The 55845-nt window shown below is 48.6% G+C and overlaps 2 protein-coding genes across 4 annotated transcripts; one reads left to right on the plus strand and one right to left on the minus strand.

Annotated features, from left to right (window-relative positions):
* Window positions 1-305: 305 nt before the first annotated feature.
* Window positions 306-22760, minus strand: Abcd1 (ATP binding cassette subfamily D member 1). Its single transcript, XM_048336162.1, has 10 exons — window positions 21435-22760; window positions 17760-17940; window positions 9335-9483; window positions 9087-9255; window positions 8177-8271; window positions 5220-5365; window positions 4654-4799; window positions 1988-2072; window positions 1624-1749; window positions 306-1521 (listed from the first exon to the last, which is right to left on the minus strand). Exons 1-10 carry the CDS (start codon window positions 22332-22334, stop codon window positions 1287-1289), a joined length of 2232 nt encoding a protein of 743 aa, XP_048192119.1. The 5' UTR covers window positions 22335-22760; the 3' UTR covers window positions 306-1286.
* A 418-nt stretch (window positions 22761-23178) lies between these two features.
* Bcap31 (B cell receptor associated protein 31) lies at window positions 23179-51942 on the plus strand. Of its 3 annotated transcripts, none has more exons than XM_048336232.1 (8): window positions 23179-23259; window positions 24939-25074; window positions 26733-26833; window positions 30434-30581; window positions 48336-48471; window positions 49388-49511; window positions 50310-50410; window positions 51536-51942. In XM_048336232.1, exons 2-8 carry the CDS (start codon window positions 24983-24985, stop codon window positions 51572-51574), a joined length of 741 nt encoding a protein of 246 aa, XP_048192189.1. In that variant the 5' UTR covers window positions 23179-23259; window positions 24939-24982; the 3' UTR covers window positions 51575-51942. The 3 variants fall into 3 exon arrangements, with proteins under 3 accessions (XP_048192189.1, XP_048192188.1, XP_048192190.1); XM_048336231.1 differs by having other exon boundaries at window positions 23231-23354; XM_048336233.1 differs by lacking the exon at window positions 23179-23259 and adding an exon at window positions 24304-24328.
* The last annotated feature ends 3903 nt before the right edge of the window (window positions 51943-55845 follow it).

Consider the following 55845-nt stretch of genomic DNA (forward strand, 5'->3'; position numbering starts at 1 on the left):
GGGGCTTCCCGCTCCCCAGTATGGGGCTCCCCACTCCCCAGCATGGGGCTCCCCGCTCCCCAGCATGGGGCTCACAGTTCATTCTGGACTCAGCCAGAATTTTCATGAAGCCACTGTCAGCTAAACCTCCTTACAGCCACGTGAAGTGTAACTCAAGCTCGCTTCCATTCTGACTCAGCCACAGAGGTGCTGGGCCGTGTCCTAGGGTGGAACGGCTTTGGCAGCAGAGCTGAATTCCTATCCGGAGGGCCTGGGCCCACTCATTTCTCTCCATCTCAACTTCCACCACGCAGCAAGGCAGGGAGTTCATTTTCCACAAGTCTTTACTGAGAGGACTGGCGATTGAGGGGACTGAAAAGGGGGTGCCTTAGCCGAAAGGCTAAAGGCTTGGGAAAGGCACACAGTGGCAGTGGGGCTGGCTTGGCAGAGACAGTGCCCCCTGTGACCCCTCTTTGGCACGAAGCTGGGAACGAAGTGTCCTCCCTCCCTCCTGACACGTACAGGGCTCCCCCCAGTGGCAGCTGGCAGTGTAGGCTGGCAGGGTGGGGTGGGGCCGGGTTTGGCACCACAGGCTGGGCTGCCCAACACACGGTGCCCGCTTGCCCTGGCAGGTAGCTTTGCATGTTGGCAATGGAGACAACTACAAACGGAATCCACTAGGCTAAGTTGTAGTGGGCAAGAAGGCTGGGGAGGCAAGAGCTGGGGACTCGGGAAGGCCGTGTAGCCTTCTCCCGGAGGCCTCCGCATTGCCAGGGCAGGAGAAGACACAGGCCCAGCGCTCTGACTGACCCTGAGCCCCATTTGGCTGTTTCCATGGCAGGAAGGGCATCCTGTGGGAACTAGAGCTTTCGCTATGGTGGCAACAGACACATGGATCATGGGATTTTCAAGGGACCAGAGGAAGTAACGGGGATTTGAGTTTCAGGAGGGCGATGACCCACAATTGCCAGCCCCTGGCAGTCTGCAGTAAACGGGGCCAGTGGAGTGCCTTGCACCCTTGCTATGGCTCAACCATACTTGATATGGGGTCTGAGGAACCCTAGCGCCAATACTTGCTCCCCAGAGAAAAGCAAAGGACTCACTGTCCTGAACAGGCACAGGTATCACGGAGCGAACCCCAGGGTGAGGTTGGAGGCAGGACAGGGTCTCCTGGGAAGGGCAAGGCCCATGGCCTGGGAGGAGGGACAGGCATGCAGGGGTGGTGAGGGCAGGGTGGCTGCTGTTGCTGCTTCCTTCATGTGATCGGAGAGCTGAGGCAGGGGTAGGGGCGACACACTGGGTCCCGGTCAGGTTGGGATGCCTGGGCCTGGGAGGCTGGCTGCAGAGGGCTTATCTGGGGCTATAGCCTCGCCCAGAATCTGGCGGAGCTCTTGGAGGCGCCCCTGAATTTTGGGAATGCCAGCCAGCTGCTGTTCCAGACGTTGCTTCTCCTCTGTCAGGCTCAGGCGGGTGGCCGAGTCTAGCTTCTCAAACTTCCAGCCACCTTCCCCATCAAACTGGAGCAAGTGTGTGTGGTACTTCCTGGTCGGGGAGACAGACCGAAAGCCCGCTGGCAGCCGCCCTCCCCACCTCAGGGGGCAGCTCCCCACCCTGCCCAGAGGCAGCCCTTCGCGAGGCACCTACCACAGCGATGGCCGGTGCGTGATGGACAGCAGCGCAATGCCTGCATCCTTGGCTGCCTGGAAGATCTTGCCTTCCACGTCTATGCTCACGGCACTGGTGCACTCATCCAACAGAGCGTACTTGGGCCTTGGAGGGGAGGAGCCAAAGGGAAGGGGCTGTGGATCCTCCACTGCTGATCGTCTATTCTGCTCCAGCCCAGGCCCCAGTCCCTGGCCTGCTCCTTATAGCCCATGGCCCTACTAGGTTTGGTAGGCCCAAGGCTGTTTCTGGTAGCTGCATTCTTTTTGCAGGAGGCCCCAGGGAGCACCCATTTGTCCTTAGTGCTGCTTCTGGACCACCCTGGACAGCCATCCCCAGGGCTCACCTGTGATAGAACATGCGGGCCATGCCAATTCTCTGCTTCTCGCCCCCGGATAGCACGTCCTTCCAGTCACACACGGCCTCCCAACCTGGGCAAGGGGCAAGGGGCAAGGGGCTCTGTTCAAATTCAACAAGGGCCCAGTGTGGGGGGGGGACATGGGGGAACTGATAGAAAGATGTACCACTCTGACCCCAGAGGTCTACCTATATGTTTCTACTGTGTGTATTCACCTGCCTGTGATACTTTAATAAGTGAAAGAGTTAGAGCCACAGCTGTGTTCCCTCAGAAAAGTTATGCTGGGGTCCTATACCCCAGCACCTCTGGATGGGGCCTTCTGTGGGTCTTTACAGAAACGATGGTTAAGGTGAGGTCATCAGGGTGGGCCCTCATCCAACAGGACTGGCGTCCTTCAAAAAGGGGGAAATTTGGACACAGAGGCACACCCAGAGGGAAGACAATGTGAAGAGACACAGAGAAGACAGCCGTCCAGACACACGCCAAGGGAAGGGGCCTGGCAGGGCTCGGGAGGGTGATCTGAGCAAGCCGATGAGCGGGCTGATTTGTCAGGATGGCTGGCAGAAGAGGCATCTGTGTTCCCGTCATCCACTGCGCCCGCCTGTGGACCTAGAAGGGTTGTCAGGGCACAGGGCAGCGCAGCATCAGGACTACGCTTCCGCTTGCCCCATGGTGAAGTGTCACCCTGTGACTGGCCAATGGGAGATGAGTGTGTGTCACACACGTGGCGGCCTATTGAACGATCCCTGGAAGACACTGGCAAGCACACGTTGTCTCTTCCTCCTCCTTCCTCCATCCTACAGCCTGGCCTGTCTTGGATCATGAGGTGATTTTCAAAATAGATGCTACACACAGCAGAATGACCTACTAGATCACCTGGAGTCCCCAAGCCTGCACAGGGCACAGCTCCCTACCAACTGTGGCCTGCTTCTCTTGGGACTTAAACTCTCAATAGTCCATGCTACGTACTTATCTTCCTTTCTTTTTTAGGTCAGAGACTGGGACTTGAACTTGGTACCTGATGCTTTGGCTCATTGGCTAGCACTCTATTAACTGAGCCATGCTTCTAATCCCCCAGCCCACGTTACTTCCTAAAGCTCTATCATGAACTCTCCCCAGGCTCCTCATTCCACTGAAAGCTGCTGCAGAGAGCTCCACGCATTCTTCAACAAAATCAGAGAAGTGAGGGCTTGTTCAAAAAAATTTTTTTTGGTGGTGGAAGTATGGACTGAATTCATGTCCTTACACTTACTAGGCATGTGCTGCATACCTTGAACTGTGCCCCTACCCCTCAAGATCATCTGGAACCTAGAGTTGTAAGGGAGGCAAGGAAGTGGAACTCCAGTGCTCAGATGTCACTAGAAAATTCAACCTGCCCTCCATTCTGCCCTGCAGTACACTGCTTTCTCCTATCTCTCTCTGGGCACAAGGGACATTGGACACAAGCATTATCCCTCTATGTCTTTTTTGTTTGGTTGTTTGCTTACTTTTTGTTTTGTGCTGGTTATGGGGCTTGAATTTAGGGCCTGAGCACTGTCCTTGAGCTTTTGTGGTGAAAACTAGCACCCTACCACTTGAACCACAGCTCTACTTCTGGATTATTAGGGTTCAATTGCAGATAAGACTCTCACAGACTTTCCTGCCCAGGCTGGCTTTGAATTGCAATCCTCAGATCTCAGCCTCCTGAGAAGCTAGTGTTACAGGTGTGAGCCACCAGAGCCCAGCTATGTTTTTTTGTCTCTCTTTTTTTTTTTTTGCCAGTCCTGAAGCTTGAAATCAGGGCCAGAGTGCTGTCCCTGAGCTCATTTTTGCTCAAGGCTAGCACTCTACCACATTAGGACACAGCACCACTTCCTATTTTCTACTGGTTAACTGGAGATAAGAGTCTCAGGGAGTATCCTGCCTGGGCTGGCTTTGAACCACAATTCTTAGATGTCAGCCTCCTGAGTAGCAAGGATTGCAAGCATGAGCCCCGCTGCTTTTTTAAAAAAAAACTGTTGTTGGTTGTGGGGGCCTGGGTATTGTCCCTGAGGTCTTTTGCTCAAGACTGGTACCCTATCACTTTGAGCCACAGTGCCACTTCCATAAGTCTTCTTTTCTTTTCTCAACCTTCCTCACAACTTGTCCCTCCCTCCTGAGCTTTTTTCCCCAAAGTCCCCTCCAACTCTACTCTCCCCATCCACATCCCAACACAAACACTGCACAACTAGGCTTACCCTGCCCTGAGGAGAGCCATCTTGCTGAAATGTAATCCTCTGCAGTGCTTCTGATCCCTCCTCAGGAAAGCCCAGAGGCTAGCCCCATCCGGTCCCCAAAGCCCGGCTGCATGCACCCTGTCCTGTGCTCTCCTGGTTTGCCCATAGGGTGACCACTTGGTTAGAGTTCCACAGGTCTTGGCTCAGACTTCTCTCCCATGAGAAGAACACCCCTTCCCTGGTGCATGGATACCGCTTAGGGCCACCTGTTTCTGGGCAGTCCTCCCTGGAAAGTGTGTCAGGTACTTTGGACTCTTCGATGTAGAGATAACCTTCATCCCCCAGGGTTGGTGGAAGAGGCCAAGAGTACGGGTGGCAGCAGGTTCCCCATCATGATCTTGGGACAAAGGGCGATACAATTGTTCCTACAGGGATGATAAGCTCCAGCCCCGTCTGTACCTCCTTCTCGTTGCAGTATGTGGTGGAGGTGCACAATGTCCAGGATGGCTTCCAGCTGCTGCTCCGAGTAGCCTTTCCTTCGCATGTCTTCCACTGAGTCTGGGTAGATCACCTGCTCACGCAAGGAGCCCACGGACATGTAGGGCCTGTGGGAAAGCTGTATGTCCACCGAGGGCAGAGTGCCAGTTTCCCTAAAGGATGTCCTACAATAGCCTTGGCTGTGGATGATGAGGCCAGACCTGCAGCAAAGCCTTCCAAGTCGTGGCCACACCATAGCTATGCACCCCCAACTTATCCATGAATACATGCACACATGCGCATCTGGGGGCCTGACTGCAAGAACTCCCACCCAGATCCACAATGGATAGACAATGAGGTAGGATTCCCAGTTTGTTGGGCTCCAGGGCAGCATCTTTGTGTCCTTTTCAAAAAGTGTAGACTCTGCCCTTTCCTAGGCCTCTGTGGTAAACTTCCAGTTGCACAGGGGGGAAGAGGTGGGGGAAAGACAGGGAAGAAGCCTGTGCACTGCCTGCTGGCGAGGTCTCTCCAGTGGCAGGCTTCCTTACCTCTGAGGGATGTAGAACATGCGGTGGGGTGGGGGCTTGTAGAGCACGCCGCCATACGTGGGCCAGAGCCCGCCCAGGATCCGAAACAAAGAGCTCTTGCCACAACCATTGGGGCCCGTGATGAGCAGGTGCATGCCCTCTTCCACCTGTAGATGCAGCGGACTGTGGTGCCAGCCTCGGAAAGGTTCCTACATCCAAGGCTGGCAGGTGGGCCCGGCCTCACCAGGTAGCCTAGGCTGGCCTGGGCCTGACAATCCTCCTGCCTTAGCCTCCCCAGTGCTGGGATTACAGGCATGTGTCAAGAACTTTGATGGGGGTAGGCTAGTCTTGATCGTTTTGTTGTGTATGTGGTGGTCCTGGGGCTTGAGCTCAGGTTCAGGGCTCTGTCCTGAGCTTTTCTGCTTAAGGCTAGTACTCTTCCAGTTAAGGCACAGTTTTACTTCTGGCTTTTTTGGTGCTTAATTGGAGCTAAGAGTCTTATGGACTTTCCTACCTGGGTTATGTGAACTATAATCCTCAGATCTCAGCCTCCTGAATAGGTAGGATTACAAGTGTGAGCCACCGGTGTCTGGAGATTCATGATCTTTTGATAAGTGACAGCAAAACCAGAGAGGTGCGGTCCAATGTGCACAGCCCTCACTGTATGCCCGGCTTAGAACACAGGAGTTGGCTCTGTCCCTTGAGGCCTCAACATGTCTGGCAAACATGGGGCCAACAGCAGAAGAGGGGATCTTATTATAACTGAAGAAATGGGTGTGTTCCAAGACTGTGGATGTCACTCTCAATCCCATCAACTCCCACTTCACCCAAAATCCAAACTCAAAGTCAAGAGCCTCAGCCCCCTTTAGAAATTGTCTCTAGCTTAACTCTAACCGCCCCGGAATGCCTCAAGCCCTGAGCCAATCAGATTTGTACCCGTATCCTAATCTTGCTTGAACACCTGATTGCTGTAACTTTGCTTTTTGCCTTTATAAGCCCTGTGTAATCACAGCTCGGGGCTTCCTCCTAACCTCCGCTGTGTCGGTGGGTAGGACGAGGCCCGACCTGCAGCTCGCCTGAATAAAGCCTTGCTTTTGCATTTTGAAAAAAAAAAAAAAAGAAAGAAATTGTCTCTAACAAAGGCACTTTCTTCAGAATTCTAGACTTAGCATTTAATACCTCCCTTGCCTATTTCCCTGCCCCCTTGGTGTTCTCTGACTCCACAGAGTCCTGCATTAGCCAATCACATTACCCCTAGTGAGTATGGAAACAGTTGTAGGAAGGAGGGGTGAGTACAGGAAGACTACTGTCCTATCAGATTTCCTATCCGATTTCCATTCAGCCCCAGGATAGAGAATATTTGGGGCACCCCAGGGTAGATATCCCCAGGCCATCACCAGCACCATCATACTTAGTCCCTTACTCTCAATGTGAGTGCTTACGTATCTGTGAAAAATAACAACACAGTGCAGAGCCCTCCTAGAAAGAAAATTCAATGTGCTGGCCTTTGCCACTTCAGGCAGTGTTAAGTGTCATCGGCTGGGCCATGATGGATGCTAAATTCATATACTGAAATCCCTAGCACCTCAGAGGGTGACCTTACTTGAAAATAGGTCATACATGATCAGATTAGCTAACATGAAGTCATACTGCAGTGAGGCGGTCCTGATTCAATGTGAACTTACAAATGGGAGACTGGATCACAGACATGCACACACACACACACACACACACACACACACACACACACACACAGAGAACACCATGTGAAGACGGAGGCAGAGAGTGGGATGATGTGACACAAGCAAGGAACACCAGCAACTGTCAGAAAACCAGAAGCTGCGTGAGTCCTGCGACAGCCAGACTCCCTCAGACCCCAAAGAAGGATCCCCATCTTGTGCCCTCTATCTAGACTTGTACTCCCAGAGTTGGAAGAGTCCTTTTCTGCTGTTAAAGACACCTAGTCTGTGGTACTTTGCCAGGGAAGCCTCAAGACACACAAGTGTGTAACCATCAACTTTGAGGGCAGAAGGGGCAAGAGGGCTTTTGGTTCGTGCAGGATCTTGGCCCTGCTCTCGCACCTCCAACTGCCTCTTCTTACCTGGCCTTGTTCTCTAAGCAGCCATAGCTTACTCACCAGGGACTCACTGTCTTTGCTTCCTTTGGCTTTTCTGAGTCTAGCCTGGAAACCACCACTGTCAAGGGGTGGTAACACTCGCTCACACCACTACTACTGTGTGTGCTCTCTGAGGTAACACCGCATGTCTTGCCTCACACTGACTCTTGCGGTTTCTTTCTCCTCTTCCTCCCCTCCAGGCTTAGCCCCTCAGCAGACAAAGGCAGCAGCGGAGGCATTCCTACCTCTTCCTGTCTCTTCCCTAATTCCTCCCCTCTTGAGAAACAACATAGCACATCACAACACACTGAGTAGCTAGGCTTACAGGTATAAGGCATCCCCAGCTCATTTCCTTTCCTTGATCTCCTCAGGGCCAGAGAGCCATTCCCAATGGATACCTCAGTGTCTACCACACACACTCTGTGCTAGGGACATCTCAAAGCAGATCAAGTAGGACGCAGACTACACAGCAGAGGGGCCCAGGTGGGAGAATGGCAATCTTCTCCCCCACAACTGAAGAGGAACCAGAGTTCCCAAGTCTCGGCTCTCTTAGGAGGGTGGGAGCAGGCAACGATCAGACTAAGATTGTTTGGGTAACCCTTGGCCAATCCTGGTAACCACTAGGGGATTTTTAATTTTAATTTTTTATCAGCTCTGACTCCTAGAGACACGTTGACCTCCCACCTTGACCTTAGCCTACCTGCCACGCAGAGCTGGGGACAATGACTACTGATAACACAGTTAGGGCTGGGGCTTCCAGATGCAAATGGCCAGGCACCTGGGATGTACGCCTAGGCCTTATCTGCTTAGCTTAGCCCAGTCAGCACTTCTGAGTCAGACACCCCTCATCCACTCCACCTACCCTGATGTTGAGGCTGGCCACTACCACATCTCCTGTGGGTGTGATGATGGGGATATTCTCACAGATAATCCCCTGCTCCACATCCACCACCTGGCCTGCAGGGAAAATGCAAGGAAAGAGAAGAGGAAGAGTATTTACATGGGTTCCCTGTGCCCTGGAGGCCCTCCGTTGCACCCTTGGGACAGGCTTATCCACTCCTAATAGCCCACCCATGGACTCTGGAACAGCATGGTAAAGGTCCACAGCCCCTTGGGAAAATAGCCAGGTCTTCCAACAAACTGACCCCTGCCCCTAATATCTAGTACCATACTCCTAGTTTGCCACTATAGCTTGGGTCCTCTGGAACGTGAGGCATTGTTACTCCTGCTCTATGTCTGCCCCTCTCCTGGGCACCAATTAAAGGCGTCTCCAAGGTCTAAGACTTTATGCAGTACTCGGACTCCTATGTAGCTGGCAGCTGGGTAGAGTCTCTCCTATGCTCACACATTGCTTGAACTTTCTCTGGGTGCCTGCATAGGTCTGTGTCCTCCCACACACTCCTCTCTAATAAAATTGGTTAGCTCACATTATTTATAAAGAAGAGGATTTCACTGTTACATTTCCACACAATTACATTATGCTCCAATCAATCTCTCCCTGCCCCCAGTACTTGCCTTTCTTTATTAACTGGTAATCTAGGCCAGGGCTCTTGGGGGCGGATTAGCAGCTTAGCTGGCAGCCACTGCTTGGACAAGACAGCTGCTTGGCCAGCACCTCTTCTGAGGAAACCCTCTTCAGAGGCCCAAGTCATTCTTCACAAGTCCTCAATAACCCCGCCAGGCAGCCCGGCAGCCCTCCATTCCTAGTTGGACCAGGCCATCTGGGGTACTCTACTCAGTGGAAGGCAGACATGAGAGAGGAAGCATCTCACCTTGGATCTTCAAGGGCCCCTCTATGTGGACACCAGATTGTATCATGGCTCCAGACCCAGACTGACCATCCTCTGGTTCCCCAGGCCTCTTGAAACGACAGTGCTGGACATCTTCAAATACCTGGAACATCTCGTAAACCCGGGCTGTGTAGCCAGCCAGCTCTGTTACCTGTAGGGAGGCCAGCGTGGGTTTAGCCTTGGCCACTGTGGGGCACAGATAGGGTTGGGATGCACTGTGCTGGGGCTACCTCCTTGTAGGAGGACATGATCCGCTCAGTGGCATCTGCAGCAGCCGTGAGGAGGTTGCGGGCAATGGTGAAGGCTTCTGTGCGCTCACTCACAAGTTCCTCCTCTTCCTCCTCCTTCTGGAAGGCTGACTTCCTCATGGTCTCTGAGTCTATGAGCCAAGGGAGAAGGAAGGGGGACAGAGTTAGAAGCCTCCATAGGAAAGATGAGTCTTGTACAAATTGTGTTGGTACAACCAGATACATACACACGTGGAAAAGTGCCCCTCTACCACCACAAATGAAAATGAACTATAAGAGGATTACAGGTCAATGTGAGGAACTAAAACTATAAGACTCAGAAGAAAACAATGGCAGCCAGGCACCAGTGGCTCACACCTACAATCCTAGCTACTAAAGAGGGTGAGAACGGAGGATCACAGTTCAAAGCCAGCCCAGGCAGGAAAGTCTGTGAGCCTCTTATCTCCAATTAACAAGAGGTGGCACTGTGGCTCAAGTGGTAGAACACTAGCTTTGAGCAAAAAGGAGCTCAGGGACAGTGCCCAAGCCCAGGGTTCGAGCCCCAGGACTGACAAAAAAAAAGAAGAAAAAAGAAAACAATGGCAAAGCATCTTGATCTTAGATGACACACAGCAATTTCTTAGGTTTGACACCAAAAGCACAAGGAACTACTGAAAAACAAATCAACTGAACTTCATCAAAATTAAATAAACTTGGCAGCCTGGAGGTGTGGCTCAAATGGTACACTGTCAGTTGAGCTAAAAAAAAACAAAACTCATGTCGAGGGACTGGGAATGTGGCTTAGCAGTAGAGTGCTTGCCTAGCATGCATCAAGCCCTGGGTTCCATTCCTCTGTACCACATACACAGAAAAAGCCAGAAGTGGTACTGTGGCTCAAGTGGTAGAGTGCTAGCCTTGAGCAAAAGAAGCTCAGGGACAGTGCCCAGGCCGTGAGTTCAAGCCCCAGGACTGGTCAAAAACAAACAAACAAACAAAAAACTAATGTCAAAATCCTGACAGTGGAAAAAAAAGAAAGCACAAAAATTCTGTCAGATGCCACGGGCTCATGTCTATCATAATACTAAGCAGCTGACACCTGGAGGATCACATTTTGTTTATCTGTTTGTTTTTTTAACTGTATTTTTTGTCTTTTCTTTTTTGGTACTGGGGATTGAACCCAGGACATTGTACTTGCTAGGCAAGCACCTTGTCTATGAACTTCAGGTTCACAGTTTGAAGCCAGTTTCGGCAGAAAAGCCATCTCCAGTTAACCAGAAAAGTGTCAGATTGGCAGTATGGCTCAAGTGGTAGAACATTAGCCTGAGCAAAACAAGACAAATGAGTGTGAGGGCCCTGAGTTCGAGCCCTGATACCAGCAGCCTCCTCTAAGACCAACCCCCACCTGCAAACCCCACACAGTTGGGCACTAAAGGAAATCATCACAAAAGTCAAAAGACAGACAGGCATAGCTTAGTAGCCTGCTGAACAAGCGTGAAGCACTGAGTTCAAACTGTAGTACCGAAAAAAACGTTAGAGGCAACCTACATACTAGGAGAGAATGTTTGTAAACTACCTACCTGGTAGTTTAGTAGAATAGTGCCCCCAAATTAAAAATAACTATCATAATTTAACAACAAAGAGAAAAATAACCTAATCAAAAAATAGGCTAAGAATGTGAATAGAAACTTGTCCACATAAGATATATAAATGGCCAATAATGTCAAGAAATATGTGTAACATCGATACTTTTAGGCAAATGCAAATCAATACCACCTCACCCCTCATCACTCCAATTGGGGTGGCTGTAACAAAGGGAGATAATACCAATCACTGGTCAAATGAGAAGCTGGACTGTCATCTACTGCTGGTAGGAGATAAAATGGTGTGTCACTGTGGAAAAGAACTCCTCATAAGGTTAAACAAAGAACCACTGTAAAGACCTTGGAAATCCACTCCTAGATAGGTTTGCAAGAGAAACAAAAAAAAATGCCTACATAGAAACTTTATATGGAATGGTCATAGCAGTACTATTTTAATAGCCCAAACCGCCATGTGTATCAAAGAAACTGTAGTATATACATACAGTAGACTATTATTCAGTCATAAAAAAAGAATGAAGTGGGCTGGGAATGTGGCTTAGAGGTAGAGCAATTGCCTAGCATGCATGAAGCCCTGGGTTCGATTCCTCAGCAGCACATATATAGAAAAAGCCAGAAGTGGTGCTGTGGCTCAAGTGGCCGAGTGCTAGCCTTGAGCAAAAAGAAGCCAGGGACAGTGCCCAGGCCCTGAGTCCAACTCCCAGGACTGGGAAAAAAAAGAATGAAGTACTTGTTCATCTTACAACACAAATGAACCTTGAAACAATTAAGTTCAGTGAAAGAAGCCAATCACCAAAGGTCACACCATATGATTACATTTCTATGAAATGTCCAGAATAAGCAAATCCTTAGAGATAGGAAGCAGATTAGTGGGTACAGAGTCTGAGCAAAGGGGAACTGATAATGAATCTAGTTTCGTGTGTATGTGTGTGTGTGTGTGTGTGTCTATCTGTGTGTAACTCTTTGTGTGTGTCTGTGTCTGTGTGTGTTGGCACCAGGCCTTGAATTCAGGATCCTAGGCTATCACTGGGCTTTTTTTAATGGCTGCAGTTCTACTACCTGAGCAATGCCTTCAGTACAGCATTTTGCTCTCAGATTCTTCTGCTTTGAGTAACTTTGAATTGCAATCCTCAAATCTCAGCTTTCTGAATAGCTAGGATTATAGGTATAAGCCACTGCATCTAGCATGGAGCTTGTCCTTGGTGTGATAAAGTGTTCAGAATTGGGGCTGGGAATGTGGCTTAGTGGTAGAGTGCTTGCCTGGCATGCATGAAGCCCTGAGTTCAATTCCTCAGTACCACATACACAGAAAAGGCTGGAAGTGGTGCTGTGGATCAAGTGGTAGAGTGCTAGTCTTGAGCAAAAGAAGCTTAGGGACAGTGCCCAGGCCCTGGGTTCAAGCCCCAGGACTGACAAAACAAATATTACTATGAAGGTGATGTCTAGAAGGGGTAGAGTTACATAAGTCAGGTAATGAGTGCATCTCTCTCTCTCTTTTCTCTCTCTCTGGTTGGTTGTAGGGCTTGAACTCAGGGCCTGGGTGCTGTCCCTGAGCCTCTTTGTGCTCAAGGCTAGCCCTCTACCACTTACAGCCACAGAGCCACTTCCAGGTTTTGAGCGATTTATTGGAAATAAGAGTCTCATGGGGACTTTTCTGCCTGGGCTGCCTTCGAACCCTGATCCTCAGAGCTCAGCCTCCTTAGTAACTAGGATGACAGGTGTGAGCTACTGGCGCCAGGCTATGAGTACACTTCTTTTTGGACAATGTCACCCCTTCTCTCACACCCTCCCAATCTTGGGACTTGTAGTAACTAGGTTGGAAATGGTAGTGGAGAGCAAGGAGGAGGCTGACACTGAGGATCCTGAGGTAGAGATGAGTGAGTAGGGATTATTTACTGGGGAAGTACCAGGAGCTCTGGGGCTGAAATGGAGATTCTGAAGTGGAGCCTCACACATCAGTAGCAAGGGAAAGGTCAGGAGAAAAGGGGGAAAATCAACTTAGAGCAGTGCAAGGCCAGGTGCTGGTGGCTCAGGTCCATAACCCTAGCTACTCAGGAGGATGAGATCTGAGGATGAAGGCTCAAAGCCATCCTGGCCAGACAAATCTATGAGATGCTATCTCCAATTAGCCAACACAAAGCTGGAACTGGAGGCATGGCTCAAGAGGTAGAGTACCAAATGTTAATGAAAAAGCCAAGCAAGAGCTTTGAGGACCTGACTCCAAGTCCCAGTGTACACACACATGTATGCACACACAAGTAGCACGAAGTAGAAAGGGGATAGGAGGGATATCTTACATTGCTTCCTAGAGCTGGGCTCAGGAAAACAGGGCAATGAACCTGGTGGGGAGGGGAGTCTAAGGTCCTGGACCTTTCTTCCCACCATGCCCTCTAGGACACAGCCCCACCGTGTATCAAGGACACTAGCATCCTGTAGATCCCCTTGGGGCCTCTAGGGAGTCACAGGCCCTACCCCTTTCCTCAGTCCTCTGCCTTTGCAGGCTAGCAAAACAAAGCTTACCTAAATCTTCCCCAGCAGTTAAGGACCTGCCTCTTCTCAGGTTCCATGAAGCACTAGGAGCTCTCACTTGATTCTGGGGACAGAGTAGGGATGAAACAGACAACCAGTTGGGCACTGGTGACTCACATCTATAATCCTAACTACTCAAGAGGCTAAGATCTGAGCAGCATGGTTTGAAGCCAGTCTGGGCAGGAAAGTCTGTGAGACTCTTATCTCCAAGGAACTATTTTTTTCAAAAGAAATGGAGGTCAAGTGATAGAACACTGGCTTTGAACAAAAAAGGCTCAGGGACAGCACCCAGGTCCTGAGTTCAAGCCCTAGGACTGACAAAAAAACCAGACAGCCTTCTTACCATCATCCAACATAATGTGGAAAATAGAGAGTGGGAAATCCAACAAAGATGGGATACACAGAGTGCTCAATACTTAGGGGAGCAGGATGGAAGGTAAGGGCAGAAAAATGTGTGCTAGTCAAGACAGGCCTTGCCAAAGGGCAGCCTGGGAACAAAGCTCTGATGAGGGGGCAGCAGAGGAAAGGACATTCCTGGCAGAAAATGTATCAGGTCCCAAGTGCCTGAAGCCAAAGCATGCCTGGTATTTAGAGGAATAAACAGGGAGGCTACTAAGACCGAAAGGGGACAAGCAAGGCGGCATGCAAGGAAGATGAAATCGCCTTTGTGTGTTTTCCAAAGGTGACTGTGAGTGATGGGGGAAGGGACAAAGACAGAATTTCCCACAAGCCTAGAACAGCAGAAGCTTCGAAAAGTCCTAGGCTAGCTAGGCCCTGGTGGCTCACACCTGTAATACTAAGTACTCAGGAGGCTGAGATCTGACGATTATGACTCAAAGCCAGCCAGGACAGGAAAGTCTGTGAGACTCTTGTCTCCAATAAACCACCAAAAAGCTAGAAGCCAAGCTGTGGCTCAAGTGGCAGAGTGCTAGGTTTTGAGCAAAAATGCTCAAATACCACTAAGCCCCTGAATTCAAGCCCTAGGATACACACACACACACACACACACACACACACACACACACACACACACACACACAGAGACCTAGGCTGTCTGTAATCCTAGCTACTTGAGAAGCTGAGACCTGAGGATGATTTGAAGCCAGACTGGGCAGAAAACTCTGAGGCTTTTATCTCCAATTAACCACTCAAAAAATCCAGAAGTGGAGCTATAACTCAAGTGGTAGAGAGCTAGCTTTGTGCATAAAACCTCAAGGACAGTGCTCATGTCCTGAATTTGAGACCAGAACTAGCACATACATGCATACACACACATGTCCTAGGCCTTTAGAGAAGGAAACAACCTTTCCAGAAGTAGACAAGCTGCCGTTTGTCTAGTTGCAGTCAGGGGAAAGTGGCTGCAGGCACTTCCTCATTGTTGGTTTTCTCATGGGTTGGTTCACATGCTCTGGGCTAGGTGTGCTGACTGAGATACCTGAAACAAGGCCACTTTGTGTGTGTGTGTCGGCTTCCAGAATTAGATTTTTCCTCCTGGGAGAACAAACCCAAGGGAGAAAAACAGATAGGTGAGGGTGGTAGCCCCAAAGTGGAAACCTACAAATAGCTAAAGAATCACAGAGTTTTCTGTTTTTCAAGTAAGTCAGGCGCGATATTCATACCTATAACTGATAACTCTCTTGATGCTGAACTGTGTAAACTATAACACCTTTTAAAACATAGTTGTGCTTGAAGGAAAGCAAGGAATTTCTGGGGTGGGGGAAGCAAGTAGCCAAAGGAACTCTTTGAACTTCCCAGAGACAGACAGAGAAGACAGGAAAGCCTCACTGGCTTTCTTACAAAACATCTCTTGTAACAATTTGTAATTATGTATTTGGGCTTCAAATGAATACTACCTCCAAGCTCAGGAACACCCCCATCCTGCTTAAACTGAAAGGTTAATAGGAACATGGCCTCCGACTGGTTAATAACCCCTCAAGTGCTTGGCTGAAACAAAAGCAGATGTATACCAAGTAATTACACCCTCATGGAGGGTGAAGGTATAATAAGGAAATGATCTACCATGAGTGAGGAAAATCAAGCAGAAGGAAAAAGTAGATTCAAATCCCAAGAACTTAAGATAAATCATTGGATAGACAATAAATATGATTACTATGATAAACAAGCACAGAAGAAGTGATGGGAAGGCTGGGTGCTAATGACTCATATCTAGAATCCTAGCTACTCAAGAGGCTGAGATAATGAGAATTGAGGTTTGCTGCTAGCCTACGTAGACAAATCCTGGTGCTTCATATTTCCAAATAACGAGCAAAAGCTAGAAGTGGAGATGTAGCTCACATGGTGTAGTGTCAGCTGTGAGTGAAAAACCTGAACCTGAAGTGTAAGTACCAGTATGCACATGTGCGCGCACACACACACAGAGTGGTGACAAAGATGAGCAAATGAGACACTTATAAAAACAATTTGAGCTGGGCATTGGTGGCTCATGCCTTGCTATTCAGGAGGCTGAGAACTGAGGATTGCAATTTGAAGCCAGCCCAGGCAGGAGCGTCTGTGAGACTCTTGCCTCCAATAAACTGCTCAGAAAAATCCAGAAGTGGCACAGTGGTTCAAGTGGCAGAGCAGTACCCTTGAGCAAAGGAAGCTCTTGGATAGCCCAGACACTGAGTTCAAGGCCCAGGACCAAGAAAGAAAGAAAGAGAGAGAGAGAGAAAGAGAGAGAGAGACATGGAGGGAGGGAAGAAAGGAAGAAAGAAAGAAAAGAAAGGAAGGAAGGAAGGAAAGAAAGAAAGAGGTGGAAGGAGGGAGAAGGGAAGGGAAGGGAAAGGAAGGAAGGAAGAAAAAGAAGGAAGGAAGGAAGGAAGAAAAGGAAGGAAGGAAGGGTGAGTGAGAGAGCAAGCTGAGCACCTGCAAAGTCCCAACCCCAGTTCAAACCCCAGTACATCCCAAAAAAGAAATGAAATAATCAGTGCAAAAAAGGACTGGTCAAATTCAGATGTGGCTTAAGTGACAGAAAACCAGTCTTGATGGGGCTGGGAATGTGGCCTAGTGGTAGAGTGCTTACCTAGCATGCATGAAGCCCTGGGTTCCATTCCTCAGCACCACATACAAAAAGCCGGAAGTGGTGATGTGGCTCAAGAGATAAAGTGTTAACACTGAGCAAAAGAAGCTCAGGGACAGTGCTCAGGCCCTGAGTTCAAGTCCCAGGACTGGCAAAAAAAAGGAATGGAATGTCAAGGAGAGAAATCAGTACAGATGAGATTGAGTTTATATTTGTATTCACAGGATAAAGCAACATCCATGAACAGAAACCATATGAATGAATGCAAACTTCACACTGGCCGTAGTGACAGGTAAGAGGGGTTTGTTTTTCTAAGATAAAATGTTTCTAAGGTCTCAGAGGAGGGGAGCTATTGATTAACCTATGTCTGTTTTTTAAGAACCTAGAGTGGCATGTTAACCTTCTCAAGGGTAACTACTGAATGCCTGAAAATACAATGAGTAAACTCTAAACCAGTAGAAGAAAAAATGGAATAAAGACAACCATAAGCTGGGCACTGGTGGCTCACATCTGTAATCCTAGCTTCTCAGGAAGCCTTGAGATTTGAGGATCATACTTCGAGGCCAGCTCTGGCAGGAAAGTCCATGACACTCATCTCCTATTGACCACCAAAAAACCAGAAGTAGAGCTGTGGCTCATGTGGTAGAGCACCAGCCCTGAACCAAAAACTAAGGGACAACACCCAGGCCCTGAGTTCAAGCCCCAGTACTGGTATACGTGCTCACATGTATGTACATACACACACAAGCTAACCATGGCTGGGGTAGTGAAGTTGGGCTAAACATAGGGAGAGGTGGGCAAGGGTGCACATATATGCTAAAGAGGCATGTGGTAACTGGGCACCTGTGGCTCATGTCTGTAATCCTAGCTACTCAGGAGGCTGAGATTTGAGGATCACGGTTCAAAGCCATCTGGAGTAGAAAAGTTTGTGAGACTCATCACCAATAAACTACTCAGAAAAAGTGGCTCTGTGGCTCAAGTGGTGGGGCTCTAGCCTTGAGCACAAAGAGTAGCAGGGACAGTGCCCAGGCCCTGAGTTCAAGCCCCATGACTTGGGGGGAGAAAGAGGCATGTGGTGTTTCTGAGTTGGGGTTCTTGGCTCAGCTGATGGTAGCAAGGAGCATGAGATGTATGCAGGGCCAAAGGCAATAAGGATCTATGAGGAAATCCTGACCTCTGGCAATCTAGGGTATTACTAAGGCCTCCACGTCCCAGATAAAAGGGGCAGGTGAGCCAGCTGCGCTCCACAAGCCTGGCCCCAGCCCCTGGAGTCTTGACTCACCTGACTCTGAGTAGCCAGTGGCGGTGATGATAGGGACGGCCACCATGAGCAGGCCTGAGGCACTCCACACGTATTTCATGAGGAATTGCTCCAGCATGACATACCACAGGCGTTCCAGCAGGATGAGGTTGATCTGAGAAGCCAGGTCTTGATAGGAGTGCTGAAGCAGTGCTAGTTCCACCTGCCGGGACAGTACGCATTGAGAGGCCTTGTGGCTACTCCTGTGGAGGTGATAGTAAGAGTCCCCAAGTACTGGTCTCACACACACACTAATGCTATATCATGGCCATGACAAGGCTAAGAAATGTGGGATTACAAGTGGGTGGAGCTGAGTCTCAAACAAGTAATGGTGGAAATGGTACTACAGGACATCCCAGCATAGCTCCTCTTTTTGCCAACTATCTCTCTAGTTGGGACAGCCATCACTCTTTTCTCTGTATCCTGGAAAGTTTCTGGTTGCAGGCCTAGGACAGTAGCTTTTCTGTCCTCCATTGAGCCCGTTTCTTTGGGCTCCCTCTCAGCATCTTTCTCCTCCCCTTCACACCTAGGCACCTCCTCCCCCTGGAAGTGATCAGCTCTTCAGTTTTCTATCCTGAATTAAGCAAAGACTAGCACAGGGGAGCAAATCACAACACTCCCCATTTGAAAAACTCAGTTCAGTCTCCCCTACTGAGGTCTCCCCTTCTGCTACCTTCTCACTGTACTTCTCTGTAAGAAACTTGCACTGACTGCATTTTCCCACCAAAACGAGGAGGGGACACTCCCAAGCTGGCTGTACCTCAGCTTGCCTCTTCCTCTCTTAGCAGTTTTTCCTCCTATTTCTTTCTGCACTCTCTGCTTCCACAGGGAAAGGGGTGACAGCAGTACACAGGTAGTAGACACCAGAAATGTTGGCAAACGCGCATAGCAAGGTAGCTATGGAGTCTTGGATTTCCTGGCTTGGTCCAGGTGTGCATATGGCCTAGTTTTATGTATATGCCCAGCTGATGACAGCTCCCCAGTCTGGCACTATTTGCCAAGTGCTTTCATGTCTTCTCTATTTGGCCTTCTTTCTTTTCTTTGCCTGCTTGCCTGCCTTCCCTTCCCTCCCTCCCTCCATTCCCTTCCTTCCTTCCTTCCTTCTTTCCTTCCTTCTTTCCTTCCCTCCTTCCTTCCTTTCTGTTTAAATTCAGGGTCCCATGGTCTGTTGGCTTCATCTACTGGTGCTTTACCATCTAAGCTATGAATCCAGCCCTACTTTGTGCTGATTGTTTTGGAAATAGAATCTCCTGGACTTTACTTCCCATTCTGGTTTTGAACTATGATCCTCTGAATTTCAGCCTCTTGCATAATCAGGATTACAGACATGGGCCAGTGGAGACTAGCTCCATTAGCTTCTCACAGGTCTCATTGCATGTATATTTTCATATTCATTGTAAAACACTAATGCCAACAGAGACAAAGTGGCCTGCCCAAGTAGGGGGTACCAAGTAGTGCAAAAATGTGGAATATACTGGCGGGGATATTAAGGGAGCCAAGGCCTGCGTTCTGTCCTTGTTTCTCTTTGTGCTCAAGGCTAATGCTCTCCATTTGAGCTACAGCACCACTTCAGACGATCTTTCAGAGTAAGTATTGTAGATAAGCATCTCCTGGACTTTCCTGCCCAGGCTGGCTTCCAGCTGCAATCCTCAGATCTCAGACTCCTGAATAGCTAAGATTACAGGCGTGAGCCACCAATGCCCAGTTCAGATTCTTAAAAATGATGCCTGAACTTATTTTTTTTGTGCCAGTACTGGGAATTGAGCTCAAGATCCCTCATTCTCACTCAGCTTTTTCTACTCACAACTATTTGATCCACACCTCTAGTCTAATGCTTTGGATTTATGAAGAAAGACTTACTTTGTTCTCAAGCAAGAGATTGTGTACATGTGTGCACACAATGCACATGTGTATTAAAATAAACAGCCTTGTTTGAAGTCCTAGTATGAACAGAATGCTCTGCTGTTTGCCCTCTAGCCAGTCAGTCACTTCTGCCCTTCTGCCCGAACCTATTGATCTGAGCTTAGGCCCATGTCCACAGGGACATCAGCTAGTGGGACTGGAATGGGGCCAGACCTGCAAAGCAAGGCCAATCAACTCACCTGGGGGGGGACAGACATCATCTCGTATAGCTTTCTGAACAACACCTCTAGAGACAGGTCAAGGATGCACACAGTGGCCCTCTGCACCTGAACTCTCCTTGGCAACCAACCAAACTATTTCCTGATGAAAGCCCAGAGGAAGTCCTTCAAAACACCAGTGCTGTGTTGTCCCCAACACTCTGCTGCTGACATAGCTCAGCTTTACTCAGGCCCAACCTGTTTCCTGAAGTGTGCACACCTCACTGGGTACCCTGGTAATCTAGGCTCGTACTACTAGGAGCTGGCAGGAGTGCTAGCCAAGGCTGATTATGTAGCTGCCGGTAATATGCCAGGCGCCTCACCCAAGGCTACAGCTGCTTGCCAAGGCCCTGCAGCCTGGCACATGGGGAAAAGAGAACAGGAGAGGGGATTACAGCTGAAGGCCAAGCACTTTTTACCCAATCAGAAACTTAGCATAAGCCAGGATGGCTCCTCTCTGAAAAGTAATGGCAACAGCTCCCCACCCCTCCCCGGGGCCCTCTGTTTTGAGCCTGGGATTACAGGTGTACACCAGCATGTGAGGGGACAAACCCTCTTTAAAAAGCAGAAACAAGCTTGCTTCTCTACAAGATGTAGAGCCAAAGAGACATGGTCAAACAAGAGGCTGCCTGACCCAGGGAATGTACACAGACCCGCAGGAGATGGGTGTCATTCTGCCCCTCCTCCAACCAGTGGGGAACTGAAACCTGAGTTGCGGAGAGCAGGGCTTGAAGCAGCTGCAACCCCAGGCTCAAGGAAGGGGAGGGGCTGCAGGAAGATAAAGGGAGAATTGGCCTGGAGTAACCTTTCCCAGCCGGTTCCACTGTCCTAGGCCCACCCCTGGAAAGAGAGAGCAGAGCCCTAAGCCTGGAGCCGGATGGACAGGCAGCCATGCTGGGGGCTGGGAAGCTGCTGGGTGGGCAGGAAGTGTGTCCCGCCTCCGTGGCGGCTGGGGCTAGGCATTTCGGAACCAGGGCTGCTGGCAGGCAGCTAGGCCTGTGGCTAGCCAAAGTGGTCCCGGCCAGGCAGGCCTGGGGCTCTTTGGCCTTGACCCTGAGAACCCCCACAACTACAGCCACTATGCTGAACGCTGCTCGTTAACCTCTGCTGGGGCTGAGTCATGCTCATAATGCTCCCCTGCCCAGCCAGCGAGCTCTGGTGGACGCTGGCCTTCAAAGGGCACAGCAACGCCACCCGCGCTCCCAGATGGCTCGGGTCTCCCCCTGGCTGGGCTGCAGGAGTGGAGTGAGCTGGAGCCATAGTGGCTCAAACAGCATAGGATCCACTGCTCCAAGTCTAGCACAAGCTCAGGAAGGAAGCAGAAGTGGCTTGAGCCAGCCCCAGGCATCTCTATGCAGTGGTTGTCCCTCTCTTTCTGCACCTAAAACCTCGGCCAGCCCAGGCCCTCCTGTCCTCCCCCCATCTCCCATGGCCTATGCATACCCCAACCATCACCCAATTGCTCAGAGCTGGCCATCCTGGCCTTTCCAGTCACCTACACACTCTGCCATGTTTGCAGCACCCCAACTAGCCCCACCTCATGGCCCCCATAGAAGGCGATTTCCTCCGAGTTGGCCACCACACGAGAATGCATGTAGCGCAGCTCCCCCTTCCGTCGCGCCTCCTCTGCCACCAGCTCCCCAAACTTAGGTGAGAAGGCTCGAAGCACATTGGCCGTGAGGAACACCACGAGGCCAGCAATGGCTGACGGCCAGGCAGTGCCAGCTCCACGGGAGCGGGCCGCTCTAACCAGGGTGTAAGAGGTCACAGCCACGTCCAGGAGTGGCTTGGTGAGGTTGGAGTAGAGGTGGGCCACCGAGGCAGCAAAGGCCACCACATCCTCAGTGAGGGACTGGTCAGGGTTGCGCAGCCTTCCATCCATGTTGCTCACACGGTAGTAGGTCTGCTGGGTGAAGTAGAGGCTGTAGGCATGGTCCACCAGACGGCTTCGGAAGGCTAAGGCCAGCTGACCCTCCAGGTAGCGAATGGCGCTGTTGATGAAGGTGGCAGGCAGGGCGATGAGGAGCCACTGCAGCAGCTGCCAGCTGAAGGCTCGGGGGTCCTTGCGCACGATGCAGCGGGCCAGCCGGCCATCTAGGCGGGCCACGTATACGGACAAGAAAGTTCGGCTCACCAGGGCGGCAGAGTGCAGCGCCAGGAGTCCCGACTCCCGGCACAGGATTCGGGGAAACAGCAGTCGTAGCAGCACCAGGAGCCGTCGCAGGAATACCCGGTTCATGCCAGTCTTGGCGGATGTGGCCCCGGAGGCTTCCTGCGTGGCTTCCCCAGGTGGCACCTGAGGGCCCCTGGCCAGGGTCAGGCACTGCCGCACCAAAGGGTAGATTTTGTGCACGCCGTAGGCGGTAAGCGCCAGGACCATCGCTGTGCGCTTCAGCGTGGTCGCCCGCGAGGGCCGTGGAGTGGAGAGCACCGGCATGTCACCTGTGCTGGCTGGCAGGCTTGTGCTGGGACTGGATGACCGAGGCAGCAGTTGAGGCAGATGCTGGAAGGAAGGGCTGTTGCTCTGACCGCGGGCTCGTTGTCTAGGCAACCGGAAACCTTGCAGTGGTCCCTGAGACTGTCGCTTGAGGCACCCCGGGTGCTGCTGGGGCTCCTGGTACGGTGGGCTCAGAGTTCCCCAGTGTCGTGGGCCCTTCAAGGCAACCCAGGAGGAGAAACTTGTCTTCCCTCTACTGTCAGCCCTTTAACCTCCGAGGTCAGAGCCTCGAAAGGTTTGGGCCGAGAGGGCGACTAATTCCCCTCTACCTTCTCCAGCTCCTCCCTGCCTCCCTGCTGACGCCCCTCCCGGGGGCACAGGGCGCCCAGTCCGTTCAGCTGCTAAGCTGGGAACGACAGTCTCTGGCCAGACTATCTACCCAGGCCAGAATCTCCACCCACCCACCCTTCCCAGAGGCGAGTCCAGGGAAGGGGAGGAGGCGGAGGAGGAGCGGGAGGCGGAGTCTGGGTAAAGGGCGCCCCACCCCCATCCTCGCCTCACGGGTAGGCCCCGCCCCCTGCCGGGCCTTGGAGGGGAGGAATGATCGCGCAGATTTGAGAAGCGGTCCTCGCTTTTCCCGCCAAGGCTCCGCCCCGCCTTGTTCCGGCGTATCAGGAGGAACCGAAGACTTCACGGTTGCCAAGGGGCGTAGCTTCCTCTCAAGTCCCTAGCAACAGGCCCTCGGGTAGGGGCGGGGTGGGAAGTTGCCGTGGGCGTAGCCGCCGGGGCTTAGGGAGGACTTGTGGGCGGGGCGCGGGGCGGCAGGCGCTTCCGGTTTCCGGCCGTTGGGTAAGGGGCGGGACTAAGGGCTGAAGTGAGAATTTGGTCGTTGCGGCGGGCGTGCGCGGCGGCTGTGAGAAAGTGGGTGAGCGGGGGCTGTGCCGGTTTGAACTTCTGGGCGGTCGAGGCTCCCTCATCCCCTCGACGAGGGAGGCAGCCAGCAGCGCGGACAGGCTAGAGGTTTTGGGGAATGTGAGGGCTCGGTAGACCTGAGGGAAATTGGGGCGGCACCGTTTGGAGCCCAGCTCTCCGACCTGAGGGAAATTGGGGCGGCGGCGGGTGGAGGCGGGCTCCCTGGGCGCGCAGGCCGATGGCTCCTTTGAGTGGAGCGGTGGGGTGTAAAACTTGGGATGGCTGTGCCCGGCAGTGGCCGCTCGGAGGTCTTTATCCCCTGGTTCCTCGAGGGCGTCTTTCGGGCTCGGTGGCGTTGGGGCTCACTATGGCTGCTGAGAGGACTCCTCTGACTTCTGAGGAGAATTGTTTGTTCTAGAACTTTCTCTGGAGGAGGCCTTGTGGTACTTGGTCGAGAACTGCTTTTGGCTTTTGCTCTTGCCCCCCCCCCCCCCACCCACTCCTGCCCTCTAGGAGTTGCTCCTGTGGGACTTTTCTGTGGTACTTCATAGCCTCCCCGCACCACAAGGAACGCTCGAAGACTTTTTTTAGCGCGAGCAAACGGCCCCCGGCCCCCGGCCCCCAGCCCCCAGCCCCGGCCCGGGAGGGACACTGCGGGGTTGGTTCTCGGCGCGTGGAGTTGGTTCTCGGCGCGTGGGCTTGGGCCTGCTGGCCGCTGAGGGGGCGGGGCGGGGCGGAGCGCGGCCTGGTGCGGCGCTCCAGGAGCTGAGCAAGAGCTGAGCAGGAGCGCAGAGCAGCGTGGGGAAGAGGGCGGTGGCCCTTCACCGAAACCCTGCGGGCTTGGCACAGGCAGCCATTGACACTCTATCCCAGAGCACTGCTTGCCCAGGAAGGGAGTTGAAAGGGACCTAAAAACGTATTGCTGTTTATATGCTGTTCTGTTAAGAAAAACAGGTTCCAACCTCACCCCCGGAGGCTGGGATCTGAGTATCACACTTTAAATCCATTCTGCACCGGGAACTGTGACACTCTTATCTCCAATTAACCACCAAAAAGCCAGAAGTGGAGCTATAGCTCAACTGGTACAGCACTAGCCTTGAGCAGAAAAACAAAAACACTCTGGGACAATACCCACACCTCAAGTTCAACCTCCAGAACTGGCGCGCGCGCACACACACACACACACACACATACTCACACTACTGTCTTAGGGTTGGGAATATGGCCCAGTAGTAGAGTGCTTGCCTTGTATACTTGAAGCCCTGGGCTCAATTCCTCTGCACCACATATATAGAAAAACCCAGAAGTGGCGCTGTGGCTCAAGTGTTAGAGTGCTAGCCTTGAGCAAAAAGAAGCCAGGAACAGTGCTCAGGCCCTGAGTCCAAGCCTGAGGACTGGAAAAACAAAAACCCCACAAAAAAAACAAAACCAAATAGCAAAATACTTTCTTCAACATGCTTGAGGAATCTCTTGGACTCCCCGAGTGAAAGCAATCTTCAACAAAGATATGTGGACATGTTCACTTACATGCTGGGGGTTGTCAAGTAATGTTCAGGAAAACAGATTTACTGGCCTTCAACACCAGAGGCTAATAATCTACAAACGTTTTCAAAGGCTTTAAAGCTGGGGGGATCCGGCGTTAATAGTGGCTGCCCAGCTCTCATGGCTCCTATTTCTTCTGTGCTTTGCCAGGAAACAAGCTCATATCTCCCTGTTGGAAACCTGCTGGTGACAAGATGAGTCTGCAGTGGACTGCAGTTGCCACCTTCCTCTATGCAGAGGTCTTTGCTGTGTTACTTCTCTGCATTCCTTTCATTTCTCCCAAAAGGTATGGCCTGTTCAGCAAGCAGGAAAGCAAACTAGGAGGGAGGGTGAATATATACATGTCTGACTCTTGTAGCATGAAGAGTTGATGGACCCTGACATTGGGGCCAGGTGGAAACAAGTAGAACCTGTCTGGGGCAGAGGGTTTGTAGGAGTATTTTTTAAATTGCCAAGTCTTCACATAGTTTTGTTTGGTCACATCTTGCTGAATTCTTTTCCTGTTTTCCTTACATTTTGGTCTTCAGAATGCAAGGGGAAGATCTGTCATGAAATTCTAGGAATGATGCCCTTCTGCCTACCTTTGGGCTCCAGGGCTGCAAGGGATCCAGAACATTTGCACCACTGCCTTTGCATTGTTTCTGATTTTCTGACGTCTGTCCTAACCAGCTCTACTGGTATTTCGTATTAGTCTCTTGAGCATTATTCAGCCTATGATGAAGCTATATTTCCTTTTAACAAAGAAGATCAGTTATAAATTCATTATACATGAGGCATAAACACCTTATTCCGATTTTTAAGTTAGGATGTCATAAGTAAGGCTGTGTTATCACATGTAGGACACCAAAAATACTCTTGTCAAAAACCAAATCTGAAAATGGTTTAGAGGGAATGCAGCAACAGAGGGCTCCATCAAGTTGTAATTTGGGAAAGTTAGGACAGACTGCTTCCTGCATAAAATATATCACAAAAGGAAACAAAAGAGGGAGAAGGTAGGGGATCTAAGAATCAGATTTATAGCACTTAACAATTAAGTGCCAAGTCATAACCCCTCAGGTCCCAGCTTTAACAAGCTGTTAAAAAAAAGTGACACTTGGGGGCTGGGAGTATGGCCTAGTGGTAGAGTGCTTGCCTTGTGTACATGAAGCCCTGGGTTTGATTTCTCAGCACCACATATATAGAAAAGGCCAGAAGTGGTGCTGTGGCTCAAGTGGCAGAGTGCTAGCCTTGAGCAAAAAGAAGCCAGGGACAGTGCTCAGGCCCCAAGTTTAAGCCCCAGGACTGGCAAAAAACCAAAACAAGCAAAAAAGTGGCAATTGGGCTTTTTCAAAAAGAGTAATTAGGTTGGGCTTTTTGCCTCTGTCTCTTGACAGTAGGTGCCTTGCTGATCTTAACAATATGTAAATACTTTGTTTTGTTGGTCATGAGGCTTGAACTCATAGCTTGGGCACTGTCCTGAGCTCTTTCAAGGCTAGAGCTCTACCACTTTGAGCCATACCTCCACTGTAAATACTTAGAGCCACATCCTGAATATTTATAGATGGAAATGATGGAAAGCGTAGTGCCATTTTACAATAATCCAAAGTGATAGAGGTCTGGACAAACCATTTTTGTCATGTAGAAAAACTAAGAAATACTGGATGTATTTGGCAAATACTCTGAATACTGTAAGGGGAGTACAATGAAAAGTGTTTTCCTCTCTAGAGACAGCCAGTGTTTTAAGACTTGATCTCTAGATGTTTCTGTACACAAATGAGCATCTTTTTTATTAAGCACTCTTTGGGACATCATAAGTGGAGAATTATAAGCAGGTGAGGTTGACTTTGGTACAGGCCCTTTGGCCACTGGTGAAGAATGCCAGTATGACTTTCTGTTCTGCTCAGGGCCTAGATCTCCAGTGTGCTTGCTTTCTCTTCAGCCTCTATGATTTTTATTTTTTCACAGATGGCAGAAGATTTTCAAGTCCCGCCTCGTGGAGTTGGTAGTGACCTACGGCAATACCTTCTTTGTAGTTCTCATCGTCATCCTTGTGCTGCTGGTTATTGGTGAGAATTTGGGGCGGGTATGGCTGCCTGACTTAGGCACTATGTTATGGCCTTTGTTGTAAATTCTGTGCCACTTTGGATGTACAGATAACAGCTTTGGGTTCTCAAGAGACAGATCAGTAAGATGCCCTGATTTTCTTCTCTTGGAGAAGAAGTTCTATTCATCCATGAAGGATATGCTGCTGACTGCTTAGCAGGGCTTTCACTTTAGAGGAACCTCATATTAGGTATGGGCTTACACCAAGTGCATTTTATTCATCTTTATTTTTATCACTTCATATTTCTGGGCCATTGTTGAACTGCATTTAAGAGAAGCTAACTGACTGATCTATGACTTTGGTATAAATAGTGCTACCCACCAGTCATGTACATGGTAGTATAGTTTCTCTTGCAGTCTGAAACATGGCTACTCTCTTTTTTCTGTTCCTCTTAAAAAGAAGCAAATGATCTGGGTGCTGGTGTTGTGGCTCATGCCTGTAATCCTAGCTACTCAGGAGGCTGAGATCTGAGGATTGTGGATCAAATCCAGCCCGTACAGGGAAGTCCCTGACACTCTTTTCTCCAATTAACCACCAGAAAACCAGAAGTGTCACTGTGGCTCAAAGTGGTACATTGCTAGCCTTGATCAAAAGAGCTCAAGGACAGTGCTTAGGCCCTTAGTTCAAGCCCCCGACCAACCCCCCCCCCAAAAAAAAAAGTCAAGATGGCTTAACTGGTAGAGTACCAGCCTTGAGCAAAAAAGGCTAACAAGTGTGAGGCCTTGAGTTCAAGCTCCATTAATGGCATAATAAAGCTCAGCATTGGTGGCTCATGCCTATGATCTTAGCTACTGATGAGAAGACTGAGGTCTAAGAATTGAGGTTCAAAGCTAGCCTGAGCAGGAAAGTCTATGACACTCTCCAGTTAACCACCAAAAAGCCAGAAGAGGCAGAGTGCCATCTTTGAGCAAAAAAGCCAAGTGAGAGCACGAGACACTGAGTTCAAGCCCCAGTACCAACCCCCCTCTTATGCACACACATGCATACATATACACACACACACAGATGTGGGTATAATAAAGTAGGTAATACAAGGTGATGTGACTGATGGTGATTTTGAGTCAGGTGATCACATTTATTGTATACTCTGCTGGGGATGATTATGTTACCATATTTAACTTTTCAGGATTCTGCTGTATTTGAATATGTGTGTGTGTGTGTGTGTGTGTGTGTGTGTGTGTGTGTGTGTGTGTGTGTGTGTGTTGGTAGTATTGGGGATTGAACTCTAGGCCTTGCATTTGCCAGGCAGGTGCTCACTGCTTGAGCCTTGGCCCCATCCCTTTTTTGCTTTTGTTTTTGTTTCATGCTAGTCTTGGACCTTGGACCAAAGGGCTTGGGCACTGTCCTTGATCTTTTGGTTTTTTTTTTTGGTTTTTTTTTGGCCAGTCCTGGGCCTTGGACTCAGGGCCTGAGCACTGTCCCTGGCTTCTTTCCGCTCAAGGCTAGCACTCTGCCACTTGAGCCACAGTGCCGCTTCTGGCCGTTTTCTGTATATGTGGTGCTGGGGAATCGAGCCTAGGGCCTCGTGTATCCGAGGCAGGCACTCTTGCCACTAGGCTATATCCCCAGCCCCTGTCCTTGATCTTTTGTAGCCCCAGCTCCACTTCTGGCTTTCTCTTTTGGTGGTTAATTGGAGCTGGGCTGGCTTTGAACCTCAGTCCTCAGATCTCAGCCTCCTGAGTAGCTAGGATTATAGGTGTGAGCCACCAGAACCTGGCTGCTTCATTTTTTGTTTATTTAAATAAAGTCTCATTTATGCCCAGGCTTTTTGTTGTTGTTGTTGTTGTTGTTTTTTGCCAGTGCTGGGCCTTGGACTCAGGACCTTAGCGCTGTCCCTGGCTTCTTTTTGTTCAGAGCTGGCACTCTACCCCTTGAGCCACAGTGCCCCTTCTGGCTTTTCCTATATATGTGGTGCTGAGGAATCGAACCCAGGGCTTCATGTATACGAAGCAAGCAATCTACCAGTAGGCCATATTCCTAGACCTTTTTTTTGGCCGGGGGGGGGGGTGCAGTTCTGGGGCTGAACTCAGGGCCTGAGCACTATCCCTGGCTTCTTTTTGCTCAAGGCTAGCACTCTACCTCTTGAGCCACAGCGCCACTTCTGGCCTTTTCTATATATATGGTGCTGAGGAATTGAACCTAGGGCTTCATGTATATTCCCAGCCCTTTGCCCAGGCTTTTTGCCTGGACTGTGATCTTCCTATTTATTCTTCCCATGGTATGATAGACACTGTAGTGAGCTTTTTTTATTAGTTGAGGGAGGAGGAGATTGTATAAACCTTTTGTCCACAGAATTGTTTGGATTACAGGTGCTAGCCACGGTACCCAGCTATGTTTGAACTTCAGTGTAACCCAGTAGCGGGGCTTAAACTTAGGGCTGGAGTGCTATCCCTTAGCACTTTTTTTTGGTGCCTGTTTTGAGGCTTGAACTCAGGGCCTTAGGTGCTGTCCCTGAGCTTTGTGCTCAGGGCTAGTGCTCTACCTCTTCAGCCACAGTTTCATTTCAAGCTTTTTGTGGTTAATTGGAGATAAGAGTTCATGGACTTTTCTGCCCAGGCTGGCTTCATACTGTGGTCCTCAGATCTCAGCCTCTTGAGTAGCTAGCATTATAGGCTGACACTGGACCTGACCTTAAAAAAACCTGTTTGAAATGTAAATGCCCCTATTTTTTTGTGCTGGTCCTGAGGCTTGAACTCATGGCCTGGGGTTGTCCCTGAGCTTTTCTGCTCAAGACTAGTACTCTACTACTTGAGCCATAGCTCTCCTTTTGGCTTTTTGGTGGTTAATTGGGAGATAAGAGTTTTTTAGATTTATCTGCTCAGACTGGCTTTGAACTGTTATCCTTAGATTTCAGCCTCCTGAGTAGCTAAGATTATGGGTGTGAGTGAGCTGCTGGCACCTGGCTATTGAGTTCATTTTTTAATCAAATTTGTAAAGCTTAAAAGCAGAAACTTTGACTCCCAGGCAGCTCATGCTTCCTGAGCAAGCCTGTGAATGTTCTTTTTTTTTTTTTTTTTGGCCAGTCCTAGGCCATGAACTCAGGGCCTGAGCACTGTCCCTGGCTTCTTTTTTGCTCAAGGCTAGCGCTCTGCCACTTGAGCCACAGCGCCACTTCTGGCCGTTTTCTGTATATGTGGTGCTGAGGAATCGAACCCAGGGCCTCATGTATATGAGGCAAGTGCTCTTGCCACTAGGCCATATTCCCAGCCCCCCTGTGAATGTTCTTATCAGTGGAGTAGCTAGTGGCCTGACTTGAGAAGAAACAGCAAGCTCATATTGAAGGTACTATGGGAAAGTCAAGTGGTTCCCATTGCCAGCAATATGTCAGCCTTGGCTAGCATCTTGATGTTTATAGTCTGAGTAGAATATGACAGGGATAAATGTGTGAAACGCTAAAGGGGAAGATCCAATGGCTGGAACTTTTTGATGGTCTCCTACAAAGTGTGTGTGTAGAATTATATAGGAAAATGAATTTGAAGTTAGTGAGGCTCAACCATTTTGTGCTACTTGTTTCACTTACCTAGGAGGCAGCTAAACTATCCTGGTCTCTGTTGTGCCATAGATGCTGTACGTGAGATTCAGAAGTATGATGACGTGACTGAAAAGGTGAACCTGCAGAACAATCCTGGGGCCATGGAACACTTCCACATGAAGCTTTTTCGTGCCCAGAGAAATCTCTACATTGCTGGCTTTTCCTTGTTGCTGTCCTTGTGAGTAAGAGGGGCCAGGGTTGTGTAGTGAGCCCTGTGTTAGTTCAGAATATGGAACTATGTGGGTTTGGCTTCCTTCTGTGGCTTCAGCTCTTTCTTAGCCTTTGGCCGGGACCTCAAGGCCCTGTTTGTGTTTGGGGAGCCACACAGTTTCCCTCTTGAGGCAGCATGGATTGTGGGAGAAGACTGACTGAATCCCAGAACACTCCTCCCCCCATCTTATTGCATTCATAGGGCAAATATGTTAGCATTCTATACTTTGTTTTCATGTAGATTGAAGTAAATGACAAATCCATTTAGCCCTTAGAGAAGAGTCCAGAGGACTAGGAACCTTTGTATGTGAGTTGCTGATATGAGTAGAGTGGGAAGAAGTGATAGGGGTTGAGACTGACCTGTCCCCAGGGTCTTAACCTGGTATAAGCATGTTGTATTCAATGTAGTTTGGAGTCCTGTTTATTCTCTCCTGTCCCTGGCATGGGTTTTGATCTATGAAGCCTGAGAGATAAGTAGATAAAATCTCAGATTAAGGATGAATGAAGGTATTGGGTGTTATTACTGTGTAGTTCAGGGCTAAGAAGCCAAGTCTTAGTCCATTTCTGCTGTTATAATCCTAAGACTGGGTAAGTTATAAACAACAGACATTTGTTTTTCTTCTGGATGATAAGTCAGCAAACTAGATACCTAATGAAGGCTGCTTTAACTTCTAATATGGCACCTTGTTGCTGCATCCTCTAGAGGAGAGGAACAGTATCTTCACCTGACAGAATGACCTAAATTAACTCCTTCTAGATCTTTCATACAGCACTAATCTATTTATGAGAACATAGCCCTCTTAGTCTTACACACTTCCCAATAGACTTTACCTCCTAATATCTACGATGGGGGTTAGATTTCAACATAGGGATTTTTAGGGCTATTCAGATGATATTACCAAGTTAGTATGTGGATTCTCAGCCTGGAATTTCAGATGGCAATTTTCTACCTGGCTTTATGACTTTTAAATACTCAAGGTTCAGTGCTGAAGGGATTATTACTCTCTAATTACTTGGTGTGTCCTGTTTTACTAGGCATTAGAGTAACTACCTGTCCAGGTTTTAGCTTTTTAGGAAATAGCCTTAGTCATTCAAGTGATCTTGGACTCTTTGGGTACAAGTTGGAAAAGGCAAAGCAAACATTTATTTTTTTTAGGACGAGGTCACTCAGATCTTTCAATCTCTTTAGTATTTTAGTATTCTGAGTCACCACTTGTACATAAGTGTATGTGTGTTGGCTTTGCATGTGCACAGTGCTGAGGCCTGAACGTAGGGCTTTATACATTACACATTAGGCACAAGCTCTACTATTGAATTATACCCACAGCACTGATATTAATTTGTACATTGCAACATTTATGTATATACACAGACACATAAGTAATTTTTGTTGTTGCAAGGGATTGAACCTAGGATCTTATGCATGCTTGATAAGCACTAATCACTAAGTTACATCCTCAGCCTCCACCTTCCCACTGTTTATAAAAATTGAGACAGGTATCACTAAATTTCTCAGCCTGGCCTCCAGTTTATCATAATCCTGCCTCAGCCTTTGAAGTAGCTGTGATTATGGATAATGCACCACCGTGCTTGGGTGAAGGTAATATATCTGGTCACAGACATTCTGAAAGCTTGGCATCCTGAAACCTAGGAAAGTCAAGAAGTAAAAAGACTGGGAAGAGTTGACACATGCTTTCAGTTTTTAGCAAAAACATATAGTCTTGTTTGACACTGAAAGGGAAGTGTACTTAGTATACCCAGTGGACTAAGTATGATTCTGAATGACTGCAAGTGAAAAAGCAAAGAGTTCAAGGTCTAGTACTATCATGAAAGTGAGAAAGAACAAAAAATCCACCATATACTTGTGTGGGGCTCATACCCTGAATGGACTTGGGCAATTCCTCTGTATGAGTTGTTTAATAGTAGACCTAGGACACTACTGTATGTCACTTTAGGTTTTATTATCGACTTGTTTTACTTTTAGTGTTTTATTTACTTATTTGTTGGTACTGGAGCTTGACCTCAGGGCCTGAGTTCTCTCCTTCAGTTTTCCACTCAAGGCTAGTGCTCTGCCACTCGAGCCAAAGCTCCACTTCTAGCTTTTTGGTGGTTAACTCTAAGAGTTTCATGAGTTTTCCTGCCTAGGCTGGCTTCAAATAATGGTCTTCCAGTTTTCTGAGGAGCTAGGACTATAGATGTGAGTCACCAGTGCCCAGCGTGACTTCTTTAAAAAAAATATATATATATAGTTGTTATTATTAGGATGTACAGGGGGTTACCATTTCATAAGTCAGGTACATTTTTTGTTTTTTGGACAGTGTCACCCCTTCTATCGCTTTCTCTCAGTTTCCCTCTCCTGTCCCTGCCCACAAGTTGTGTAGTTCATTCTCTACATTGTGATCACTTTTTTTTTTCCTTTTTGGTCAGTCGTGGGGCTTGAACTCAGGACCTGGGTGCTGAGATTTTTCACTCAAAGCTAGTGCTGCACCACTTCTAACCACAGCATCACTTCAGGTTTTCTTCTGGTTAACTGGAGATAAGACTCTCATGTATTTTCTTGCCAGAGCTGGCTTTGAACCATGATGCTCAGATTTCGGCCTCCTGAGTAGCTAGGATTACAGATGTGAGTCAATAGTGCCAGTTTAAGGAGATGTTACTTTATTTTATTTTGATGATAACTGGGGTTTGACTCAGGGTCTAGGCCCTGTCCCTAGGTGGTTTTGTTCAAGGACACGTGCTGTTGCCATGATTGTAAATAGGCTAGTAAATAGGCTAATACTTGCATTTTTTGGTCAGTCTTGGGGCTTGAACTCAGGGCCTGGTTGCTGTCCCTGAGCTTTTGTGCTCAAGGCGCTAGCCTTTTGAACCACAGTTCCACTTCCAATTTTCTGGTGGTTAATTGGAGATGAATGAGTCCCTCGGCCTTTCCTTCCTGGGCTGGCTTCAAACTAAGATCCTCAGCTCTCAGCCTCCTGAGTAGTGTTACAGGCATGAGCCACAGGCACCTGGCCCTGATAGTTTTTATTCTATGTGTCTTCATATGTGCCTTTCTAGACTTACATACATTCTTCTTATTTGAGGCAAGGTCTCACAGTCCAGGCTGGTTTTTTTTTTTTTTTTGTCCAGTCCTGGGGCTTAGACTCAGGGCCTGAGCACTGTCCCTGGCTTCTTTTTGCTCAAAGCTAGCACTCTGCCACTTGAGTCACAGCGCCACTTCTGGCCATTTTCTGTATATGTGGTGCTGGGGAATCGAACCCAGGGCCTCATGTATATGAGGCAGGCACTCTTGCCACTAGGCCATATCCCCAGCCCCCAGGCTGGTTTTAATGCCCAGGCTAGTCTTGAACCTGAAATCCTTCCTCAGACTCCTGAATGCTGGGAGTGCGGCTTTTTCTGTTTTTGTGGTACTGAGGAATTAAACCCAGGGCTTCATGCATGCTAAGCAAGCACTCTACCTCTAAGCCACATTCCCCACCCCTTGATTCTTTCGTCTGTGTTTTATGTGCCAGTTACTGGGGTTTGAACTCAAGGCCAGAGGCTCCTGCTTTTTTTCCATGGAAGGCTGGTGCTTTGCCACTTGAGCCACAGCTTCAGTTCTGGCTTTTCACTGGTTAATTGGAGATAAGATTGTCTCAGAGCTGAGTTCCAGTGACTCACACCTGTAATCCTAGCTACTCAGGAGGCTTAGATCTGCGGATCACTGTTCAAAGCCAGGCTGGGCAAGGAAGTCCATGAGACTCTTTATTTCCAATAAACTACCCAGAAAAAGCCAGAAGTGGCACTGTGTCTCGAGTGGTAGAACACTAGCCTTGAGCATAAAGAGGCCAAGGGACGGTGCCCAGGCCCTGAGTTCAACCCCCAAGACTGGCAAAAAAAGAGTGTCTACAGTTCGTTGACCTGGGCTGACTTTGAACTTCACCCCTCTGATCTCAGTCTCCTGAGCAGCTAGGATTACAAGCATGAACCAGCTTTTTTGGGTTCTTTATAAGGTGACTTTGTAAATGGAAAATGGCAACCAGGAGAGACCACTAAGCTTAGAGCCTAGTTCCCAGCCCTGGTTCACATGCAGGTTGTGATGGCAGAAGCTGTTAATATGAATAGTTTTCACCCCACTTTTGGCTGATTACATGTTTATATTCTGTGCCTGGAATTAAACCCAGGACTTTCCCCATGCCAGCCAAATGCTCTGCTACTCATATATATATATATATATGTGTGTATATATATGTACACATATGAGTAGCAGATATAATCTTTATCTCGTCTGACTTTCTTTGGGTCTCATACTCCTATTTCCTCTCTGTGTGTATGTACATGTCACTGTGAGGAGCTGGCTCAATTCCTAAACATGCATAGGACCTGATTGATAGGGTAGATTGATCTGGAGAGGCAGGGGACAGGGAAGACTATCCAAGAGTGGTGGACAGAGTGGACAGGTGATGAACAGCCAAGTATTTCAATAGCACTGTGTCATGTACTTATATTGTTGAAGGTGTATGGGATGGAGTAGAACAGGATAGCCTAGAAGTATGAAGACTTTTTGAAAGGTCTTCATGGCCTGAATCAGGGCAATAGTAGTAGAAGTTTGGTGTGGGAGAGCAGCTGTGAGAGGCACTAGTGTCTGGGAAGTTCTGCTCTGATCATACCAAATATGAGGAATAGGAAGTAACTTTATAAGTAGGTGAGGTCTAGGGATGTAGCTCAGTGGTAGAGTGTGTGTAGCATGAACAAGGCTTTGAATTCTATACTCAGCACTACAAAAAAATTGAGATGAATCCAGGGTGAGCGGTTCATGGGGATCTTCCCAGGATCTCAGATAGCAAGGAAAAGTAGTAGAGTAGGGCTCAGTAGGGGGGCATGTCTGAGAGGACAGGGAAAAGCAAGATTGGGCTCAAATAGGATAGAGCATGCTGAAGGGAAGAAAAGCCTAGAAGCTGCAGAAAGGGAAAGGGAACAGGGCAGGGAGAAGAAAGATAGAGGGTCAGTCATGGGGGAGAGAACAAGGTCCAATGAAAAGCCTGGTGAGTGGCACCACCTTCTAGTCTGGGATCAGGACACACGAAGGTTGGCCTGCTCTTCCCCTGTGGTCTGCTGCTGCTGGTAGCAGTTGAGTGATTATGGGAAGAGTCCAACTTCAAAGCCAAAGCATTTTGGGCTTTCATCTGCTTCTGTTGCCTATTAACACAAGACTTTGAGGCACTTTCCTACCTCTTGGGTCCTTGAGGATACCTTTCTTATGAAATATACTACATTTGAGAGCAACTGCTTCTGTCTTGTTTTCTTCACATCAGACACCCCCAACCTCCAGTCTTGTGGTGTGTATTTTTATTTTTTCTTTTACTGCCACTCCTGGGGCTTGGGGACTCAGGGCCTGAGCACTGTCCCTGGCTTCTTTTTGCTCTGCCTCTTGAGCCACAGCACCACTTCTGGGTTTTTCTGTTTATGTGGTGCTGAGGAATCGAACCCAGGGCTTTGTGCATGCTAGGCAAGCACTCTACCACTAAGCCACATTCCCAGCCCTCCTGTGGAGTTTTATAATGGAAAACATATAAACACTCCCCACTGTCATCAGCTTTTAAGTGTATAGTTTAGTGGCATCACAAACTCTAATATTCCTCTATCATGGCCTCTAGAATTCTTCCCTCTTGTAAAACTAAAACTTGGTACAAATAACACAGCCTGTGCTCTTACCCTTCCTCAGACTTCTTTTCCTTAATCACTGCCATAAAAGGGACCACCACTACCCTCTGCAGATCCAGTTTTGAACTTCACTACTAGTTTTGTTACTACTAGCTGCCTTTCTGACATGTCACTTTGGACATAGGTTTGACACATACACATCCTTAGTAATATGATCCCAATGGCCTCTGCTTTAACTTTGGCACTATGGGCCAGCCACGTCAGTCTACTTGGTGAGGCTGAGTGGAATGTTCCTTTTTCTGAGTACTTCTGGGGCCTGTACCTTGTACTTCCTCCATTCTTTCTGGTACAGCTAAGGCCTCTATGCTGCCTTTGAGATTTCCTCTGGGCATTGCTCTGAGGCCTACCCAAGTTGCTTACTGGCCTGGAGACCCAATCGTCAGAAATCCCAGGGAAGTCAATGCTCAGTTATAAGGAGCAGTACCTGGCACATTAGCTCAGCACAGGAAACATGGGCTCTTCCTTTTTGGTCTGTTTAGCTTACATTAAGCAATTGAGAGGCTGCTAGAAACATTGCTGACTAAACAGGCTGGTATGGATCCTGGTGACAGCTCTAGAATGGCAATACATCTGGATTGAACTTGTCATGCTGTCATGCCATACATTTTGCTTTGGAATTCTCGTCTTTCAAGTCTTACAGGTGGGCTGGGAATGTAGCTTAGTGGTAGAGTGCTTGTCTAGCATGCATGAAGCTCTGGGTTGGATTTCTCAGTACCACATACACAGAAAAAGGCAGAGGTGGCACTGTGGCTCAAATGGTAGAACATTAGCCTTGAACAAAAGAAGCTGAGGGACAGCACCCAGGCCATGAGTTCAAGCCTCAGGACTGGCAAAAAAAGTCTTACAGGTAATGCAGTATGTAAAGATGTGTGTCTTGGCCCCTCCAGGGGACTGTACTGTGGGGAGCTGGTGACTGATGCTTGCAGAGTCTTTGTATCATCACCCTGTTCTTGCCACCACCACCACCTTCTCCTCCTCCTTTCCCTCCCCCTCCCTCCCCTCTTTCCCCCTCCCTCTCCTCTTCCCCCTTTCCTCCCCTCTTCCCCCCTCTACACCTCCTCTTCCCTTCCCCTTCCCCCTTCTTTTCCATTGGTATTAGGGCTTGAACTCAGGGCCTAGGCACTGTCCCTGAGCTCTTTTGCTCAAGACTACCACTCTACCACTTTGAGATACATCTCCACTTCTCGTTTTCTGGCCACTTCTGGTTTTCTGGTGGTTAATTGAAGATATCAGTCTCAAGAAAGTCCCAGCTGGCCGTGATCCTCAGCTCTCAGCCTCCTGGTTAGCTAGGATTTTAGGTATGAGCCACCAGTACCTACCTCCCTTCTCCCTCCTCCCTCTTCCCTCTTCCCTCTTCCCTCTTCCCTCTTCCTGCCTCCCTCCTCTCTCCTCTCTCCTCTTCTCTTCTCCTGTTTTTTTTTTTTTTATAGATGCTCATCCTGGGGCTTTAACTCAGGGCCCAGGCCCTAGGCACTGCCCCTGAGCTTTTTTTGGCTTGATCCACAGCTTTGCTTCCAGCTTTTTAATAGTTAATTGGAGATAAAAGTCTCACAGACTTTCCTGCCTGGGCTGGCTTCAATCCACGATTCTCAGATCTCAGCCTCCTAAGTAGCTAGCTAGGATTTCAGGTGTGAGCCACTGGCACCCCAGCTTTGCTGCCTTCTTTGGTGTCTTCTGAGCACATATGGGTACTTTCCTTATGAGAAAAAGAGTTTGGTTTATTTAACTGTTTGTGCTTTTCTATAGCACAAATCTCAGTGAGATAGACCAGCATTATCGGCAGAATTTTCTAGAGCCCCTATGCGGCTGAGCACTTGAAATGTAAGTTTGACCAAAAAAAAAAAAACTAAGTTTAATATCAATTTCAGCTTAAAATAGCCACTTTCTCACCTAATTATATTGGACAGTATAGATCTAGAGCAGTGGTTTTCAACTGGGGCCAGTTTTACCCCCAACAATGGACATTTCTTCCATATCTCTAGACATTTTTGTTTGTCACAATTATGACAATTACAGCATATGATACACAGGACAGCCCCCACAGCAAACAGTGTTCTGGCCACAGATGTTAATAGTGCTGAGGTTGAAAACCCCTGGGCTGAACTTCACCTGCTCTGTGACAGATACTATATAATAAGACTGCTGCATAAACCAGAAATGGGATTTGACCACAAGACAGATGGGGCCCAGAAGGCCTCAGAGAAGCTAGTAAGCACCTTTCCCAATTATATAAGAAACAGATATATTGTAAGCCAGTATGTGCTAGCCCATGAACCAGTGCCAAGGTGAGTTGGAGTTGGCCCCTGTTCTCAGTAGGGACTTGGGAGTTTGGTGCAGGTAGCATTGAGCTAGCAGTGATTCCTAAGTTAGTCTGTATCTCAGGTTGCTTCCCTCATCCTCCAAGCATAGCTTGTTACCAGTGGCTGGCCCAGCCGGGGCTGCAATCCCTCCTAGCTTCTTGAACTAGGGAATGAACTCGCTGTGAAGAAAGGGGTTAGGCTGAGTAAGAGATCAGCTGGGAGCAGAAAATTGCACAGTTACTTGCAGGCTGTTCTCAATACCTCCAGATGGAGCTGTGGGTCAGGGTCAAGCCTCTCATTGGACAGCTTCCAAGCAGGTGGAGATTGGAGTTATATACTCTTCCTTTTTTGTAGTACTAGAGTTTGGACTTCGGGCCTTGCTGGGCAGGAACTCTCTACCACTTGAGTTGAGCCGCACTCCTAACCCTTTTTTGGCTTTTATTATATTTCAGGATCTTTCTTGATTTTTGTCTGGGTCATCTGGACTATAATCCTACTATTTATACTTTAATTTTTTTTGTACTTTTTTGTGTACCAGTAGTGGGGCTTGAACTCTGGGCCTGGGTGCTTTTACTTACCTTTTTTTGCTTAAGGCCAGCATTCTACCACTTGAGCCACGGCTCCACTTCTGACTTTGTGGTGGCTAATTAAAGGCAAGAGTTTCTCAGCCTGGCTTTGAATCTCAAAATCTGAGTAGTTAGGAGTACAGACATGAACCATCAGCACCTAGTTTATTTATACTTACGTAGCTTGGATGATAGGCAAGTACCATTGTGCCCAGTTTTTTAGTGGTTGAGGTGAGGTCTTGTGGGCTTTTTGCCAAGACAGAAATCCTCCTGTTCTCTCCCTTCCAAGTAGCTAGGATTATAGACATGAGCCATCATGCCTGGCCTACTAAGCGCCATACTAGAAAGTGCCTTTCTGGGGGCTCTTGTTCACCAGGAATTGGGGGAAGGGTGTCTAGCTTGTCTGCTGGAATATGATGAAGCCCTTCTAACCCACAAGGGTGCGGTCCAGCCAGATCCTTCCGGAGTGAGCTATTCTGTTTTGCCTTTTGGTCAAACCTGCTTTTTGCCAGCAATCAGCTGTGAGGGTAGTTTGCACTTGTGTGATATAAAACTTGTGCTCAGTGGTCAGAGGAGCTAGAGCTGAAGTGTGAGGAGGAGCATGTGACAACCACAAGAGCAGATAGGAGGCAATGTTTATGGTCTGTCCTTTGCCTGCTGATGTGCTCTGGCCATGCCTGTGCTTTCTTCCAGCTTGGCCAAAGGTCAGAATGTTTTGTAGTAGCTATGACGGCAGGTTCACATGGTAAGAGTATAGCTTGGAATCAGGCTGGGGTTTGGATTCTGGTTTAATTACTGGCTAGCTGTGTGACCTGAAGTAAGTCACTTCACTTCTTCTCACCTTTTCCCCTAACCTCAAAGCAGAAATGGATTATAGGTATCTCTGCTTTATCATGTCATATTCTCAATATAGGGCCTCACATGCAGGAGATGATATTTGGTACCCAGTAGGTGTTACCAGTCTCATTCCTAGTGGTGATGGAGATTGGTGGAATTTTTCCCCCTCTTGTGTAGTGGTGCTTGGCCCACACATATGGTGTGATTCAAGTAGTGAGTCTCCTGTGTGGCCAGGACTATTTGGCCTGCTGCTGGAAAAGTTTGGTTGGTGGGATGAAGTGCAGATTTTGGTCTTCATGTCTCTTTGTCTCTTTCTCTCTTTACACATCTGTCTCTTCATTGGCTGCCACCCTTTCTTAAGAATATATACATTGGAGGGGCTGGGAATATGACCTAGTGGTTGAGTGCTTGCCTCATAAACATGAAGCCCTAGGTTCGATTCCTCAACACCACATATATAGAAAAGGCCAGACATCCATTAAGTTAAGGGGAATAAAATGATTGCTTTTTTTAAAAAAAGAAAGAGAAAAGAAAAGGCCAGACGTGGCACTGTGGCTCAAGTTGGCAGAGTGCTAGCCTTGAGCAAAAAGAAGCCAGGGACAGTGCTCAGGCCCTGAGTTCAAGCCCCAGGGCTGGTAAAAAAAATACCAAGAATATATACATTGGAAACCCACTTCAGATCTAGGCATCAGGGAAATGACTCTGAGAACCCCATTGATTTCTAGTTTCTGTAAGCCAGATCACCCAGCTGTAACATGTGCTGTGTCTTCCACTTAGCTGGGCTTTGGGAGGTTATTTTTTTTTCTTTGGGAGGTTCTGATGAAGGGTGTTCCTCTGAATGTATCCCACTGGCTTCTTTCAAATACAGTCTATCTACTCAAATCTCTTAATTTAAGCCAAGGTAGTTTCTCCCTCACACTGTAAAAACAGTTAATGAACTCCTTTGGAGCTGGATTCTGAGCAGATGTGTCCCTCTTCCTCATTCCTTCAAAGCCTAAAGCCTGGCACTGGTGGCTCATACCTGTAATCCTAGTTATTCAAGAGGATGAAAATTGAGGATTGCTGTTCAAAGCCAGCTCAGACAGATAAATCTGAGAGACTTTTCTCTAGACAACCAGCAAAAAGCCAGAAGTAGAGATATGGCCCAAGTGTAGAGCACTAGCCATGAGCACAAAAGCTAAGAGCAAGAGGCTGAGTTCAACCCCTGTAGTGGCACACATACCCAAAAAGCCTATTGTTTTAGCAGGTTCCCTTTCTCTGAGCCCTTCTGGGTGGATCTGATCTGGGTGGGAGGAGAGACTGCTATGTTCCCACACAGCAGTGCCTATAATCATCTTTGTGGTTCAGTTCTTTCTCTGGGCTGGAAACAGCTTACCATGCACCTGAGCTCTTTTTTTTTTTTTTTTTTTTTTTTTTTTTGCCAGTCCTGGGCCTTGGACTCAGGGCCTGAGCACTGTCCCTGGCTTCTTTTTGCTCAAGGCTAGCACTCTACCACTTGAGCCACAGCGCCCCTTCTGGCCATTTTCTGTATATGTGGTGCTGGGGAATCGAACCCAGGGCTTCATGTATATGAGGCAAGCACTCTTGACACTAGGCCATATCCCCAGCCTGAGCTCATTTTTTAAAAAAATCATTTTGGATGGCTGGGAGTGTGGCTTAGCGGTAGAATGCTTTCCTAGCATGCATGAAGTTCTGGGTTCAATTCCTCAGCACCACATAAACAGAAAAAGTCAGAAGTGGCGCTGTGGCTCAAGTGGTAGAGTGCTGGCCTTGAGCAAAAAGAAGCCAGGGACAGTGCTCAGGCCCTGAGTTCAGGCCCCAGGACTGGCAAAAAAAATCATTTTGGTGGTTCTTCCAGGGCTCTGAGCACCATTCTCATACTCCTGGAGGCACTTTTCTCTGACAGATTCCTTGACTTAGTACCACATATGCCTAGTGGTGACAGCTCCCTGCCTCTTACTGCTGCTAAGGTTATTTACTTTTCCAGGAGCAAGGAAGGTTACCAGAATGTTTTAGTTTTAGTCAACTAATCACAAATTGTCTCTGCCTACATTATCTGACCTTCTTTAGTTGCTTTCTACTATCTGATTTACCCTAAACCAAACCACTCAGCATATTTCAAGAAAGAACCTTCCACTGAAACATGGACTTACTCTCTTCACCTTAGGATAGGAAGATGCTGCACTCCTTTTTTTTCTTGGTCATGGAGCTTGAACTCTGCCTGGATGTTCTTCCTGAGCTCTTTTGCTCAAGATTAGCACTCTACCACTTTGAGCCACAGCTCCACTTCCAGTTTTTGAGTGGTCAGTTGAAGATAAGATTCTCATGGAGACTTTTCTGCCTGGGCTGGCTTTGAACTGTGATCCTCAGATCTCAGCCTCCTGAGTAGTTAGGATTACAGGCATGAGCCACTGGTGCCAGGCTGCTGCACTCTTCTTGATCCTTTGCTGACCTCTGCCTTTGGGACAGCTGAACTCTAGACCTCATTTTCTATAGTTTTTGTGTACCTGAAAACTGAAAGGAGGGCTGAAGGGCTGTGCTGAAAGAGACTTGCAGACTTCCCTTAGGGTGACCTTTCTTAGTAGCTTTCTAAGTCCTAATTGACTCTCCTGTTTCAGAGCTTCCTTATTTTCATGACTATAAACTTTTTTTTCTCTCTCTCTCTTTTTTTTTGGCCAGTCCTGGGGCTTGGACTCAGGGCCTGAGCACTGTCCCTGGCTTCTTTTTGCTCAAGGCTAGCACTCTGCCACTTGAGCCACAGCGCCATTTTCTGTATATGTGTTGCTGGGGAATTGAACCTAGGGCCTCATGTATATGAGGCAAGCACTCTTGCCACTAGGCCATATCCCCAGCCCCGACTATATGCTTTTTTAAAAAACTTCTTTTTCTTTTTCTTGCTAGTCCTAGGGCTTGAACTCAAGGCCTGGGCTCTGTCCCTAAGCCTCTCTCTGCTCAAGGCTAGTGCTCTACCACTTGAGCCACAGTGCCATTTCTGGTTAGATCTGCTTGTATGGTACTGAGGAATCAAACCCAGGGCTTCATACATGCTAGGCAAGCACTCTACCACTAAGCCACATTTCCAGCCATGAATATAAGGTTTTTTTTTCTTGTTGTTGCTCATGGGGCTTGAATTCTGTCCCTGAGCTCTTTAGCTCAAGGCTAGCACTCTACCACTTGAGCCACACTTGTGGTCTTCTGGTGGTTAATTGGAGATAAGAATGGACTTTTGGCTTTGAACTGTGATCCTCAGATCTCAGCCTCCTGAGTAGCTAGGATTATAGGCGTGAGCCACCAGTGCCTGACTGACTATAAGCTTTTGAGGATAATAGTCCAATGTTTTGCCTGAAGCCTTCCCTGACCATCGTTTGGCTTTTGGTATTTCCCAGGGTGACTACTTTTTTCTTTCTACTATGGAGGCATATTTATTTACTTTGCTTCCTGGCTGTGCTGTGCAGCTCTCCTGGGCTGTGGCAGTATAGTCAGCAGGTGGCGCTATGACAACAAGATCACATTTGAACGGGGCAGAGACAGAAGAGCTTGGGTGTACAGCCCATGTTGGCAGAGATGTTGCCTCACCTGAGGCCCCCTGAGGACCACAACATGGTACCTTCAGCTAGGATATACTTCTTCCCTACTGCCTGTTAAGCCCATGCCTTCCTCCTGTTTGCTGAGGGGAGTATGTAGTTGGTGAAAAGTGCTTGTGAGCCATGTCTCTCTCCACTTGATATGCTTGGCCCTGTTTCTCAGGAGTCTGGAGAGAGAGATTCTGTTTCTTCTGCCTTCTCTTGTTTACTCAACCTTTTAGAAAAGCATGATAGCCCTGCTCAGCATCCAAGAACATTTTACTAGGAATGCCAAGTTCAGTTCAGGTATTTGGGGCTGACATTTGTTTCCAAGGACACATCTGGATTCCATTAGGTTTGGTTCACTAGCCTTTTCTTCTGTCCTTGGATACAGTTAATATAGACCCTGGGCCATTTTGTCAGTGACTATACCTTTAGAAGATTCCTTTGGCTCCTAGGCTCTCACCTGTGCTCTAAATGAATAGTTTAATTGGGGCTGGGAGTATGGCCTAGTGGTAAAGTGCTCGCCTCATATACATGAAGCCCTAGGTTCTATTCCTCAGCACTGCATATATAGACAAGACCAGAAGTGTCGCTGTGGCTCAAGTGGCAGAGTGCTAGCTTTGAGCAAAAAGAAGCCAGGGACAGTGCTCAACCCCTGAGTTCAAGCCCCAGGACTGGCAAAAAACAAAACAAAAGAATAGTTTATCTGGGTGACACCTTTTAGTCAGGGCTTCTTAAAGCAGAGAATGACGGAACATAGCATGACAAAAAAACTGTAGAGTTCATTTTTGCAGGTTGACATATTTGAGCTATTGAAACCTAGAAATTCTGAAGCTAGCCCTTGTTTATTGGGTGTCACGCTCAGTTTTGGGGATACCCCATGGAGACTGCCTGGAATGCTGTGGGATGGAGGGTCACTGAAGAAATTTTCAGGTAGGATCTGGACAAGCGAAAGCACAGTAAAATTGTTCCAGAAGGCTGGCAAATTCTAGTGAACCCATGGCGAAGGGTTTAGTCACTACTGGGAGCCCAACGGAGCCTGGGGATGAAGGCTAGAACTCTAGTCTGCCCCTGGCTCATGGTGATGAATCACTTTCCCATGTGCCTTGTCAGCTGCCACCTCGGCCACAAGCCTGGCTTGCTCACTGACATGGGTCTGAACCAGTGCCTTCTTGCTGCTGTCTTCTCTCCTCTGTTGCTAGATAGACTGGGAAATGCTGTGTCTTCCTATGTACTCTCATCTTCTGTGCCAGATCTCCAGGTGGACATGGGTGTAGCAAGAAGAAAGGGCAGGCTTGGGCCTGACAAACAGTCTCAACACATTCCCTCACCTGTCAGAGAGTGCTTCCTATGCTGGGAGTGGGATGAGGTCATCTGGAAGGCCCCTTTTCATTGTGCCAGCTACGAGGGCGTAGATATGAAATAAATGTACAGGGCCAGCCTTGAGGCATTCATAGTCTAAGGGCAACCAGACAAATGAACAAATGACTAGGGTTCATGGGCTTATAAGAGCTACACAGCTGTATGGGGTATGCAAGAGGCCACCATAGGAACTACAGAGGGTGCCTCCCTGACTAGGGGCAGGTAGTGGGTCAGGAAAGACTTTGTCAAAGAGGTAATAATGCACTGTCAGGAAGAACATCATAGCCTAGAGTATTGATGTGCAGAATGAGGCATGTTCCTGGGATAACAGTGTTTGGCATCACTTGAGCAGTGGCTTGATCAGTTGGCTCCGGTCTGTTCTAGGAGGTTGGGAATGCTGTACAGTTGCCGATAGGGAGGGAACACTAGGCACCAGTAGCAAGGATGAATAGCAGTTGTCCTGTTGAGTGTTGACACAGAAGGCGTTGGATAGTGGCTTGGGTTGAGGGACAAGGCAAGGAGGAACGGGATTTGAGATGGCTCCTGTGCCTGCCATCACTTGCTGGTCAGCCCAGGAGTGGTAAGAGCCCACTTTGGCAGGCTATGTTAGGAATGTCTCTGGGCACATCAGGAACCAATGATCAGTGGGATAGGTAGTAGATAAAACTGTTTTGAGATAAGATTGGCCAGGAGAAAGTTCAGGGTATAGAGCAGACTCCTGAAAAGTAGAGTAACCTGTAACCAGGTAGTGGGAGAGAAGAGCCGAGAGCATGGAAGGATCATCTTGAAGATGACTTGTCAGCAGCAACAGATGCTACAGAGTACACGTCCTGTGAGGACTCTAGGGTTATTGTAGGTTGGGGTAGTTAGGGTGGTCGGCACCTTACCTAGGGTGGTCCTGTTAATGGCTTGTTAAAGACAAGCCTTGGGTGGGAGGGAGAGAGTATAGCGAGGTTTGGTGTTGGTGACTGTAGGAAAGAAGTTGTTGGGGAAGACACAGCACAGCAAGTAAAATTACACACCATTGGATGGGTTGGAGGGACAACTCCAACATCAGATGGTATGAAAGAACTGTCAGGGTTGTGGTGGACAATGTTGGGGGGTGTTTGTCTTTGGAAGGCCGCCAGGGCATTCCTAGAGGTAGGAAATGTCCATGACAGCCAGAGGAAGGAGAATCAAGACCTGGCTGGAAGAGGGGCCCTAATAGTTAATGGCTGAGAGCTGGAGGCCTGGGCGGAGGTTGATCCAGGACCATTATTGTAAATAAGACACTACCCGGGTCTTGCACTGGCTTCTATAGGTGTCCCAGTCTTATCTAAGAAACTAATTCGCAGTAGCTGAGGAAGACTTGAGAGAGCACTGAGAAGAGCTAGACCCTTGGGCTGGGAATATGGCCTAGTGGCAAGAGTGCTTGCCTCCTACACATGAAGCTCTCGGTTCAATTCCCCAGCACCACATATATGGAAAGTGGCCAGAAGGGGTGCTGTGGCTCAGGTGGCAGAGTGCTAGCCTTGAGCGGGAAGAAGCCAGGGACAGTGCTCAGGCCTTGAGTCCAAGGCCCAGGACTGGCAAAAAAAAAAAAAAAAAAAAGAGCTAGACCCTTGTTATTCTGCTGCTGTTATCCTACTTGGGATAACTGAGATTGGCTGTAGACACTCTGTAGTCAGCTTCCCAGCCTGGTGGATGAGAGGTAGTAACCCTTGGTCTTCCCCACCCCTTCTTGCTAGGTCCTGGTGATATCCGCAGGCCCCATCTTCACCAGCAGGTGGCACACGTACCCCCTCCCCCCATTTCCAGCTAGGAGGAGGGGCTTCTTCCTCAATACCACAGGGACCTGTTTAGGAGCCAGAAACTCTGTACTGGGTTTGGGGCTAGTCACACTTGCCTTTCCGGCCTCTCCATGACTTCTGCTGCTGTGAATCGGGCCCATGGTTTCTCACTGCTTCCTGGGATGCTTGGTAGCTCTCACCACCTTCAGGGCTGTAGCCCAGTGGGGGGCAGGCTGGTGGGCAGCTGGGGGCTGAGACAGGGAAACCTGAGCCCTCAGCCACAAGGTCCTAGCTTCTAATTTTAGAGAGCACATGTCACTGGAAACTCTCCTCTCCTGCCAGGAATCAGCAGCCTGGTTCTCCCTGTGTTCCAGGGGCCCCTGGGAGCCTCACCCCAAATCAGGAACAACATGGGCACCTCCATTTCATATGTATACTCCCCAAAGTGACTGCCCTGGCTCGGTCAAGAAAAGAGCTCTCTTGCTCTGATCTCCTCATCTCTTTGCCTGCTTGGGCCACAGGTGGGAATGGGCAGAGCCTTACCAATGCCTAGTAGAACCAGAGAGGCCAACCTGGGCACAGGCCACCAAGGCTACTGCTTCTCAGGCACTTTGGTAGAAATGCCCTGGAACAATAACTTTCTTCCCTTTTTTTCAGCCCTCCACACATGCCTTGTCTGACTCTTTAAGTGCTGTGGCTGGACTGGGTCCTTTTTCAGGCATGTGGAGAGAGCATCCCTTCATCTTGACTGACAGAGCAGTCATTTCCTCAAGGCTGCAAGGAAGTCATTTCCTCTGTTCCCTGCCATCCCATTCTTGCTGCTCAGGGACCAACATCTGCTGATCCAGCTGCCACCTATTTGCCTCTCCGCGGCTTTAGGCAGTGGACCCTTGTGCCTTGAATCTTCTTTTTCTTCCGCCTCTAGTCCCATCCATCTCAACCTGGGCACTATTATGTAACATGTGGGGCAGCTGGCTGTGTGATGGTTTTGGGAAAGGGGTTATGAAAAGAAAGTCTTTTCTGTCTTATGTGAGGACCTGGGATCTGTTCCCCAAAGAGTTGAGAAGTATCATTTCTTAATTGTGGTTGTGAACATAGGCTTTAGGGTCACACAGTCCTGAGTTGAAATTCTAGAAACATCAGTTTCTGGTTCTTCACTTTGAACATGTTACCCAACTGAACCTCAGTTTTCTTCTCTTTAAAGTGAGGGCAATAGTAGTAACTACCTCATAAGATAGATGTGTGGATTTTGCCTCATATTATTAGCCGCCATTGTTCTTTTATGGAGGCAAGCCTGGCCTTGCAGGGAGGAAACTGCTGAGCCTTGTTTGGCATGTCTAGGCCCTGACCTGGAAAGTGCCAGTGTTCTGGGACCTCATTCCATGCCTAGTCTGTGCCCTGGGTGTCCCCATGCTTCTGCTTCCAATCCCTCCCTTGCAGAGTCCAAGGGTGGCTGTTTGGGGGCATTGGCAGATGCCAAATCCCAGGCCCCACCTTTCCTCTCATGTTGCCAGATCTAGGCTTGGAGGCAGGCTGGGGCAGGTAGCAGCCAAGAAGAGATCCTGCCAGCCACTTTGCTTTCTTACTTCTTCTCACTTATCCCTTTTTGTAAACAATTACAGCCTGCTTAGACGCCTGGTGACTCTCATCTCCCAGCAGGCCACACTGCTGGCCTCCAATGAAGCCTTTAAAAAGCAGGCAGAGAGTGCTAGTGAGGCTGCCAAGAAGTACATGGAGGAGAATGACCAGCTAAAGAAGGTGAGCGCACTTTCCTAACCTGAGTGGGATGCCTGGGTTTGTATTTCTCACGGGCAGGCCACTGTTAGGTTGTCAGACTGGGACCTATATGAAACTATTGTTGCCTATTGTGTGGAGGCACGGTGGTGGGGGGATTGTCGTTGTGTGTGGGAAGGTGCCCTCTGTTCATGGGAAAGTAGTAGAAGAGAGGACATCCAGTGTCCATTCACTGCTTCCACTGAGACTCTGCCCTAAGAAGAATGAGTTGTCATGAGCCTGGGCTCTGTGCTGGGACCTCTGGCACCTCAGAGACAGCCTATCTCCAGAAAATTGTTATTAGCCATACCTTCAGCAACACAAGGCTGATGTGTATCCCTCAGTGTTAGAGAGGCAGGAACTGGGTTGTTGGCCAGACCTTGAAGGCTTGTCAGGAGGTGAGGTAGGTATGGGCCAAGATTTAGAAGGAGATGAAAAGATTAAGTAGGACACACTGGATAGGCAGGGGAAAATTTAGGGCTTATGGGCTGCAGTGAACTTCTGGAGCCTGGGAAAAAGAAATAGTAGTAGTTAGGTAGGGGTGACTGACAGAGCTCCAGATTAACAGCAAGTTGAGTCATTTGGCAAACCCATAAACTGCATAGAACTTCTGAGTCTTGTTGGTGAGGAAGGAGGTAGGGCCAGAGGCCAGAACAGGCAGGGTATGTGGCCTGTGAGCTCTAACAGGTGGCACTTCTTGCCCCTCCCTTTCCCCCAATGGCCAGCTACACTACACTCTGGCCTTTGGGAGCAAGTAGTGGCCTATTTCCACATTGACATTTCTGAAAGGGCTAGAGCACATAAATGCCCAGAGCAGATTGAGGAACCATAGTGGGTAGCACTGGGGTGAAGCCTTGCTTTCCCTTCTTATTGAGTAACCTGGCCTTGACACTTTTTCCAGGGAACTACCGTAGATGGAGGCAAGATAAATGTTGGGGGTGTTGCAGCAAAATTGGAGGAAGAGAACAAGAACCTGAAGGCTGATGTGAAGAAGCTAAAGGATGAATTGGACAGCACCAAACAAAGTGAGGATTGCCCTCTTGTGTTGCCCCTCCATCCCCAGGTTTGGAGGCTCCAGTCCCACTACTGCTCCTCTTGTACCAAAGTGTTAATGGCACATCCTATGTGCAAACTCCAGAGCTGAGTGAAAATGGACAGCACCCTGTTCTTCTATACCCAAATTGGCTGAACTTAGCCCATAACTAGGTGAGGTGCAGCAGTTGAGCAGGCCCTGGCAATTATCTCACATGCTTTAGCAACGCTTACCTGGAGGTGTTGAGAGGCAGACAGGGGTAGCCTTGGAGCTGAAAACAAAAGGAGTGGGAATGGACATGAATTTATGTGGGTTTTTAAAGCTCTGAAGTAGTCTACCTTTCTTTCCCCATTCCTAGACAAGTACATTTAGCACTGTAGACTTTAGCTGTTGCTACTCCAGAAATCTGCAAGGTATTGCTACTATCATTACTGGTATTTCTTTGAGACTGAGATTTTGCTCTCTACCGCTTGTTCTCTGCTTCCCTCAACTTACCCTTGCTGGAGAACCACTAGGGTTCTCTTCATTTAATTGCACCAAAGGGAACTTAGGTTTTTGTTTTGTTTTTCTTTCCATATAGCTATTTGGTCATATTTTCATTGTATCCCTGCTCTGGAGTTCTGTAAAGGCAGATGCACTTTATTTAGAAACACTGGAAGTTGTCTGTGCAACCTCATTTGAGACAGATTCAGGGCAGTTTCTCATGTTTTAAGCCAGCAGGGTTTTTTTTTTCCCTACCAGTCTCAGTCCTTTGATTTCTTCCTGTCTTTTTCGTTTATATCATTTCCAGAGCTAGAGAAAGCTGAGAATGAAGTTCTGGCCATGCAGAAGCAGTCTGAGGGCCTTACAAAGGAGTATGATCGCCTCCTGGAAGAGCACGCCAAGCTTCAGGTCAGCTTCTCCCCCCTCCTGTGCAGGTGTGGGTTAGACCATTACATTCAGCGCATTATTTCTATATGTAGAGAACCTGCTTACTCCTCTGCAGGCCTTGTAAGAGTTTTGGGTTGTAGCAAGCCTCCTTCACTGCTAAGTCTAGGACTAAAGCTTATCCAGAAGCCAGAACCTTTTTCTTGCCAGTTAGTGTGTGGCATAGCACTATATTGCTAAGGTAGCCCTCAACAGGTGACTTTGTGTACTCTGGGTCTTATTCTTGAGCCCAGCCTTAGTTAGGTCCCTCAAGAAGACCTCCTTCCTTTCCAGGCTATATCTAGTTGAGGTATAAGGCCTCATTAGGAATATACATGGGTGAACCCCTGGGATTCACTTCTTGCCACCTCTCCTCTGGGGCTGGGGGTATTGTGGGCATAGCCTGAGGAATGTAAGGAGAAAGCTTCAAAGGGCACCTGTCAAGTGACAGGTATTAATTGCTGCTCTTACCTTCTGCCCGAGGCCCAGTGTGAGGTCTTAGGCTAGTCTTAAAACTCCAGGTGTACCTAGAAGCTCAGATAGTCTAGAAATTGAGGAGGGGGAGAGCTAGGTAAGTACCCCTAAGTTCCACAACTCTCATCAGTACTTGATAGCCTGTTTGGACACCACAGTGGGCTAGGAAGAAGGGCCTAGTCCCACAGGGGTTCCTGTGCCCTTAGTGTAAAGCAGGCTATATGTGAAGGAGCTGAGTTTTGAAGGGGGGCTGTGGAAGGTATACAAAGTTGAGAAGGGCGTGAGTTGGCACTTGAAAGCTGGCCAGCCATGTGTTGGAAAAGAAGTCTTCTGCTCTGGCTATGGTAAAGGATTACTGCATAGAGGATTCCAGCTGCTTGCCTTTGCCCCCAGAGCTCAGCCCACCCTGAGATCCTAGCAGTCCTGTCCTAGCCAGTATTAGGCTCAGAGCCTTTCCTAGCATTTTAGGAAGAACCAGTACTCCCACTTGAGCAAGCTTTTGGGTTCTGGTGAGGGTGGGGTCCCTTGCATGCTTGAATATCTGTCATTTAGAGAGGGGAACTCAGGCCTCTGGGAAATAGGGCTAGAAGCTGAAGGAGGTAGGCCCTGCCAACTTACCACTTTGTCCCTTTCCAGGCCTCGGTTGATGGTCCTACAGACAAGAAGGAGGAGTGAGGGACTGCCTCCTTCCCTGCCTGCAACCAGCTCTTCCACTTGTCCTGTGCTTGCTGTTTCCTGGGAGCCCACCCTTTCCCTTCAGTTTTTCAGTTCACTCCCTCCCATCCCCTTCCATAGCTTGTTAGCTCATCATCTTGGCTCCTTCCACTCTTCCAGCATACCACAGGGAGACCTGGTTGTCACTAATATTTTGCAATTGTTCTGCCTGACCAGGCCACTTCTACTCCTTGAAGTATGGCACTTGTGACCTGGCCAGGGTCGGAGCATCTTTTGTTTTACAATGTTGACATGTTCTCTTGTCCTGCAGGAGGCCTGTGAAGCAGGCTATTTCTTCTGTGGGCAATAAAAGTTATAATGCATATACAGGATACTTGTGTATAACTGAGGCTACAGGGAGGACTCTTCCTCCTTTTCAGAACTTCCAGAAAGGTGCAGCCAGGGTCTGTGTGGCACTCATCTTTTCCTTGAGTTTGTTCCAGCTCTGGAGGCCAGGGTCACACTTGCTTTCAAAGGTCCTGCCCTCCTTGCCCCTCCTTTTCCCTCAGGCAGGGACAGGCCCCACTTTATGGCTCTCGGGGAGTATCTGTCCTGTCAGTCTCCCTGGGGATTGGCAGTTGTCCCAGAAGCTTGATAAAGCAACGGGACTTCCTGGTGGCAGACGTGCCTGCCTTCTCTGGGTTCCTGTTCATCACATTCGGGACAGATACAATATGGCAGAACGCCACCAGTCACTCCCTGCCCTACCCCCTCCTGAAGGTTTTGCAGCATGACCTCTGACTAATGCTGACTGGGAGAGGAGACTTGTCCTTGGCACTGACCTAGAGCGGCCCAGGGCAGAGTGAGGCAGTGGAGACATGTTGCAGAAGGGTCAGGCCCCTTCTGCTCCAGGCTTGAAGACACACAGAGTGTGATCTTGTCACTGGACCTGGCTTATTGACAGTTTCCCTCTAGTCAGTCATGCATGGTCAGCCTGCAGCTGAGCTTCTCTCTAACATGGCACATGAAAGGGCACTGTCTTTGTTGAGGTGCTTGTCCTCTGCCCCTATCCCCTGCAGGGTCTCTGCCACACCTATCTTTGTACATTCTGGGTGGAGGGATGGGGGAGCAGACTGAAGGTGTGTCTCTGGAATTGGAGTGACCCCTGAAGATGTTAGTACTGGCCAGGTAGCTAATAGCCTACTCCAACCCACCCTATCTGGGCCCAGGCCAGCAGCTGCTTTCTCAAGTATCCTGTCACCTTTCCTAGTACCCAGAGCATGGCTGCCTTGTGAGAAGTCCACCCTTGTCCTAGTAGTCTGAGAAGTGATGCTCATGGGGGTGGGAGCATTTTGGTGACGCCTTCTGGTTGTTATGCTAAGGGTTAGATAGAGCTAGTCTACTTTTCCAGGAAGTGCTCTGGACTACTTTGGGCCTCCCTTGAGTTCACCCATCTGTGCTTCAACAGGCTAAAGTCCAGAAGGGCACTTCTGCTATTCCAACCTTTGCAAAGCCCATCTCTGGCCTACCTTCCAGGGCACCCCCATCTAATGGAGAAAGGGTAGTCCTGTGTTTTGTTTGTTTTTGCCCAGGGCTTAGACCCAGGGCATGAGCACTGTCCCTGAGCTTCTTTTGCTCAAGGCTAGCACTGTACCACTTGAGCCACAGCGCCTCTTCTGGCTTGTGTTTTATGTGATACTGAGGTGTCAAACTCAGGGCTTCATGCATGCTAGGCAAGCACTCTACCACTAAGCCACATTTGCAGCTCCACCTCCTGCTTGCTTTATTTGCTTGTCCATTGTTCTCATTATACCTTAAGTACCTTAGTACCTTAAGGACTAAGACCACTTCTTTTTGTTGATCTTGTCCTAACCCTTAGCATAGGGGTAGATTCCCAGGTAAATAGCCCCTACCTGCTAATACAGGGCCTTGTTCAGATGATACACCCCTGTGAGGTTGTCTTGTGCTGTCACTGTTTTTGTGTGTCTTTGCTGGCACTGTGGCAGGTAGCTTGGTGGGCTTTTGGACTGAAGGGTAGGAGAATGGAACAGAGCTCTCAGGCAAAAGGTATAACAGAGCTCTTCATGACTAGATGTAATCCTGAAGGGGATGGGATAGACTGTGATAGTTAACACTGGGGCTGCCAGCACTTTCAGGAGGGCAGTTGCTTGGGACCAGCATGGTATGAGGGGTTGGTGCACCTTGGGAAGAGTCTACGGGACATTTAATAAGAGCCTTTGCAGCCAAGGAAGGAAAGCTGAAGAGACTGATTAGCAGGCAAGGGTTCTGGAAGTGGCATTGACATTAAAGGGATTAGGGGGCTGTGGAAGGAGAAACACTGAAAGAGAAATTGGAGAATGGTACACAACAGCTGGGGCTGTCTGTTCATACTCCTGCCCAAGGTGTGATTTGCTTATCAACATCCAAGGATCTATCTGGATTGATTGTTCATTATCTCTTTTCTTTTTCATTGTAGTAATATAAAACAAAATATCATTTTCACCACTTTTTTGCCAGTCTTGGGGCTTTGAACTCATGGCCTGAATGCTGTTCCTGAGCATTTTGATTCAAGATTAGCATGCTCTACCACTTGAGCCACCATTCCACAGACTTTGCTGCCCTGGGTGGCTTTGGACCAGATCCTCAGATCTCAGCCTCCTGAGCAGTTAGGGTTACAGTGCCCATCATTTTCAAATGCATAATTCAGTGATATTGAGTTGAGCACATTATGGTGCAACCATTACCCCTAATCCATTTGTAGAACTCATCTTCCCACATTGGAACTCTGTTCCTATTAAACATTCCCATTCCCCTCTTAGCTTATTGAATACACCATTCTGTCTCTGGATTCAGCTATTCTAGGGGCTTCTTATATGTGGGATCATGTCGTGTTTGTCCATGTTTTCCTTTTTCATGCATTTTTATTGTTATTATAAAGGTGATGTACAGAGGGGTACAGTTACATCAGATAGAGTCCATTTCTTTTTGGACAATGTCACTGCTTTCTTTGCTCCCAGTTTTTCCTCTCGTCACCACCTGCAAGTTATGTAGTTCATTTTTCAACGTATTTTCTAGTGAATACCAATTGCGTATGTGTATCCTTTGTCCCACCATTTTTGTGCCCCCTCTTGCCCTCCCAAAGACAGATTAAATGAACAAGACAAAAAGAAAGCAAAACAGCAGCAAAGAAAAAGTTCTGTTTCCATTCCCTGAAATTCATTTCAATAAATATACTTGTCCTTTTATGATTGCATTGTTCCACTCATCATGTCAAGGATCACTCGGGTAACAAAATACCTCTTTTAGGGCTAATATTCCATTGTACAGACATGCTTTCTTTTGTTCTTCCGAATTCATCTGCTGATGGACCTTAAGTTCTTTTTACCCCTTCTAATACCACCCAAATCAGGCTGTTGACTGCTCCTCCACTTAAACTTGTTCAGAGCGCTGAGATCTCCTTGCCACACCCAGAAAGCATGCCACAGCGTCCCCATCCTTGAGTAACTATAGAGTAGCACGCAGCAGTGCTGGCCACTTTCTCTATGAGCCTTGTGGGCCATCTAATTCTTGGGCCCCATTCACTGATACACTTATTCACACCTTCTCTCAGCCCATCTAGACACAGGGATTGTGATCTGTGTATGTAGTGAGAACTTCCAGTTGTAGCTCTAGGCCAGACTTGATGGAAGTGCCGGCTCCCATGTCTACCTGCCAACTAAAAATCTCCACTTGGATGCCATTTCCCAGATGACATGCCAAAGCCAACTCACAGTTGTACCCTGCAGGACCTGGCAACACCCCTTTGATTGCCTTAACTCCTCTGAATCCTGAATCAGTCATCCACAGTCCCTGTTGGACCAAACCCTTCACCTTCAGATCTTGGAAGGCCAGTAACTTTTTTTTGGCCAGTCTTGGGGCTTGAACTCAGGTCCTGGACACTGTCCTTGAGCTTCCTTTGCTCAAGGCTACCACTCAGTCACTTGAGCCACAGCGCCACTTGCAGCCTTTTCTGGCTTCATGTATGCATGCTAGGCAAGCACTCTACCACTAAGCCACATTCCCAGCCTGCCAGTAACGTGCTTGTGGCAACCTTTCTATAAACCTAATTACCCACGGGACTGAGATCTGAGGATCACAGTTCAAAGCTAGCCCAGCCAGGAGACTATTTTTATCTCTCAGCTGTGACAAGTGGTACAGTGCCAGCCTTGAACAAAAAAAGCAAAGGGACAGTGTCAAGGCCTTGAGTTCAAGCTCCACCCAGTACCAAAGTCTAGTATCCATTGCTGCATCCC

The sequence above is a fragment of the Perognathus longimembris genome, chromosome 28 (genome assembly GCF_023159225.1).
Source record: "Perognathus longimembris pacificus isolate PPM17 chromosome 28, ASM2315922v1, whole genome shotgun sequence".
Taxonomy (NCBI): domain Eukaryota; kingdom Metazoa; phylum Chordata; class Mammalia; order Rodentia; family Heteromyidae; genus Perognathus; species Perognathus longimembris.

Excerpts from the sequence above, each read along its gene's own strand:
- Abcd1 (XM_048336162.1), bottom strand. The coding sequence starts at position 22,334 with ATGCCGGTGCTCTCCACTCCACGGCCCTCGCGGGCGACCACGCTGAAG. Across the intron at positions 8,272-9,086 it reads GGGGCCCTTGAAGATCCAAG|GCCAGGTGGTGGATGTGGAG; the intron begins GTGAGATGCTTC and ends TTTTCCCTGCAG. Across the intron at positions 1,522-1,623 it reads ACGCACCGGCCATCGCTGTG|GAAGTACCACACACACTTGC; the intron begins GTAGGTGCCTCG and ends CTCCCCGACCAG.
- Bcap31 (XM_048336232.1), top strand. The coding sequence starts at position 24,983 with ATGAGTCTGCAGTGGACTGCAGTTGCCACCTTCCTCTATGCAGAGGTC. Across the intron at positions 30,582-48,335 it reads TTTTCCTTGTTGCTGTCCTT|CCTGCTTAGACGCCTGGTGA; the intron begins GTGAGTAAGAGG and ends AAACAATTACAG. Across the intron at positions 50,411-51,535 it reads AAGAGCACGCCAAGCTTCAG|GCCTCGGTTGATGGTCCTAC; the intron begins GTCAGCTTCTCC and ends GTCCCTTTCCAG.